Source organism: Anopheles bellator, chromosome 1 (genome assembly GCF_943735745.2).
Source record: "Anopheles bellator chromosome 1, idAnoBellAS_SP24_06.2, whole genome shotgun sequence".
Lineage (NCBI taxonomy): Eukaryota > Metazoa > Arthropoda > Insecta > Diptera > Culicidae > Anopheles > Anopheles bellator.
The window spans coordinates 17390555-17461766 of record NC_071285.1 but is presented as its reverse complement, the minus strand read 5'-3'; the positions used below and the strand labels follow the sequence as shown (position 1 = coordinate 17461766).

The 71212-nt window shown below is 52.5% G+C and overlaps 2 protein-coding genes across 2 annotated transcripts; both read left to right on the top strand.

Moving 5' to 3' along the window:
* The first annotated feature begins 35564 nt into the window (after positions 1–35564).
* On the top strand, positions 35565–39062 carry LOC131215136 (structural maintenance of chromosomes protein 5). Its single transcript, XM_058209521.1, has 6 exons — positions 35565–35657; positions 35735–35876; positions 35947–36503; positions 36569–37378; positions 37444–38608; positions 38685–39062. Exons 1-6 carry the CDS (start codon positions 35605–35607, stop codon positions 39060–39062), a joined length of 3105 nt encoding a protein of 1034 aa, XP_058065504.1. The 5' UTR covers positions 35565–35604.
* Positions 39063–42071: 3009 nt separating this feature from the next.
* Positions 42072–67421, top strand: LOC131216580 (protein cortex). The gene is made up of 8 exons (XM_058211110.1): positions 42072–42205; positions 64830–64967; positions 65051–65152; positions 65189–65942; positions 66059–66208; positions 66725–66844; positions 66924–67232; positions 67301–67421. The coding sequence occupies exons 1-7, from the start codon at positions 42122–42124 to the stop codon at positions 67187–67189; spliced, it is 1614 nt and encodes a 537-aa protein (XP_058067093.1). The 5' UTR covers positions 42072–42121; the 3' UTR covers positions 67190–67232; positions 67301–67421.
* The last annotated feature ends 3791 nt before the right edge of the window (positions 67422–71212 follow it).

Here is a 71212-nt window from a genome sequence, read left to right as displayed (position 1 = left end):
GTAACAAAATGAAATCTTGTTACAATAAAAAGGGAGGCCTCATGGGCTGACTGTGGGAGTGGGAAGCAATCGACATCGGCCGCCCACCCCGGCCCCGTTAATTGCTTGCAATCGAATTCTACGTCCGAGTTGTGAACACTGGCGGGATAATGACGGGGGCCATATACTTTCTTGAGGGCAAACTTTGCTCACGCATTTTTATTATCATTCAAACCCTCATTTACTCCACGAACGCACACACTGGGATGGCCGGTCTGACGGACGGATCCTTGATCAACCGGGCGAACAGGATAGAAGGCATCCCCACGGCTTCCCCACGCATATCGATTAAGCGATAGACCCCTGCGGGCGAAGGTGTACTGCTGCTTCTGCTGCCGCCTTGGCTGCTTCCTTGGCTGCCGTTGCTGCGGTCAATAACCAGTTCCAGGAAAGTGATCTCTGTTTTCTAGTGCCCGTCGCTGCCGCCGCCGCCACGTAATGATTGCCAAGTGGTCGCGGGAAGGACTCACAGGACAGCGGCGAACCACAGCGGTACACTCTACAATTTGGAATGCGCGATTGCGCCCCAAACCAGCACGACCCGGGCGTGCTTGCGTGCTCGCTTCGGGGGAGGACTCGAGAAAAATGCCAGAAAAATGGCCCCCAACTTGGCCCCAACCTCTCTGCCCCGTGGGGCCCCGGCGGGCGGGCGGGAGGCATCGGCACGCGGCGGTGTTAGAGGGAGGTTTATCGGTAATTTTCTTACCGATTTCGCGCTGGCGTTTGTTGAACCGTGGCGTGGCGGCAGGCATAGGTAGTTTTAATGTTTTGAACCCTCGCAGCTCCTCGCTGCTTATCGCGCTCTCCCGAGCATAATTTGAAGCATAATCGTTCGCCGGTCCGGTCGTGATCCGTTGACGGAAAGGATAATGTCGGTGTTTGATACATGGCGATGCCAAAATTTTGCTTCCCCTAATTGGCGGCCCACCAGGCTAAGGTCCTGCCGCTGGAATGGTCGCTTTCGTGAGCAGTACTTTAAGGAAGAAGAATTGTTTGAAACGAGCTCCGACAGAGTTCACTTGTGTCATTGTGTAAAGTGTAAATAAAGTGATTCTTCCGCATGAATAATAAAACAAATTGTTTTCGCAAAACCCCTGGCTTCACCGAGGGCTGGAGGGCGCCGAGGTAGTTTGCGCCCAGCAGGGTGTCCTGCCGCGAAGGGCGGACGGTAAATGGTGTTTCACAGCGGGAGGTTGACGCCGGGAACCGGGAGCATAAAATCGGGGCCAAGCAGCTAGACAGAGTTGCGCATTGTTCGATTCGCAACAACGATCTCGCTTCACGGCTCGCGGATGATGACGTCGGACTTGCACTTGAGCTGAAACGCTCATTAGCACCGGCGATGATGACGGTGGTAGCAAGTGGTACAGTGTTTGCAAATCCCTTCAGACTGCATTGCAGGTGGCGACAATGGCCGCTGCGCCGCTAAAACAAGGATACGCACGTAACTACAAAAGTATGCGTTTGCCCAAATAAAGCCATTACAATAATCTACCATCAGCAAGCTGACATTAAAAGATTGTAAATGTCGTGTCGCTGCATGCAAATTGTCCCCCACTCGCGAAAACCTAAACGGGCGGAAAATCCACATCGATCGAAGATAAGGAGTCACAAAAATGTACCGTGAAACGTCTCCGTTGTGGCCCGCTCGGCGCCTAACGTCAAACGTGTTATCCGCGCGGTGATCTCATCTACGGCGATTTCGGTATTTTGTCACGGAATGGGCCGGTTTTACGGTCTTTTAAGTGGTTAATTAGGTTTATCGTACCTTATCGGGACGGCCCTCTCATCATCATCACCAGCAGCAGCAGCGACGGCGACATCAGCGTAACCTATCAACTATCAACCGCGGGGCCCAGAACTCATAACCCAGTGCCAGGACTGTTGCACCCCCTTGCGTAAATAAAAACGACTCGGCCGGCAGGCTACGGTCGACTGAGCAGTAATAGGTTTTTAAAACCCCTTCCACCGACAGGGCCAAAGAAAGTGGCTGAAGCCATTGCGAAACGAACCCCTTTGGGGTTGAATCAGGCGTTAGGAACCGAGGGACGTTTCTGCGTGTTGCGCTATCTCCGTATGTAAATGCGACCTATGTTCGAGGAAAGTTTTGTTCAAAGTGCGCCCAAAACGCGCGTGCTGTCGGTTTATCGAAGACATTATCGCATTACCGTTCCTTGAAGCGAAGGATCTCGAGGGTACTTGCGCACGTACGGCGACGTAAGGACCGCGCTGAAGAGGAGCGCAGAAACGGGGAAGCGTCGATGGCACACGTTCGTGCCACGCACGCACGGCCAGGTCCGTCGAGTCCAGCAGCGAGCTGGCCAGCTAATCGATGGCGCACGCTCCGCGCAACGCGGGACACCGGGACAGTACGAATCCAATTAAATCTCATAAACTAATTGGCTAATCAATGCGTTGTACTTACTTTGCTTACGTTTTACTTCACTCGCTTCGCTTCGAACCTTCTCTAACCGGTGTCCGTCGGGTGAGGAGTTGCTTGGCAAGTTATCAAAAATAATGCGCTCCCGTGCGTCCTCGCGAGAGGTGGTTATTATTGTGATTAGTGCACCTTCTCACGGCATCCGGCACGGCACGCCGTTTTTTTATGTGCCCAGTGCCAGCGCCCGTTCGGCACAAAGCGAAGGAAATAAAAACTCGGCCTATCCGTGGCCGCGTCCAGTTCCGAATGTTGGGGCAGTGCCTGGCCAAAAAACAAGGTGCAATGATGTTTGGGTACGAGCAGCGTAAACCCCGTAATTCGAGGTGCAAGCTTTTGCTTTGAAGCCGAGCAGCAGGGCCTCTCGTAAAACGGATACGTCTAATAACGGGCGATGTTTGCCGTACAGCGGCACGTGGCACACGGTGTGGAAATGTGTAACAGGCCCTGAGAGCGGATACTTTACTTACCCACCGTAGCAGCTCAAGTACTGATTTCCTGACTCGTCCTGTGAGAGAACCGCACGTCAAACTGGAGTACCTCGCTCGATCGAGGCCTACTGCGTACGGCAGAGGATTGTGGCAGTTATTTCTAGATGGACTGGGGTGTTCAATAAGTTCATTGCCTCGATACCAGAAGGCTTTGCTACGAGCCTATTTTTTTTGTTATATTTGTACAGTCTTCATATGAACGTATATGAAGTTTCATTTCAATCACTCGCCTATGTTGTTTTTACAAGCCATTTAGTATCGACATGTCACAGTATTTTTACAAAGGAAAAATCAAATATCGCGCAGTGATTTAATTTTTATTTTTGAAAGGTTTAAAAGCAAAAGAAAATTATGAACGAATGTTGAAAATGTGTAAGGACTCTTCGCCTTCAAATAGAGGATTAAAATGGGGGTTTCTGAGCTTAAATGTGGTCGTACTAACCTTCACTCGAATCACTGAAAGAAGCTTAGTACAAGGCCTAGCCATCTCATTGAGCAGTATAACCAATATTTTGACTGAATTATTGGGTTTCAAAAAGCTGTTTGCAAAAGGGATGCCGGGCAAGAGCATTTTCAAAAAGGGCAAAAATCCATGAATTGAAGTTCAAATTGTTGAAGCATCCACCGTATTCACCAGATTTGACCACCAGCGACACCAATCTGTTTTCAGATAAAAAATCAGGAGTGAAAAGCGTTTTCCATCAAATGATGACGTCATAGTAGCTGCTGAAGCCTTTTTTCGAAGCCCCTCCAGTTTCTCGCTTCAGGGATGGAATTTATAAATTAAAATCTCCTTGACGAAGGCCATGCTGAATAACAAAATGAATTGAAAACCATAAAAATGTGTTTTTCTTATGCAGACAAAGAACTTATTAAACAGCCCAGTGTTAACGACCCCTGAAACGTGCGTTGAACTGTAAGCTATTGGAGAAGATAATTTTTGCCAATAATAATAAATTCACTGAACGTCGCATTCTCAGTCCCTCAAGGTGGATTATCCGTCGCCTTTTTTACTCGTTCACTAAGAACCGGCGTGGTTCGCTTTTTTACTTTTCCACTTTTGTAACACTATCCCTTTCGGAAGGATATTGATTTCGCCGGGCACGTGTTGCTCGTTGAAGTCCATCATCCTGCGCCGGGTGACTGGCCCGGCCGGGTCCTGTAATTAAGTGGCTGTGTTGATATTGGATCAACCGTCAAGCATATCGCACCGTCGTCGTCGACGTCGCCGTCGATTGGTCGAGATGAATTTCGGGCCGCCGTTCGTTGTTGACGCAAGCCGGGCACGGAACGGGCGTCGTTGCCGTTGTGTTGATACAAAATAATGTTCCCCTTTCACTGTCCGTTGCGACGGGCGGCACAAGTGGAACGACGCCGCTCAAGGACTCTTGCGCGGCGACCGAGCCACTAATTAAGGGCCCTGGGAACCGTGCCTTCGTCCTGGAGTCCGACTGGCTGCTGCTGCTGCTGTTTGGCGAAACGGAATCGAAATAAACCATCGATCAGGTTTCACCGTTACGAAATGTCACTTCCGGGCCCGGCCTGATCGGCACGGTGTTCGTGGCGCGGAAACATGATAAATCAATTTAAAACCTCCGCTTATCCGCCATAATTCATCAACCAGCTGATGTTTCCTTCGGGCGCTTTTCGGTACCTTTTTGGCGCCGGCGACAACGACGACGGCGCCGGAATTCCAAGAAGTTTTTAAACTCTCAGTCCCACCGCCAGCCGGGAAGACTCCGACAAGCGAAAGGGCCCCGAGGACATAGCCCGCGCGCGCGACAGAGAGAGCGACAGAGACGTTGCCGCTTTCGCCGCCGTAAAGCCCGGTTCCGGTGACCAAAACGGAAGTTTTTAGCAACAATCAACGCGGCGTTGTTTGACGGCCGCCGGCGATATCAGAGGGTGAGCGGGGTGCGGGGAAGTGAAATTTGCCATTGCCCGGCAGCCATTTTTGTAAGCAAGTGATAAAACTCGCTCAACGGCACTCCTAATCATACGTTTTATCCTATCAATTTTCGGCACTAATTGTTGTCGGCTCGGGCGGCAGGATAATCTTACGCGAAGCGGACCACAGCGGGGACTTCGATCCGGCTGAGGGCGATCCAGTAACCGGGCGGGTAATCTTTCTTGTCGGCCTCGGCCCTCGACGTTTTGATTTGAGGCCCGAAACTCCGAAGCCGACCGCCCGTCCTGTGCCGGGCAACCATTCAATTACGCCGTCGCAGTCGCAGTCTCAGTGGTTGGTGAAAATTTTAATAATTTATGTTGCCTTCTGCCAGTAATTTATGCAACACCAATCAACGCCATCAACTGGGAGATGTAACGATATATGCGCGCGCGCGCACGGCCGTTGCTTTCAATTTGGACCACTGATGAAGCCAAAGCTGCGCGCCGCTTCGGACCCTCTCATTATGCTCATCATTTAGGCTGGGGCCTAGGCTAATGAATAAAGTATCTCTTTGGCCCGTCTACCGACGGCTACCGGCTTCGCAGGCGCAATCGGCCGGCCACCCCGTCGGTTGGTGAAATCAATTAAAATATGAAACATAAAAATGATGCGCTCCGCACACAAAAAGCTATAATTTGTTTATTCGCATTGTTCCCCCGGTCCCGATTTGATTGGCTGTAGTTTAATTTATTTGGCCGCGACCGGCGTACACCATCATCAGCCGCCCATTGCCTAATGGTGGTGCCGCCCGCGGCCCGTGGCTCCGAACTGTTGCCACCCAATTCTTACGGAGCCCGGACCAGGCCAGGAGGCATCGGGCCTTTCCTAAGAGAACCCACCGCTCGCCGTTGCTCTAATTGCATGGAAATAAAATAATGCCAGTTCAGCGGGTCGCTGTGAACCGCTGCTACTAATGAACACATCGGACCGAAGCCGTGATGTGGAAACGGCCGAAAAGGCCCAATTTGAATACGTGTGGGCCGATGTCGTGCTCTGGGTCCCGTCTTCTCGGCAGGGGTTGGCACGCGTACCGGAGCCCCTTTTTGAGACCGCCGACGGTCTCGAGCGCAGGTTGTTCCTCGCCACGGGCGGCCCCGATGGCGGCATCCTTTTTGCCACCAGGACGACGCGGCCGCGGATGCGCGCCAAACGTCGCCCAAAGCCGCACGCCACGCCCGTTGCGAGCGTGAGGTCCCACGGATGTCATACGTTTTGGGCAACGAATTAATCTCGTTCGCGTGTTGTTTCCTCGCGACAGGATGAGGCTGTGAGTCACTCGGGCGGTGAACCGATCGAGACGCTTGCTGTAAGTTTATTGTGCGACCACCTGAGACCACCTCCGGAGCGCACGATCGAACGCACGAACCCGCGGACTGCACGCAGTGCGATCGGTTCTTTTCTGTGGCCGCTTTTGTTGGTGTTGAAAATGTGAGCAAACAAATTTTGTTGGCACATAAAGCTCGGTAGGAAATAAATTCTCGTTTAGCGAGAGCGCAGCCTCACGGTGGGGGCGGTGGGAAGAATAGTGGGTTGCGATCCGCGTCACCACAAGCATCGCAATGTCCACGTGCATCCGGCGCCATTTTCTTTTTGCTGAACACTGCCGAAATAAATCCAATGCTTGGTGGACACACTGATGATTGATTTAGTACCACTGACGGTCCTATCCCAAATCCTCGTCCCAAAACCGCGTTTAGGTCGCAGCCGCAGCTCGCGTGCAGCCTTCAAATGGCCGTTCACCGAAAATGCCTCGGCCGATGGCATTCGATATCGGCCCGCGAGACACATAAATCATGCGGCACAATCCATCTGGCCGGCAGCTTTTGGACATTCCTGCGGGACGACGGGCCATCCATCGCATCGCAGCAACATGTGCGCCGCACACCCTTGTGGCCCTCCGAAACAATTTGGATATCAATAAATTATCAGTCGGCCCTCCGGTTCTCCCGTTGGTCCCGGCGTACTGCTGTGGTTATTATGATGATTATCGTTATTATTAAAACTAAATCTTCGCCACAAATTACAGTGTCGCCCCAAAAGGGGGGGGTCCAGGGATCGCGGAGATCCACCCGGTCGCTGTCACCATTCGATAATGATTATCATCACAGCAACGCGGCGGATCACGCGCGGGCTGGCGCGCGCGCGCGCGTTGGGCGATCACGTGAATCCTGCGCGGGATCCTGTCGATCGGTTTCCCGGGTCCCGCAAGTGTTCCCCTTTTTCGGCGGGGCGAGAAACATAAATAAATTATGCTGTGATAGACAACTAAATTGTTTCGATTTCGCTCGTTATGCGCGCCCAATTTCTTGGTAAACGGTGCGGTGCCGGCCATGCGCGCGAGGGCCTAACCCATTCCATGTTACGATAAAAGTTGATTAAAGTAACTTAACAACATAATAACATGAGTATGATCGTGTTGCGGTACGAGCAGTGAGCAGTAAGAAATGAGAAACAGAACGGGAACGAGCAGAAATAGTATCGAGAGTTTGCGAAAAGTATGGCAAATGTGCAGAAGTGAGCTCACAACTTTTCCAATAATTCCCAAAGCTTAGCTTGTTTTAGGACGTTTTCGAAGCCCAATTTCCAGGGCGTATTCGATTGCCCATCGAATGATTTATGGCAGTGTTGTGGCCAAACGGAGCGCTGTACAGCGAACCGGAGCGCTTGATTGAGTTTTGATTGAATAGAATAAATCGAAAGCATCCTTCGCCGAACGCACCGCGAATTATCGTCTGCGATGGATGGCGTTTCGCGGAATCGCGGTCCCCGGCCACTCCGGTGCATCTGCTGAGGATGTTGCTCATTTGCCTTTAGCCTCGGCCCCGGACACCGATGACCGTGCAGCAGCAGCAGCGGCAGCGACGGCAACAGCAGACGTTTTGAGCAAATAATTGACACGGACCGTGGCCGAGGCCGGAACTTCCTTCCGGCCTGCCCGGCAGCCGGATCGGCGGAAGATGACAGCGTTTTGTGTTGTGCGAATTGCGTGACATGCCGTGTCATACCTCTGGCGGTGCGCGTGATGCTGGTCCCGCGAAAAGCGCTGTAAGCGCCTTTCTATTCATTAGCAGCAGCAGCATCCCAGTTCCGGTGCTCCGGAGCTCTTCTGATTGCGGACGAACAAGCCACTGGCAGCGGAACACTGGCATTCTGCCCGCCGTCGGACCGCTTCCGGTGCGTAGCTTGACCGAGGTCATGTCGGTCATTTTCACTCATTTCATCACACGCCACGCCCGTTGTCCGGAGGCCATCAACAGCATCGGCGCGGTATTCGCGTGCGTTCGCTGAAAATGAAATTCCTCCAAGCTAGACAGCGCCCGACACGACACAGGAAACGAACGGTTGTCGAAAATTGGAACCCTTCCAGTGGGGATCGGGATCGGGACTGATGGGGGACTACAAGCGGAAAAACAATCAGAAACGCAATTTTCACCAGACGGACCCGACCAGCCAACGGTAGCCGCTTGTCCCTGGCCTCGAAGGGAATGCGGAGAATGCGTCTCGGTTACGCATGGCTCACGGAGATAGGTTCGCAAATTCAAATTGCTCCACCACTTTTCTTACCTTTTTGCGGCCACCGTGTTCCGACGCTACGATTGGCAGGCGTAGATGCCGGATCTCGATACCTCGCAATTGGAACGGAAGTCAGACCACTTGACCGGGCCATGCTTTTTTTTCCTTCTTCTTCTTCTCCAAGAGTCCAGTTTCCATTCCGGGCTCACGGCAGCGGCTAGGTGGATTCGGAAACGGCCTTGCCGGAACGTGCCGGTGTTTGTCCTGCAAGGACGCACGAGGCCGCACGCACTCGCACGGTGCCTGGGGCTCCCGAACACGGACACGTGACAGAAATACGTTAAACTTTCGAGATTATTAAATTCGGGTTTTAGCGACGAGGGCCACCGAATCAACCGCTAGCGGGCATCCGCGATGCGCTCGGGACCGGACCGGCGTGATGCAGCGACCAAATGCGTCCTTAATGAAAGTCAAGTGGCCGGTGGCCGACCGAATGGCCGGTGGGATGCCAGAAAAACACTTACCAACTGACGGCCACGTTACCGCTGGTGGGGCAACGTTATTAATTTATCGCCCAAAGAGCTTCACATGGCGTCCTCGTCATTGGCTTTCGGTTCCGGAGCCCAAATTTTCGGGCCACGGTCCCATAGCGCTGGAGTTGGAGCTGGCCAGCAGCAGAGAGAGCGGGGACGCCGTTGGCTTGGAATGCTAATTGTCGCTGAGAGAAAATCGGACAGCCGCGACAGAATGACAGCCGTTTGGCAGCTGGCAGGCCGTTTTTCTTCTTCTAATTTCGTGGCGTTTCATCGCCACTTTACGGACCCCCCCCCCTACGGGGAGTCCGGATTTGGCAACACAGTTTCTCACTCCGCCACACCGGTGGGGTGGCACTGCGAGATAATTAGAAAATTATTTGTGGCATTTCACCAGAACCGGGAAGACGGTTGAGGCCGCTCGGAGCGAAGTGGCGGCTGCTGCTGTCGGTGCGTCGCCATCGGCGGCAGCGGCCGACGGATGGTTAAGAGAGTGATTATTGGTTATTATAGCCATTTTATCATTTCGGGACCCCTCGGGGAAGGACCACGGTGCTGGTGCTGTGGGCCCCCGATGGCCTGACGCGAGGCCGTGCGTCATAATCGTCACCGTCACCGGGCGGCAACGATGGTGACCCAATCCGGCAGCATCCGGTGGACCCTGCGGCGGCGCCCAAGACTGGTGTCCAATTCATTAGAGTTCTCTAATAAGATGAAATTGATCCCATGCAAGCCACCCCCGGAAGGCACGGCGCAGCTCAAGCGGCTTGCGAAAGGGTGCAACGGATTCGCAGGGGTTCGCAAAACTATGGCCCTAAACAAACCCCGTTCTGGCAACAAAAAAATGGCCACAGACCATATGGCCGGTTATCCTTTTTTTTTTTGGCAAGCCGTTCCGGGATGCACCACCGATCGCGGGCTACCGGGCTTTGCGGCCTCGGATCCCGGGCGCATAATTTTGACCTAGCTACCGGAGGGCACAATCTTACCGGGTCCCCCCGTTTTCGTTGGCGGACCGGGGCCCGCGGGGCCTACCGTTTTGATTTTGCAGCCTGCATTTTGTTTAATATTGATATTTCTATCGTTCGTTCGGGACGCGCTCCGTTGCACGCCGTTTTCACGGGTGTGTTGTTGCGAACCCACAGAGCCCAGATTCGCCTGGCCGCAGGCCATTTTGTTTTTGTTTTTTTTCGTTTTCCTCGGGACGATCAACAGGCCCAACAGCTGTGAGTCCTAGTTTTGGGGATGTTAAAAAAAGGGTGCAACAATTTGCACTCTTTCGCGTTGCTTTGCATATTAATTAGACCGCTCATCTCACTTGCTAATGTCTCAAACGGAATTGCTTCATTTCGTGTGCACGACACGGCGGGCAATGCGAGCAATTTGCAACGAACCGGATCAACCAGCGCCAGCCAGTGCCGGGGATGATCGTTCCCGATCCGGACCGGACAGATTTGAAAGAAGGGCCTCACGCGCGCAATTACTCGCGCCCGGCGCGGACTCATTCGAAGCTCATTTCCTCATACACAAATTGAGTGTTCCCGGCTCGATTGGTTTCCAGCTCATCCCGGGGCGGCCTTCGGGTTCTGCGGCCGAGATTGCCTGTTGGGACCCGGCAGCGGGATAGCCCCATAAACCCATCGCGCCAACGGGCAACTATCGCAGAATTATGTGTCGGGGGTCCGTGGTCGAGTAAGCTTCCGCCGGGTCCCGGGGCCGGGTTTATGGTACGCGAACGAGAACTAGAGGACCAAGCAGACCGAGCTTTATTTTTAATTTACTGAAATGAATAATTTTTATGAATTAATATATTTCATCTTCTTAATTTTTATGATTCGCATGCGCGCGAGCACGGACCCTTCAAGGCTTGGCTCTCGGCTGCTGGCATCCGGTGATCGTTTCGTAGCGAAGCGAAGCCTGAAACAAAACGAGAAACAGCGACAGCCAGTAAACAGTAAAACGGCAAAAGAAACACGACATGACTCGCTGACTTCGTTCGACTGTCACTTACGGTGTGCTGGCGGTGGTGGGTGCTACGGACGCCCGGTCCGGGTCCGCGATCGTCTGCTTCTGAATGAATATTTTCATATTCTTCCACGCTGGAACTGCGAGCTGGCCATTTATCATCTTTATCGCTTTTCGGTCGCGGATCGGCGGCAGGATGTGCAGTTACCTTCGATTACGCCAAACATGAATGGGGAACCCTGTTTGCACCCTGGTTTTGGCGTGCGGCTAATTTAGGGAAACCCATTGGTGATTGAAAGGTGCAAGGGGCAGAACGAATCAAACGACCCGGCCAGCCTTATTAGAGCCGTTGTCGCCGGGGAGCGACATTAATGGTTTGCCGGGGAAAGGCATTTCGGTGTCCCTTGCTTTTCTTCTTCAATTGCTGCGCTTTTAGTGGCCCGTGGCCTGACGCAGAGCGAAGGATGAATAAAAATTAACGCAGCGAGTTAAAGGGACAGCATAAAAAAAGCGTAACAAGCGGTCGTCTCGGAATCCATCAGTCGCGCGCGCGCGCGAAGGAAGTGGTCGTCCTCCAAAGTGCTGGGTCGTCCAGTGCTCTCCGGTCATTTGGCCCCGGTAAGGAACAGCGCCAGTCGCAACGGCGAGTAACTAGCAAATAACTGGCCCCGGCTCCTTCCGAATAGCTCCGGGGGTGGTGAACGATTCACCGCGTCCGGTCCTCTATGTTGTAGTCGTTGTCCTGTTCTGGTGAAGCTGCAAAACGCTGTACCTGACCATTCCAGAAGCCCTCATCATCCAGCGGGCAACGGTCGTCCGTGGTCGCGAATCGTAAAACCGTGTAAGCCACCGGGGGCCGGCTGCTGCCGGAACAGGAGAAGGACCTGCGAGACCCGCGGCAGACGGCAGAGAGAGACAGCAGCAGCAGAGCGAACTTGAGCGAGAGAATCCAGCTTGGCCGGGACGGGACGACTTAAGAGATTTTCGCTCGGAGCGGTGGAAAAATAAATTTAAACTTCCATCCAGCCGTCCCCGGCGTCCACTCCACCGAGGACAGCCCTGCCCCAGCGTGGCCCCACCGCCCCAAACGTCCCCCAACGCCCCAACGCCAACAGTTTTAAATAATTTATGAAATGCACATTGCGTGGAACGGTTTTTTTATGATTATTTTCGTGCACCTTTTTTGTGCCGTGCCGTTTGAGGGCGCATTTTACACGCGCCGGACGCTGGACCCTGGATGGGCCCGCTTGCTGGTTGCTTTCCGTTCTGTTTGATCACAGTTCCAGAACCCGCTCGGACCGCTGAGACCCGGAGAGGTCTGAGATGTCGCCCCCGAGGTGGCGCATTACTTGCGTCGTGCTCATGCCCATTGCCAGCCCTTCACCCGTCGGTGCAACGGAGGAAAAACGGAGCATTTCCGGCAGCATTATGATGATGCCGTTCCGTGGCCAAGACATCTTTCTTTTCTTCTGCCCAGTCCGGCAAATGAGAAGCAGCAGCCAGCAGTTTTAGTGGTATTTTAACGGCCAACAAAAAAGGAACACAGTTTTGCAAAGGGCGCATCGTTTCGGTGCACCGGAAGTCGGTGGTCTGGTCGGGGTGATTGTCATTCCGCACGAGGGTGCACGCGGACCGGGAAAGGTTAAGTTGCCGTGAAAATTCTGTAAGAAAATCCATAACTCAGCAGCGCAACTGCCGGCGGCGTCAACCGTCCGAATGGCCGAATGGAGTTATGGCGGGACTCCAAGGATTGTGAGTACGAAGCGAACTGCGCTGCTGTCTTAATAACCCATTTCGCAACCGGCAGTCGCGGGTGTCCGTTTAATGGTGCACCGGTTTTCGGTTCGGTCCACTGATTAAACAGCCGATTTTTCGCCCACAGTAGAGCTCAAATCTCCTGCCCAAAACTCGCCTAAACAATGCGCCGGGCGGCAACCCTTCGATGGTCACGCTTTTCCGGCCAATATATGAAGTGGCGGTGGAAAAGTGTCTCCGAAGGGTGCGCAACCCCCTGGGCTGGCCGTCAGTTGGCGCGTGTATGGCGTTATGCAAACACGGGCAACATAATAACCACCACCACCACCAGTGGCCAACGTGGTCGCGGTCGCACAAAAGTGGGAAACAATGCCGAGGCCTGGCTTCCGATCGAATGTTGCAAATCTTGTTTGTGCGGTCCATCAATCCAGGAACAAATTGGAACCGCGCGTCACGGGGATTCGCGTGTGTCAACTTGATTGTGGTGGGTTGGCCGGCCATCGGATCCGATCGGGTGCTTGATTTGTGAAAGGGATTTGTGTGACAATCCCCCGTGTTTAGTGAAGGGCTTAAGGCCACCTTTTATTGATTGAAGATGTTGTTCATTTTGCTGTCGAGGGCTCAGTGAGCAGCTCACTAAAGCGCCATTAATTAAAGATCGTCCTGTGTTCAATCTTTGTTCCTTGTAATACGAACATTTGATGACCGGCATTGGGGATGGCTTTTCAGTGCGCTGTTCTATTTTACATAATGTTGGCCATCCGACAGGGAGTGCGTCACCACGAAGCAGGTCCAAATCTGTCATCGGGATGCTCATTTAGGCGACCAAAGCCGTATGTTTGCCCATGCGTGGACCTGTCAGCGGTCTGTTGTTTGAACAATTGGCGCGATATTTACACCGGCGCACCACAGCTGGCTCCAAATGTGCCGTCCGGAGCACAAAAGCGAACGACCTGTCCGGGTAAATGAACCAAATAATTCATCAAACAAGGACACAAGGGGCCGAGCCGAGAGGGACGAAAAGTCTGTCCCGTCCCATCGTCCTGACGCCCTCCCAGCCCTAATCCCGAATGAAACCGCTTTACGTTGATCCTATTTCGATAGCCGGCCCTCGGTGTCGCGCACGGAGCCGAGTTTCCTTGTGAAATCCCCTTTTTTCTCGCACGAAACAATACAATAACTGCGAAACGTGATAATGAACTCCTCCGTGCTCGGGCTCGAGCGCCTTGTTTTGATCCCTTTTTTTCGTGCGGATTTTTCTCCCACTTGCCCGGACTTTTCTTTCCCGCAGAGCCAAACCCCCGAGCCCCGAGTTGGCCGGGTCTCGGGCTTTGCGAAGATGCTGGGGGTAGCGGCTGTGATGAGAATTTTCCTCCTCGGACTCGGCGGAAAGTCCGTTTTCTCCCGGCGTCCCGGCCAGACGGCTCGCCAAAGGAGCGATGATTAAAGAACGAACGGGCGATGCGATTGTGGGCCAGCGATAGAGTATCCACCGGAGCAAAGGACCCCGGCTGTGGCCTGCCAGGCTGGGGGAGTTTCGGGCGTGGGTCCGAGTACGTGACCAAGTGTTGATAAACTCCCGCAGTTACGTGTGGCTCACTCGCTAACGATCGGCCTGGCCTGGCCTGGCGGTGGTGTTGGTGGGCCGAAAAACCAGCCAGCATAATGTTGCGGGAAAACGCGGGGAGTTTCCCGGCTCGTCTTCGTCCTTTGCCGTAGTACCCCGGAGCGTTGTTCCGGCCGTTTTCTTTTTCCTTAACCTATTTCGTTTTCGGTCGTCGGTGGTCCTTGGCGCACGGGGCTGGCGTGATAGGAGAAGCTTCAGAATTTATCATTGAATTTAAGGGATAATGAAATTGTGGTTCGTTCCGGCAGAGGCAGGCCGCAAATGTGATGATGTGGACTTCGTTTCCGGTCAATTTGGTCGACCGAGGTGTAATGTGGTCGTCCTTCCTTGGGTTCGCCAGGGCCAGGGCCAGTAAGTCTGGTCAGCCTGACTAGCTTTGGGTAAGGTGACTCAATTTGGGCGACATTGATGCCGTGTCTGCGTGTCGGGCCTGTCTCGATTGAATTAGGACGCAGTCGAACGAGTTGCAGACTTGGGAAACTTGTAAACGCCATTTCCGGCGCAGCCTGCGTACAACAAGTTAGCGATGTCTGGGCCATATCTAGCGTGGAAGGATGCCAAGGATTAAATTCAGTCTTTCAGAATCAACGCACAGTTATCGATTAGTAGAGTCTGTGTTTAGTTTCGAGCAAATACTTTCATCGTTATATAATTTTTAATAACCGACCAATGAATTAATTTAATCTTGCAACCCAACGAGCCATCGACTAAAAACGTAAGCCAGTTGAAACCGATCTCTTTACATTGTTCCCAATTTGTTTAATATTTGCCTAATTGATAAGCAAAATGTTTTAGTTTTTGCAGGCAAACTCATTCTGCTCGGACCCATACCGTAGCCCGCTCTGCGAAGCGAGTCAGTCGAGACAAACCCGTAGCACCGTAGTAAAGGTGCCTCCATAATTGATTTTCAAATTACAACCTGTCCGCCGTGCGTGCCACTCGCGAATCAATTAACTGTCGTTCACACCGAGTGGCGCAAGTGTTTGTATGTCACTTGCCAACAACCCAATATGCTCGGGCAAATAAACCGACTGCATCCTCGCACCTGTTCTGCATCGCACCGCACGTGATGGCGCTCTGCCGCTCGAAAACGTCCCGGTTCTGCGTTGGTCGATAAATTAAGTTTTCGACACGGAATCAAAAATCACGCCGTTGACATGTCCGCCGGCCATCATCGGAGGCGCGGAGGGATGAGAGGCTGCGATCACCGGATCTCCCGGAGTAACGAGAACGCCAGCCGAATGGTACGCCGTGTGGGGAGCCCCCAAAATCCGAACAGAACGAAGCGGAAACACGTCATCACCCGGCCGACGGCAGGTGCGATTGGGTTTCAATTAAAAACTATAAATCAGTTTCAGCTCCACGCAATAAAAGCTCATTTCGAGATTCGCGTCGTTTGCAATGGTTTTCCTTCTCTCTCGCTGGCGCAACACCTCGGCACCGTTTCAACGTGGCTGTTCCCGAGGTCCGCGATCGTTTTTCCATCTTCGTTTCATTTTTCCCTTTTTCAGTTGGGATTTTTTTTTTCCGTTCCCGTTCGTCCACTTCGCCGTTTGGTGTAGATAATTTTCAATTTTCACTGCAAATGCAATTCCTTCGGCTTCGGCAGCGAACAACGCACGCACGATCCACACGGTGGAGTCGGGCTTCGAGGTCCGTTTCCGTTAATTGTTTTGTGCGCCATTATTCCGATTGTGCAGTCACACGGCCCATTCATCAGTTCTGCCACTGACAAGCTTTTACGCCATTAATTAGAGTTCGGTTTCACCGGAGTTTGCATTCCGATTCGGATTTATTCCGTTTTCGGTGAGGCGCCGCTGCTCGTTTACATAAAACATAAAACCAACTATCGGGGGTTTCGGATGTCCAGAAGTTAGTTGCCGGCCCGACTGAATTGTCAGCGATTCATCAAACCGGTACCAAAGCGACGGTCTAGCGCGACCGCCAAAAAGCCCGACGGGAGCGCACAATTTCCCGGCACTGTGCGTTTCCGCCATTTTCCCGACGGCTTTTTGATCGCTGGTGGCATTCGCAGGCTGGCCACTTCAGCGGGCTGAACGAATTATCAACAAAAGTGTGGGTCCTTTTTTTGTTTAATTTTTCTGCCGGTCGGCCGTCAGATTCGCTGAACGATAAAAATTCGAAAAAGCGGAGCCAAGCGCGTCGGCCGTAGTAATGGTTCTCGGGAACCGACTCGATCCGTGCCGTGGGCGCATCGTAGAAATCGGAGAACAAGCCAGTGGCCAGTTGGTGTAGTTGGTAAAAAAAATCGTCCCAACTCTCCTGGCCCTGGCCAGGAGATTGACCTGGGCCGGTTGCAAGGGGTTGCACCGAAAAAGGCTGCACCGTGGGCTAAAATCCGGCTCCGAAAGGATTCCCGGTGACTGCACTCTGCGATGATTTCGGGTAGCCGTAGGCCCTCGGATGACTCTCAAACTCCCCACGGCTCTGTGTATGCGTGTAGCATTTTGCTGCTGTTGCTTCCGAAACAGAGCGGTTCGTGGTGGGCGGAGGAGACGGACGGAGTTTTCCACCCTCGAGTACGCTCGCAATTGTTGCGCGACTTTACATAGAAGCTCACCAGACGCGGGGACGGCTTCCCCGTTTTCCGGGTGGCCGGTGGAAACCCCGGCGGCCCTGCGGTATCGTCTGTCTCGCTTCAGCCTCGAAGGATGGTTTTCGGCTTTCGAGCCCCTCGGGAAACGAACCTTCCGGGGGACCACATTGTTTGAGTTTTCCCCGAGACATCCGTTGGTCTCTTTCGGTTCGGCCCGCTTTTGGGGCAAAGTCCCAACCGTGTCCTCTCTTTCGGTCACACAGTCCAGTTCCGCCGGCTTTCTCCTAGCGGCTCTCTTTTCTCTTCTCAAAGCGCGCACACAGACAGACAGACGGTGGCACAAGGACACTCGGTCTCCGGTGGATGTTTGTGTTGGCAAATTGGTGCACAGTGACACATAGTAGACACTTTGAGGCGAGCATCCTTGGCACCGTGTGTCCCGCACACGCATACACACGGCGCTACTGTACGTGCGAAGGGCATGGAAAATGGGACACATTTCCTGTGGAGCACCAGCAGCAGCAGTCGAAGCGTTAGAATCGTTTTTGCTAGCCGCAACCATTCCATTAGCCTTGTGGGTTCTTCGAATCACTGCCGCTGCCGCTTCCGGTGATAGTTTCTGCCGGTGAAAAATGCTGCGGTTGGTCATAAAAACCCCGGAACGACGACGGACAGAAGTTTTCCTGTCCGTTCGCCCTTTACTCGCAAATGCTTCTTCGGTTGGTTTTTTTCTTGCTGGGAGGAATAAATTGCATCGTGGACAACACAAAATGGCGTCAATCGCTGAAATCAAATTATATTTTGATAGGTGAGTGAGTTTAAGGAACAGTTTCGTATTTCGCCAGGAAACTGAGGAAGAATATACACAATGGAATAATATGCGTTTACACCTTGAACACTGCTGACTAATAATAAGTCGATGGTTACTTGATCTAGAAACTGGTGAGCGCTCTAAAAGGACATTTGACAGTTCGATTCGATACTGTAACCTATTTTTTCTTCAGTAGCTCTCCGGGCCACGAACTTTGCACTTTGTATTAAACTTTTCACTGATTCGGTATTATCAACCTTCGTCCTTCTCCGCAGTAGCAGCAGCAGCAGCAGTAGCATCCAGCAGCGGCAGGGAGCGAAAAGTCATCATCTGCAGCACTCGGCTAAATGTCATTGCGCGCGCTCATAAGCATAATGGGATTCCCGAACTCGGCCAGCCACCCGGGCGGTAACAGCGAGCGGTAAGCATTAGCATTCCGCGTGCCGGACGGGACGACAAAAAGCTTTCACTCGTGTCACAGCTGAGCTTTTCCCATCGTTTATGAAGAATGTTGTTGTTGTTGCTTTTTTCGTTGCGTCGCCTTCTTCGGTCGCGCGCGCGCTTCCTTCGAACAAACGGTGCCCGGGGCGGATTGCTCGGTGGAGCCACCAACCCACCGAGCGCATTAATGCGCGGGACGCAGCGAGGGAGGAACGCGGTGGGCAAAAATATTCTCTTGCAAAACAGCCAAGGACGGTGTGCGCCATCCAATCTTCAGCGCCGGCCGGGTATCCTTCGTTTGATTCGAATTGACTTTTATGCAAATGGCGCCCGGGCCGGGGTTTGCAATAATGTTGCAAGCAAAGGTGAGCTTAGAGGGACCCACCGGGAAAGGATGGACAAAACAATTACGAGGCGCAGCGGCGAACGGAGGATGCAGCGGTGTACGAACAGCGGCTCCTTCCACTGCGGCCGTATTAGGTGGTGGTAATTATTAAAATATATTTATCCAAACAGTTCATTACAGCACGTTGTTTACTTTATGCTGCGCGCTGCTTAATGGTTGTCTAATGAATTAATTTAACAGCCTGCCCAGCCACGGCACAGCATCGGATGCCGCCGGTGTCTTTTTCCGTTCATTAGCGCGTGAGAACACCGGTGCCGATCCTGGGGTGTTGCTTGAGATGCCGCTTTTCACACTCCTCATCTAGCACGGGGCACGGTAGCAGCCCTTACGATCTGCGCGATCGCGATCTTTTGGAGACGAGTTAGAACCACAACATAACCCCAGTGAAAAAACGAATTCCCCACCGATCGGAAGCTTGATCGGCAGAACGCAAAGTAAAGTAAGAAAAACGTTCCATGCCCGGGTTTTTTTTTCCGGTCGCTTACAACTCGAAACCTCATCACCTCGGGGTGCAGGCGACTAAAAAAGCGAAAAAAGAAACGGAACCGTTTGTCGCGCGCCGTTAAGAAACGCTCCCTTCGCGGGTTGCTTGCTTCTGGTTGGCAAAAAGAAATCAAAATTGGCACCGGCCCGGCACCGACGATGGTGGTGACGGCGAGGAAACATCAATCCTCGAGGCGTCCCGGTGGAGTCGGCAGGCTGTCTGACGTTATGTGACTGCCAGGCGCGCGACTTCTCCTAATGTTTGGAGGCGATTTTCTGGCGCACCTTTTTGCGCCCCCCCCTTGTCGCGGCCTTATCATTTTATTCCGTGCCGTTTACCCGAGCCGTCCCGGGGCCCCGAGAAGGATGCGCGCGTTCGCTCGCGGATGTCCTTCGTTAAAGTGCCCGTTTCATGTGACATTTCTTTCCATGAGGCATGCGTGTGGGGCACACACATGCTGCTGGGGAGGGCCGGGCCGGGCAGCGGCTCCGCCGAAAGGCTCGAGGCGCACGACGACGCCAGGCGTGCCTGGCTCGATAAGTGACACAGCGGCAACCGGCGACGACTAACGACCGAGGTGACAATCAAGTGCCGCGGCCGCCGCTGCTGGGCCCTCGTACAATTACATGATCACGTGAAACTGTATTATAATGTTTTAATTCAATTGGTGTACGTTTGTTTTGCTTCGGTGTTGGGCTCTCGTTCTCTCTTCTTGCAGCCTCGTGTCTCCTCGGGCGCGCTGGGCCGCTCATTATCAGCTATCGGTCAAGGAGCCAAGGAGTCAGGCGCCTGCAGGGGACCCCGGACGCGAACCGTGAAGTGTTACACCGGCCGGTTGGAAGATAAACTCAAATTAACGTGTAATAACGATGATTGCCATAATTAAGTGTTTATAAAATCGTACGACCGTAACAGCTCAATCGCGCCAGGCGCCTTGACTCGATCCAAATGGCCGACGACGGGGCGACGACCACGATTGCCGTCGCTCACCGATGATCTTCAGGAAGTCACAACATTCTGCCACAACCGTGTGCCACCGAGTGACAGTTAGCTTTCCATTTCCGGTTTTTGCCATTACGGGCAATGGTTTCTTTTTGCAATTTGAGTGAGCTATGGTGTGCTGTTTGGTTCCTCACCCAGCAGCCCCGACCGGACCGGACACATCGGATAGGTTATTTCTATTGGATCCGGCTATGGTCAGTTCTCTCGGTGGCCGGTGATTACGAAACCGAGATAAGATCGGCGGCCGGCCGACCGAAAAGGCAAGAAGGCCCCATGCCCCATGGTGAGCTACAAACGCCTGCACACACCGTTACCGTTGGGAACACAGGGCACGGAAAAACAAAAATAAAACGGGCGAGCAGGGCTGAGCATTCTGAGGGCCGCTCGGCAGCTGCTGCTAAGCAAACATTAAAAGCTTCCCCGCGGGCTGCTGGTGTCCGGCAGAGAGGCAGCAGCGGCAACAGAAAGAAATGGTTGTAGATTTAGCATTAGTTGGGTGCTAGAAAATTCTGTTTGTAGCGTTCCTGGCCAGCCTGGAGATGCTGGCCCTCTGATGAGACGCCACCGCCAGCTTCGTCACTCGACCGAGAGCGACCCGGACGGGCGGTCTGGCGGAGGATTTTGTTTTCTTCATTTCTTGTGTTGCGCTTTGTGTAAAAGTCATTAGATGAGCCGCCAGCACTGGGGCTCACTGTGCTGGGGAGATTGTTTGCTGCTTTCTGCAACAACGAGTGGCGCGGACGCGATTGGGAACACATTACTTCAAGGATACGCCTTCTGTCTGCTAGTTTTGCAGGAGGTGTCTTAAATGCTGCAGAAAAAGTGATTCAGTATTTAATTGGTGGAAGCGCGGTCGTTATAGCGAGCACTAGGCAATTATTGGGATCACGCCACACAAATGGTTTTAAAATAATATAATAAACTAATAAGTAACTGATAAACTTTAAAAGCCTAATTCACAACTTGTAGAAGTAACTTAGAACTAATACCGCTTATAATCACAACATAAATCAAATAATCAAATCAAACAATTACAATGAAGGTATGAAAGCAAAAACATCACAACACTGATAAAGGTACAGATTAAAGTAACGTGAATGATTGAAAACTGTTAAGTTCTAGTAACGGATCATTATGTCCCGTGAGAAACGACCGCGCCAAAAAGTAAGCCGAAGCTGAAAAGTTAAATTGAGCAAGGAGTGTCGGCGAATCAATACGGTAAGTCAAAATCTTAAATGCGAAAACAGCCCGAGCCGACCGTTTACGATGCTCGAGTGATCGATGCCCAAGTAAAAGGCAGTGCGTTTTATAATGAGGTAATCGATCAGCGACCTCATAACAGCGATTCTAGTAAACTTGATACATAAATTAATAAACGTAGCTTTTAGGAACCTAATCATGCAATTTTTGGCCAGCGTTGCCACTCTCATTTTCATATCCTTTAGAATTTGTTTTTAATCACCCCATAAATGTAATCTAGTTCATTGACATCGTTTTACTTTTATTGCTGGAACTCCAACAAAAAGAGGTTTTATTAAGAAAATACTACTATGAGCCATCAGTCGGGCCTTTGTAGGATTGCCAACATTTTGTGGGTAATTCTGGAGCTCTGAATTCTGGAAACATATTGGCCGTCCCGTGTATGTCATCAATGTTGACGCTTTCGCTACCAAATGTGCACCGCGGACAGTTCCTTGCTGTCTCACAAGCAACAGCATAATAATCGTCCCGGCAATCGTTTAGCCCTCCAGTCTCGGGGCAAATCGGCCCACTTGTCGCCAAATTGATATTTCAACAAACAACAACTGGCCAGCAAATAATTGCTTAAACGGCGTCGTCGTCGTCGTCGTCGCCGTCCACTTTCATAAGTCGCACGTCTCTCACTCTCTCTGTCTCTGTCTCTCCCTCTCTCTCCCCGTCCCGGCCGGGTGGCGGCAGATTTAGCGCACGTCTAGCGCATGTGCGGATGATTTAGGGCTGATCGCGCAACAAGCCGCTCGTGCCAGGCTCGAGCGGCCGGGCGAAGGAAGCGAACGCGCGGTCATTACACAAAATTACCTACTCGCGCTCGCGGATCGCGGGATAAGGCGATGTCGGATGGACGCTGCGCCGGCGTCCAGCATTAACGTGCCACGGCCCCCCCATTCCCCGCTTCGCAGACGGCGATCGATTGGTCGTTCGGCGGTCCCGCTTAGCACGAGCCGCAACGATATTATTTATGGCGATCCTCGCGATCCTCGCGCGGCTGGAACGAAGATGCACCGAAGGAGCGCCAACTCCGAGGAGGGCCATCAAGTCTGTCCGGACCGCCCGTGTGTGGGGCTGGGTGAGGCACAACATTTGCACTCTTTTGCGCGTGCTCAAATCGTGCGCGGAGGTTACGCGGGTCAACTATCGGTGACCTGTTGCCGGGCGACCGCCCAACGGCCTGGGCCCCGGGCCGAAAGGACCAACCCTTGCAGGAACGGCCGAGACCAATTTGTCGGGACGTCGGATGGGCGTACTGCGAACGTTTTGAGTGTTTGCAACGCGATGATGATCGCGATGATCGCGATGATCGGTGATCCCCGGACAGGATGTAGACAATGTTTTATTCGCGATCCTGTACCGCAAGCTTCATGCGTTGGTTTGCCAACGATTGTGGTACGTATTTTGCGTGGCGAGAGATCGAAATGCGATTGACATTCGATTGGTTGCAATTCGAAACCCTTGCTGCTACCTATCACCGTCAACCGGAACGGGTCAGGGCCGCTGTGTCGCTCCGTTGTTCGAGGCTTCGAGCGACACACGGCAGCGGAAGACGAACCCGATCGCCGCCGATGCCAAGATGTCAGTCGGTTCTTGGCCGGTCGGTGGTTAAATAATTTCACCTTGGCTCCAAAGTGTGACAGGGGCTCGTGCCGGGTGTCGGGCCGCTCGTCGCCGTCGTAGCCGGATGTCATTCAGCGAGTGTGAGTCACTCGCTCCCCGTGAAGGACATTCAAATTACTGATAATTTTACATCTCATTATCTCACCCATTCTACCGAGACCGTTCTCGATGTGGAGCGGAGGTCCGGTCCTTTCGAGTCCCAGGTTCGAGAATCGAAGTCGTATCGATCGTCCCGAGACACCCTCCCTGAAGAGCCTCCCTGGCACGGCAGCGGCATTATAAGTAGCGTTGTTCTAGCGTTGTTCACTTCCATTCCATTCCGGGCAGAAAACATAACGAGCTGCCCTGCCAAGAGGGGGGTAAACCGCGGCCGTTCCTCATGCAAGTTTTATCTCCGCCCGATTCTTCTGTTTCTTCATTTTTTTTTGTTGTTCTGTTGTTGTTGCGGATCCCATTACGCGGCCTCCGAACCCTCCGATTTCGGATTTCTGCACTGAATATTTAATTTGATTTCTGTGTACCGACGATGAAAACATTGCCTTGCGCACCGCCCCAGGTCCGTGGGCGCGGGAGCAGTCGCCTTTATCTAGCGTCACGCGGTAGTACATAAGCGGCGGCCATTTTGGCCTTCGGGGCTTGGGACGCGTTTTGGCCGGCAGCAGCGTCGTCAGCCAGCGGAAGCATTGGAAGCATATTTCCCGCCCAACGCCTCGGCTGGCGGAGCCGCGTCCGCGTACGTGATCGACTGTCGGGTTGGCGTTTTTTCTTTTTTCTTTTATTTCCCACCCACCGCCCCTCACCCACACGCACTCGTGTGGGCCGCACACACGCGCACAGTCGGCAGTGGACCCTTCCAGGCCCAAAAGGCGCGTTACACCCATGGCTGCTGAAGTCAGCATTCGTGGCGTGGACTGTTGGCGAATAAAAAACCATCGAAGGATGCTTCGATGCGCGCGATATCGCGGCTGGAAGTAGAAGAAAAAAGAAAGGAAAAACAGTAAAAATGTGTCCCGAGTTCCCGGTTCCGAGTGGTCGGCCGACCGGTGAAGGAAAAGTTTGTACGTTGCACGGATTTTACCGAATTCGGCCATCCTCAGTGCGCTGCCGGAGGACAGCCGGCGGTTACCATTACACACTACGCTGGGTGCCGTACAGTCACGGACAAGAAAATGGAGAAGTTTTGGGAAAATTATTACCGCCAAGAGTGTCCAATAGACTAATTTTTGATTTTTTTTAATTTGAAGAAGTAACAAATTTTAGAGTTCAGGACGATGGATTTCGAGCTATTCTGATCATTTGCGATTTGGTTATTTTTATTGAAAAATGCAAAAACTATCAAACTAAGGAGAAAAGGAAGTTACTTTAAATAGGTTCTCAAAATGTTTTCAAAAATAGATCGAATAATAATACGTTTTTAGCGATTCGTTATCCAAAGCATGAACACATGACTAAATCTAAGACAATTGCTGCAAATTAATCAATTTTATAGATTGAAGATTAATTTTTAAAGCTAACACAAGAGAAAGGAACACTACGAGATGCGATTTCAGAAGCTCATATTCAGTAAAACCTGCTTCTACCACTTTGGCTTCTAGGGCTTCCTCCTTCGCTCGCTCGACCTGCCGGACGAAGGACACCGTCGCGCTTTTGGCCGCCACGTTTTATTGCCTACCGATGTGTATACGGTCCTGCCTGCGCCGACGCCAGCGGGGCCGAAAATGGCGAAAGCCATTTCATCGATACTGCCGCCGTGCGCCGTTGTGTGCCGAGTGCGTTGTTGACGATTCCCCCCCCCCCCCCCCTCAAAAGTACCTTGGATCCGCGCCGTCCGCGAAAATCCGTCGAATCGCAGGCCGCCGAAGCGTCGGCTTGATTACATTCGGCCTGCTGGGCGTGAAGATTGCGTTTCTGGTAGTTGAAGCATACAAAGGAAAAAACAGGCCACTCGGTGCGGTGTTTTGATTGTCAATCTCATGAATATGTGACACTATTTTTCGATAAAATGTCCTTTCGAAACGCCATCTTCACACCGCCAGCAGCAGCCGCGCAGAGAAGCTTCTAATTATGGGTTCTACGCGAAGGTCTTCATCAGCGGTCGCTTCTTAGAATTAGACACACAAAGGGACACGCAAACCATAACCTAGTTTCCGTTTTCGGTGGGATTCGCAACGGCCAAGGTGTCCGGGTTCCGGGCGCTCCGAGCGACTTCGATCGGATTCATCGCTTCCGGACAGGGACCGGACGGGGACCGGCGGTAGGTGCTCCCCGGCTCCCGTTTGCCATGTTTCGGTTTCTCTTTGTGTGTGTTTGTAATATGTTGCAGGACGACGTCGGTTGGTTGGCGCAGAATTCGGCGGTAAGTAGAGATATATGTTAGAAAACAGCCCGGAGGCGGGTACTTTGTGTTGCTCGCAGTTCTGGGGTAATCGTTCCAAGGGACACAAACACACACATAGAGTGGCGGCACAATGTCCGCATATGTTTCTGTATCTCACTCTCCTGGCGGGCTGGTTGGATGGCCCGGCTCCGAGGCCCCTGGGCGCGTCCAGGGCGAATAATCCTGTGGTCCCGATGCCTTCGCTATGTTGCCGTCTTCCACCTTGGCGGCCGTATCTGAAAGGGCTGTATCGGTTCGGTCGGCTCTTGATTTTCTTTTTTATTTATTTATCAGATCCTTCGTTAGGAACACGGAGGCCGGCTGGTGCGATTCCCCGTCGATGTCGTCATTTGACGACTGCCGGCTTCTTTCTCCCATCGGCGCGGCCCCCACATCTTTTGCCCTCTTTTTATGCTTGGCCTTCCCTTCCTCTTTGGCGACGGTGTCACCGACGAAGGATACCGTTCGCAGGCACGGCCAATCACCAACATACATAAAGGTTTCTTTCACTCGCTCTCGCTTTAACGATGCGGCATCTTCATCTTGGCCCGATGGTGTGTCCTTTTTGTCTTCCACGGAAGCTCGATGGACTCCGTGACGGCCATGACACCTCGAATTCCTCGAACATTGTTGGCGAACGGGAGCTCTAACCGCGGGTATGACGCACAGAAGATCCCAACCCATCATAAGCTGATGACGAACGCTTTGGTCCCAAAAACAAACGGATACCCATTTCGAGGAATGGCCTGATCGCCCACTCATGCGTCGGTCGAGTCTTTCGGTAAAAGCACAAAAAAATTATGCTCCCAAAGTATTGTTGAAAAAGTAGCGTAAGTAAAGTCGTAAATAAATGTTGCTAAAACGAAAGTAAGGAGATAAAAACGAATTTGTTTCAAAAGAAATGTCAATTTATAAGAGGCGAATTGAACATAAAACCCACCAAAAGAATTTCGCAATCGACTGAGCCATTTCCGTTGCCGCTGACTCGGTAGGTTCGTAAATTGTTCGTATCGGATCGGAAAAACGCATTCCTTCGCTATTGGTGTGACATAAATTGTGAACGTTCCAAAAATACGTGTAAACAATATCTGGTTTACGGTTCTAATTTCGTGAACTGGTCGAATTTTCCCCATTTCCCCGAAATCGATCCCCAGAGAGATGGCCGAACGACGGTGGTCATCATTTCATCCGCGGCAGCTTTCGACTAAGCTCTATAGTACGTGCATAACCGGAACACCCGGAAAGCTGCCGAAGGCCATCCGGAAAGCTGGTGCGCCGCTGCCTACGAACGTGTCCCGGTTAGGCCGTACATTTTAATGTTTTCGCTAGTAACAACGATAATGTGGCGGCTATCGTCATCGTCGCGGTTCCACAAGGCCCATTCCTCGAGGATAGTGGAGTGATTATCTGAACGCTGCAGCGCATTGCGTCGTCCTTTATTACATTTCGGCGTTCAGGGGGACCTCATAAAATGGGCTCCACCCGAGTCAGCACAAAATAAGCACGGACCCGGCACGGTCCTAATGTGGCCGGGCGAACGAATAAATGGACGACCGTAATGGCGAACGCATCACCATCGTGATCGATGATATTGCTTCTCCCGAAACACTAAGCTTTGGGTTATTTTTTGTTGGTGGTGGTTCCGTGGATTGCGGTAGCATAAAACACGACCCTAGTCAGTGGGGCCCGGCGGTACCAATAACGTTACACCCGAGATTCGGGTTCGGCCAGGGCAGAAAAACAAAGATTTATGCCCTTGCTGCGTCATAACGCGCGCAGTGCGTTTTCCCGGCTCGGTTCTCCATCTTTTGGATGTTTTTTCTCGGTCCTCGATTGCGTGGACGTGGCAAAACAAGGATGGACTGGACTCAGCGTCCGAGTGGCGTTCACCACCATCCAGCTTAAAAAGGACCAGCACCGGATCGGAGCCACTGTGCATCACTCTTGGCAATAAAAGCCTGTGCACCGTGACTTCGGGACGCACACAAACACTGCCAACGCCACCATCATCATCATCATCGTCGTCATATCGTCCGCATCACAAATCATCGCAATGGAGTCCTGGGCTACCCCGGGACACTGTATCCAAACTAAGCAGGAGCTCGCGCATTTTCGTCCCCTCGGGGGCCACATTTTCGGGTGGGCTTACAGTTTCAGCAGGAGAGACATATCATGCAGTTTTATGGATGGCCATGGGAGCCCAGCGAGGGGAGTTCATGAAATTCCGTTGGCCTATCCGTTGGTTTGCTTCGCGTCCGCCCGAAAACGGACCAATCGACATTTTCGGTCGAATGAAAAGTAACGAAGAGCAACTGTGGGACGATGTTCTTTTACGTTTTCGGAAGCTTTTGATAGCGACAGGACTAACCGTTAGTAATATACTACAATTTCTTTTCTTTTTTTAATTGTTTTTTACTTTTTAATTTAACCGAGTTTATTTTAAGCAGTTCACCGGAACGCACGAAACATTGTCAAAAGTGAGTACCATGTTTGCTTTGATTTTGGTTCAGTTTCTTTAAACGCGTCGAATGTCCTCTCTGAATACTAATCAAATCGGCACATCACACAATAGAAAAAGAATTGAATTGAAGAAATTTTATGAAATTTTCCCAAAATAAGTTTTCTAAATTTAGCTTCGCTTCTTATTGAACGTCCCGTAAGAGCGGAGGAGATCCGTGTGCTTCTTTCCGTTGCCAACGCCAACGATTGCGGGATGGTTTTGCGCTGTCGAATTCGTCCCAAATGTCGAATCCCGAATGTTGTCATGCCAACGACAAGATACATCATTTTAATTTGATTGAAACGCACCATCATCATGTGGGAGCGCCGGTTTCCGTGGAATTAAAAACATTGCTCGAAGGACTATCACGGACACAGATTTCACTGCGGTCCGCACGGAACCGCGAGGCGATGCGCTTGTGTGTGCACACGCACTGATGCGGATTGGATTCAGTTTTAAGTCCCCGGTCCTGTGCTCCTGTCAACAAATCATCCGCGAATGGAATGGAGCGATGGCAGCGAAAAAAGAAAAGGTTAAAGGTAAACAACGGTCCTAATCTCTGTGGTCCCGATTCCCGAGCCCGTGCCGAGAACCTTCGGCCGAGAGCATCCCATATGGGCTAATAATGGTGAAGTGCTGTTCAAAGGATTAGTGCCACTCTCGGGATACGGGGCCCTTGTTTACTGATTTTTTGTCGCTGAAGAGCTTCCCGACGCAGGCTATTAATCGGTGGCTATTAATTAGAATATGTTGCACAACATGCACCGTGCTCACGCGGGTTCGGGTTAGATTCCAGGACCACACTTTTCTTCGTCCTTTCGCAACATCTGCGCGGTGTCCTCGGCACCCTCGCCACTCTCGCAGAAAACAATCGCAGGGGAGAGGTTCATTGTCGTTTCACACAATTTTAAATCAAGCAACGAAAGCAAACAAACACGCGGCCGATTCAATCTCAGGACCTCCGGCCAGGGGAGGAGTGGATTGATTTTCTTCCCCGATCGCCCCGATGGGATCAATTTTTGGGGAGAACGGAGAAAAGATCAACTTAGAACGCCAATCACGCGGCTGCTGGTGCTGGGCTGGTGAGACACACGCATCTCGCCGGACCCTTATGGCGGACGCCGGCAGATTCCATGCCCGGAGATTCAATTTACATTTCAAATGTGAATTTTCTTTCGACGTTTTTTTGTTCGTCTTTGCTTTCTTATTTTTCCGACTCTCCGAGGGAAAATTCGTAACGAAAGTGGACCTTCGAGGGACGTTTGCAGTTTGTGTTTCGTGGAAATGTTAATGCGCCTCCCGCAACCGCCGGAGATGTGCAGAAGATTTGTATCATTCTGATGGTCTTTTTGGCTCGCTTTTCTCGGAACTTCTTGATTTTCGGTTCGGTTTGTTGGGGGGAGGAAGAGGCGAGAGAAAATATTGTTTGTTGCCCCGCCCGCCCGGTGCCTCGCGCTGTGATTTATGATAATGATTACGCCCGGCGGAAATCGTATTTCGCCCCCGTGCGCGTGTGTTTTGTTGTTTGGGCATTTTCTAAATTCCATCCACGAGTCCTGACGCTGCTCCCTGATATTAAAAAGTCATAATGCGCCAACCACCCGCACGGTCGGTCGTGGGGCCATTCGGGAGTCCTGGTCCATTCGAAGCCATTCTCCCTGGTCTTTCGGGCTAACGGTCCGAGGATCCCGCCGCAACTTGGTAATGTGATTTTAATGATGATTAAACAACGTTAGAATGTTGTTCGAAAGTTTTTCCCTTCCACCCGAAAGCGCCAAACTTTAATCTCTGTCCTCTCAGCGACCGAGCGGCGTTGACACGTGCGTTGATTGGGAGCCTTGTTGAGGACCTTCCGCGAGGGGGTCAGCAGATCACCAGCGAGCCGAAGCCGATAATCGGGTGCTGCTTGACTTGACAAATTCTCGCCCAACGCAAAAAGGACGATCGTTACTCGGGAGTGGGCCAACCCGAGGCAGTGAGTGGCCAGTTAATGTGACAATCGGTTTGACAAATAAATGAACAAACGGCACGAGGGTGCCTCCGTTCTTCACAAACCCCGCTGGTACGATCATAGACTCTGCTGAAGGCGCACACACGGAGCGAAAGATAGATAGAGCCGTGGCCGGAATATCCTTCAATGGCTGTGTGAGTAAGTGGCCGGGCCCTGGTCATGCGAGGTGGAATGTGACATCTGCAAACATCGCGAACGGAGCACCCACCACCCCGGGGATCGATTCAGGCGACGGGGTGACGGGGCGTTTGTGGACAGATTTTCCAAACAAGTTGTCAAATTCACCCTTCAGGTTACCCACAGCGACATTTAATCCTTCATCAAAGGGACTCCGCGCACACACGCAATGGGTTGTTGGCCGATTTACTGTTCTCACCCCTTGGCCGCTCGGATGGGGCGCGTTGTCTGCTCTTGAACTCTTGATGTTGATTTCATGCTTTTGCGTTTGTTCCGGGTTTCGAGTGCTTTCGTTTCATCCGATCAGCAGCAACAGCAGAGCGAGAGAAAAAGGATACGTTAATGAATATGGATTGTTTTACATCACCAGAGTACATGAAAAACGTTAGAAAGTGTTTGGTAATGTTTCCGATAAACCGATAAATTTACGATCATTTAGCAAAAAATGTGCGATTTTGTGACAATTTTCCCGAGCCATCAACCACCAAGCGATCAGCGAAACCGGACGCTCGTTCGCACCCGGTACGGATATTAATTGAATCCTAAATTGAGGGTGTAATAGCGTATTAAATAGTTTGGTTTTACAGTTTTAAGTGTGTCACCCTTGCAGGAGGGTGGTCCGCTAAAAAAAAACCCCGAACTCGGAGGGTTGGATTGAACGGCGTGATCGGGGAAACCCGAATTGCACTCCACGCAGCGCAACCCAACCTCACACTGTGGATGAATTTCGGTTTTTATCGCCCTCGTTCTTTGGAGGGGGTTTTGGAATTAGTTTTTTCCTGCTCCTTTGCGTGGCCCGTGTTTACACAGGGCCCTACAACAAATCGGGTTCCCGTCTGTTTCGTTTCACGGTGTGACGCACTCTCTAGTGTCTCGCTTAACTCCACACGCCTCACCGGGAAACGTGGAAAAGTAATTTTTCACTCATTTGCAGTGGGAATTGGAAAACGGGGAAACGCGGCCGAGGACCGGTCGCTCTGTCGGCCGAGAAAAAGATATCAAAGTCCTAATTTCAATTACGGCAATTGAGTTATAATAACAATCATGAAGCAATCGCACCCATCAGATGGGCCCACAACAACGATTTATCTTTATTTTTCGCAGTGCCACCAAAATGACAGCCAAAATGGGGGTCTCTGGCCGAGGATGGCTCAAATTAGATCACCACCGATCGCCACACTCGGACGTTAACGTCCGTCCGCCGGACTGCCATTAGCTGCCATGGACTGGCCGCAAGCTTCCTCCTAATGACAATGGTATTAAATCCAAATTATCACTAAAGAAAACTAATCGCATCCTCGACGGACCAGGAAACCGTACGCCGCGCTCGCTGTCGTCGTTCTACCTTCCGGATGAGCATTCCTTTTCGGCGGAAGATCCGACTCCGAAGGCACTTCCCACAGGGCGCCAAAGATTTAATCCTTTCGTACTCTCCATTCATCGGCTTCTTCGGATGATTCCCCGGGTTCCCGTACCCTGATTACGGACCACTCCGGTCCGATGAACTCCGAAACGGACTGTTTGGCCGTTTTCAATCCCGCGGCTCGATTTGGGAACTAATTATAGGATACCGGTGCTATCTGGTTGAGGTTTGAACGACATAATTGGTGGTGCACCGGTATAATGTTTGGCGCAAAGCGCGTCAAACGACCCACAGGCGCGTGAGCAGAAACCGAACCCAGTGAACAATTTTGAGTTCCCCGGCGTTTTCTCAGTATGGAGCATCGAGTCGCCAACGAGTCGCCAACGAGTCGCATTCGAGTCGCTGGAGTAATTTCGTTCACGTAGGCTTCCATACTGAGAAGGGCTAGTTACTCGATGGCAGACTTTGGCGACTCGATTTTTTTTCCCGAACCTGCCCCTTGTCTCCCTCTCTCCTGTGTGTCCCCTCTCTTTCTTCGTTTTCTTTCTCCCAATTCCCCCTAGCCAAAATAACACAGTTGGTTCGATTTCGAAGCGTATATTTTCTCTCTTTTTTCGGTTCGCGTACACTCTTCACACTTCACTATAGCGGTCGTAGCAATTTGGTGCGTCGACAATATCACTTGTTGACGCCGTAGACACGTTGAAAAATGTTTTGCATCCTAGTTGAACATCTGAAACGAGCAAAGCGAAAACATTTCTACATTATTTGATTGTCACTGAATACTGTCCACTAAACTTACCTGGATTATTTCTATCAGGATCACACGCGATGGAACGAAGAACACTTGCACGCACTTGACTGGAGCAAAATCGACTGCCCGTTCTCTCTCGGACTTATAATTTTTACTCGATCTCGCTGTCTCTTTTTTTGTATTTCTCTTCCTTTCGCTCGTCTGTTCGTCCTCGCGTTCGCATGGCCTCTCGGCTCTGAAACCCTACCCTCCCTGTAAATGAAACCGCCAAGCTAGCGCGTGAAACTCCCCCTCTCCCTCCTTTCCTCCCCTTCCCTCCGGTGCTACCTACGAGCTCGCCCCGATGAGCCGGCCCGCTCGTTGCAGTGAACGTCGCGCTCGCCCTCTCTCGTCCTCGTCGCAGGCAGAGGGGCGTTCGATCTCACTCGCCTCAGCCTTCCTCCGCCGCGTCGCAGGCAGAGGGGCAGCTTGGGGCTCTCAAAATTGTTCACTGGGAACATCTCAGTGTTCGGAGTGTCGCGCTCTGATGTTTCTGGACTTCAATGGTCTCATTTTTAATTACACTCAAAGCTTTCAATTTACGAAACGCCACAACGCGGCCCAAACGCAGCGTGGTGCCCGCGCGAGTAATTGTACTCGAATTGGCACGCTTTGCCAGCGCGTCCTTGCCGAAAGGACACGTTCACCGGCGCTGCGGGCCCAATTAACGACCACGCAGCGCGCCAGTGGGTGCAAAATAAAATAATGGCAGGCGTGAATGAAGATGAACTTCACATACTTCCGGCCCCGGTGACTTTCGGGTCCGGGTTCGAGACGGCACCGCAGGCTCCGGCGAGAGAGGTCGTGCCTTCTTACGCCCAAGGCGTTCGGTGTGAATTGCATGAAAATAGTCGCGTGGTTCTTTCGTCTGGCAATACGCAACCCCTCCGCCTAACCACCAACTGGCCACTTTTCTGGTAGCCTCCGGGGTTAGTCACTCCGCGCAGGGTGAACGACGTCGGTGTAGGCGTGTGGGGCCGGGGGTATCGGATGTCACTTTCGACGACGCGAGATTGACGCCAGTTTCGTGGCGGTGGCCTTTTTTCGCCTTGGCCCTTTGGTTAGCTAACACCACAAAAAACCATAAACGGAACGTAAATGTTATTTATTACCCGCGCGATACGTAGTGATTATCGATTGAACTAAATCATAGTGCGCACAAATGTCGGCCCCGGAACGTTGGCCAATGTCCCACGTAGCTGCGTGGCATGTGATTTTTTGTGATTGAAAGGGCCACCGAACGCGGTAACCGAGAAATGTGTGGTGTTAGTTACGGTTTCGCGTAACGAACGGTTGGTGGGCTACTGAGATGCATTTGCATTATAATGTTCACTTTTTTATGCCACCTCCGTGAACTGTTGCCACAGAAACGACCACCAAAATGATCCTTCGAACGACGGAACGCAACACATGTTATCCGAGGAGCGGCAGAAATTGGTTCTTCCGGTCCGAAACGACGGAACGGTGGTGCTGGGGATGATTTTTTCCGGAACGTTTCCTTTTTTACCCCTCCTTATGACCTTTCCAAGAATGCATCTGTGACGATCCGTTCATGGAAATGTGAGGGTGGCCGCGCTTTTGAAGAAAATTTGAAACGTTCGAGCACTTTAAATATTCACTGCCAAACTATGTTATTAGTTACCGGTATCTATTTAATAGACTTCTCCGTGACAAATCTTGACACATGCCAGCCATTAAGCGATCTTGCGCCAGCCTGCAGGACCAAACAATTGCCACTTGATGTCCTCTTATTAGCGACCCGTCAGTAAATTATGATACTTACCCCCTTAAACGATCGCCAGGCGTTCCGTTATTAATCGTTTATTCATGCGTATCATATTCCCATAATTTGGCTGCTTATCGCCGTCGCCGAGCGCGGCCTGGTGTCCGTGTTTAGTCGCGGTATCAGATGACACCGATCCACCGATTTCTTACAGCACCAACTGGTCCCACGGGACATGGCGCAAGGCCTCGAACCGCATTCGACGCTAAACTGCATACATAATCCCATCACCGACCGGCGTGTGTGTTTGCCTTCTTGCGGTTCCTCACGGGCACCAATTTGCATGTGTCCCAGCGGATGTGGCGCCGCGTCGGAGATGTAATGATATCATAATCAAATTATGTGGATTATCATTAGATTCGCTCGGTCGCATTGCTTTGTCTCGGGCCGGCACGGAGGCATGAAATAGGTTTATGGATGCAAATTATTGCCTCCATTCGGGCGAGTTCCTTTTGCCCAAAATAGTGCGGCACAAGACGGCGATTCTTGAGCGCCCGGGCAGAAGATACGAATATCATTAGCGCCCTAACTACCGGGCGGTGTAACTAATTGGATCATTGGCTTCCAGTTTGGGCCCATGGGAAAACTATGTTCTTTGCGTCGCGCCCGTCCGCCGCTTGTTGTTGGGTTTTTAAACATTGAACAGGCTCTTCATTGTAAAGGCCAAAAGTTTCAAGAAAGGCAGGCAAATTTCACGCTTCTCAACATAAGATCACTCGCTTTCGTTTCGCTTCCAGAAGAGGATGTGCTGGGGCCGAGTCTAATCCTTTGAACAAATACCGCTTCAAACAACGGCGGAAGGTACATATTCAGTTCCACGTCTGAGCTGGCGAGAAAGAGGAAAGTAAAAATTGTTCGTAGCCGTCCTCTGCTACGCTCCTTCTGCACCGTTTGCGTATCCTGCCAAGACCCGAAACCGATCCGAACGAAGGGGAATCGTAGGATAATCCAATTTCGATCGTACACAAACATATCCTTAACGGCTTTGTGACTCAAACCCGGCTGCCGGTAAGCTGAAAATAATCTAATAACATGGGGCTGCACAACTTTAGACTGCGCCACTTTTGGTACCTCTTGTATCTTCATCTTTAATGTAAATAATGGAGAGCAAAAAATTACAGCATCGTAATCAAAGAACCATACGAACAACTTTACCAAAAAGTTTTTGAATTCCAGAACAAAGCATGAGTTAAACATAACACAACATTTTTTCTGATGAGTTGGAGAATGAAATTCGCTGCAACGCGTCAAACAAGCTTATTTGAAAGTGTGGAAATTCAAATTCGATTTCAAACCGTTTCGTTAAAGGATTGTGCTTTCGTTAAATATTTCGTTGAAGTTAGATGGCGCTGCTGACAGTAAAAAGGTATAGGTCTGCTGACAGTAAAAGGTTTCGGTATTCATTTATGTATTTTATCGGTTCTAATTGCTGGTATCTTGCGTATTTACATTCCTTTTCATCAAATTATCTTTTAATACTATTAATAGCGTTCAACCGGAAGTACTACTCCATTTTAAACCGTTTGATAAAAAACGATTTCCTTTGAAACGCTGTAGAAATGGACTTTGCATTATAAACAGCGGTATGAAAACACGGCTGTCACGGCTCGACTGAAAAAGTTTGTTTACACTCGCAAAGCGCGCCTATTTAAAGTTTGTCTATTGGTTCGGTGTTTTATCTTTTGTATGGTTGAATTCTCTGCGTGCAGGATTGATCATGGCGCAGACAATAATCGGAAAAATTGCTTCGGTTTCGCTACAGAACTTTATGTAACTTATTTACGTTTGCTTTGGGTACTCGATTCTTTGGTGCTAATGATCTACTCTTTTCACTTTCCGCCAAACAGCACATACGACACGGTGGTGTTTTACCCGGAGGAGTATCTCAACGTGATCCTGGGACCGAATGGAACCGGCAAATCGGCGATCGTGGCCGGTATCGTGCTGGGGATGGGTGGCCACTGTAAGCTGCTTTCGCGGTGTGATAATGTAACTAATACTCTCTGTTTTCGTGCGAAAACCGTGCCCTAATCGACGTTGAACTCGCTCCACTTTTCAGCTCGAAAGTTACATCAAATTCGGAAAGGACAGTGCCACTATCCGGATCTCGCTGTACGAGAACAAGAAGAGAAAACTTCGGTGGTTCTGCCGGATGTTTGACAACAACAAGAAGGACGTTTTTGAAATCGACTCCGTGAAGGTTTCGCACCGGGCGTTCCTCGAGCAGGTGCGATCGTTTAACATTCAGGTGGACAATCTGTGTCAGTTTCTGCCCCAGGACCGGGTACAGGATTTTACGAAGATGAACCCCCGCGAGCTGCTGCTCAGCACGCAATCGTCCGTCTGCACGCCCGAGATGAACGAATGGTTCACGGAGCTGAAGGTGAAGCAAAGCGATAAACAGAGATCGTCCAACCAGCGGAAAACGGATGCAAACCGGATACGTGAGCTCGAGGCACGGATTACCGATCTTGAGCAGCAGCTGGAGAGCGATCGGACACGGCAAGAGTTCGAAAAGCAGATCAAAGTGTGTGAGGCTCGAAAGGCGTGGCTGGAGTACGAGGAACAGTTTCACCTATACACGACCACCGTCCAGGACCAGAAGCTAGCGACCAGGTAGGGAGTGCAGTGCAGCAAAGCTGGCACACTGACCGATCGGTATGGTACTGCTTGATTTTTAGATCGTTCAAGGAGAAGGAGAAAGAGTACAAGGCGTGCAAAGCGGAAGTGGCCGATGTACTAGCGAAAAAGACTGACCTTCAAAAGGCCCAAACGGACCAGGTTTCGGAGGCGAAACGTTCGACGAATGAGATTAACAAGTTGGAGGAGAAAACAGAAAGTCTGGAGGATGCGCTGCGCCAACAAACGCGGGAAATGCAGGACACCCTGGCCAAAGCGGTCGAGCGCCAGTCGGAACTCGATGAGGCGAAGTTGCTTCTCAGTGCGGTCGTACAAGACTGTGCCGATGCGGCCAAAGCGCTCGGGTCCGAGGAGGAAGTGCGAGAACAGGTCGCTAAGCTCTGCGCGACGGAAGCCAAGGTTCGCAACGAGAGCGACCTGCTGATGGGACGGCGAAATGAGCTCAACCAAAAGATAGACACCGATCTAAAGCCGGAAATGATGAGCATCCAGCGCAGCATAGAGTCGATCGAGAATGTGGCCAACAATCGATTGAAGGTTCTGCAGGCACGGTTCGCTGGCACCTACCGCGCGGTGATGTGGTTGCGCGAGAATGGGCACCTTTTCCAGGGTAAAATCTACGAGCCAATGATCCTCGAGCTGAACGTGCCCGTTCCCGAGCACGTCCAGTTTCTCGAGAACACAATCGGTGTGCGGGATTTGATCGCCTTCACGTGCGAAAAGACGGAGGACATGAATCAGTTTCTTCGGCTGGTTCGCGAGGAGATGCGCATCGAGGGCGTGAATGCGATACACAGTGGGCCTGCCGACAGACTCAATTACAAGGCCAAAAATCCGATCGCAAGCCTAAAGTAGGTAACGAACCGGACGGAACGAGGATGGGGCAAGTGAGTCTAGTTTGTTTGTGTGCTTTCAGGCGCTTCGGCTTTCATTCGTATCTGATCGACATGATCGAAGGACCGTTTCCAGTGCTGAACGGTCTGTGCAAACTGTACGGCCTGCACAACATTCCGGTCGGGAGTCAGGAGTCGGCCAAGTACGTGACGTCGCTGCCGGAAGAGATTGCCGTCTTCTTTACGCCGACGAACCGCTTTCAGGTGTCCAAATCACGGTACACCGGCGAAAAGTCCACCCGGAGCGATGTGCTGCGGACACACAATCTGCTCAATCAAGCGACTAACCAGAAGCTTCTGGACGAACGGCGCCAGCAGCATCAGCAATTGGTGCGCGAGTGTGATCGGATCCGCAATCTGCGCGGTGAAATCGAGAACCAGATCAAACAGTTGCAGGAACGCTGCACCGAGCTGTCGAGCGAGAAGCGCGTCCGCCAAGAAACGTTGGGCAAGTATCAGCAAACAAAGCTGAAGGTGAGCCGCCAGCAGGCAAAGTGCAAAGATCTCAGCAAACGGCTGATCAACGAGGACGAAGTGAGGGACAAGTATCAGCAATCCTGCCGCACGATTATGGTGCAGATCGTGCAATATCAGCGGGCGAAGGTGGCCGCTCTGTTCCAGCACGCCGGGGCGATCGCACAGCAGGAGGTACTCGGGGAACGGTTGCGCATCTTTGAGGAGTCCCACGCTGCATCGGAAGGCAAGTTCCGCTCGGTGGAGGAGGCTTTTCAGACGGCCAAACGGACGCTCGCGAATGTGCAGCGAAAGCTGGAGGACACAAAGGAGAAGGCGAGCAAGAAAAATGTGCGCGCAAGATCCCTAACCGCCGGGAAGGCACCCGATAAAGCGGACTTTCCGTACCGCGAACAGTTTGCGGCGTTACCGGATGAGCTTGCGGCACTGGCGACGCACCTGGATGAGCTAAACGTGCGGTTCGATTGTATACCGTCGGTCAGCAAAGACACTGCCGATGAGTACGCCCACAAGAAGCGCCAGCTTGACCAGTTGCGAACAGGAGTGTCCCGTTCGGAGAAGGACGCGGCCACGCTAGAGCGTGAAATGTCTTCACTGCACAACCGTTGGTACCCCGAGATATGTCGAGTGGTGCAGCAGATCAACGTGCAGTTCTCGCACTTTATGAGCCGGATGGGTTTCGCCGGCGAAGTCCAGCTGAGTCGAGACGATGAGGTAAGCTACGGGGTGGGGTTATGGTGGAATGCGTGGCCATCCTAATCATGGGCGTTCTTTCCGGTTTGGGTTTCAGTACAACTACGATGAGTACGGTATTCGGATCTTTGTAAAGTATCGGAACAAGGAGAAGCTCTGCGCGCTCGACCGGAAGCTGCAGTCGGGCGGAGAGCGTGCCGTCGCGATCGCCATCTACACGCTGGCGTTGCAGAACATGACCCAGGTACCGTTCCGGTGCGTGGACGAAATCAACCAGGGCATGGATCCGACCAACGAGCGGAAGGTGTTCGACATGCTGGTGGAGGAAACGTGTCGCGAAGGTCAATCGCAATACTTTTTCGTTACGCCGAAGCTGCTGCCGCGACTGACCTACAACGATAAGACGAACGTGATCCTCGTGCACAACGGCCAGTACATCGAGAGCCCGGACGTGTTTCTGAACGCGCAAAAGTAGCACAAGTGTGGACGTAGCTTTGTCCGGGTTTCGTTTTCATGCGCCTACGACCCACCTATGAACTCTCGCTACAGTAGTGTCGCCAATTTAGTGACCGTTTGTGTTCGGTTAGCTAATAAACTCGTATCGCCGCACGTTTCTTTCTAGTTCGCATTTGGTGCGGTTTCTTTCATGTGTCGCGCGGGGCGGGCCCGAAAAAGACGGTTCCCATCTGGTCGAACCTACTTACCTACGTTTGTCGCGAAAAGCGAAAAGAGAAAAAGATTATGGCGCATTATTAATGTACGCAGCACGCGGTATCAGCACCGTGCGCCCTGCTCGCGAATGTGATTTCGATGTCGGTCGGTCCGCCGGAACTGGGTGCCCAACTTTCTCGCTAACGATATGCGCACCACCAGCGTGGCGACACAGAGAGAGAGACCAGGCGAGGCTTCGCGGTTGATGCACTTGCACCGCGCGTCCCCAGCGTAATGTGTGCTGCGTGTAGGAATTTGTCGTAGCGACGCGATGCGATAGCGTCAGTGAGCGAACGAACGAACGGATCGCAAAGGAACCGCAACGGGTTTTGCGCCAGAGCAGGTTTCACACGGCGCACCGACCACTTGTCAGCTTACGCAAGGTGCCACTTAGGGGTGACCATCCGGGTGCTTGGCGGACCCTCTGGGTGGCGTGATCGATTGAAAGGTTGCCGGTGACGCGCGGTGCAAGCGGTGAAGATGTACCCGAACGGGGTCCGCGCGACCGCAGTGCGTTTCGCTTATCGATCGCTCGTTTCAAAGTGCCCGAAATAGCGCGATCCGCCAACCATTTAGTGTTCCCCCCACGGGAGAGAGAGCGTGGGGACATAGAAGCTGCCACGATTTATAAGAACACGACACGAAAAGTCAATTAGAAAAGCGGCGAACGGCGGGTGTCGAAAAGTGTTGCCATCGGAGGCGATTGCCGATCGATCGATAAGCGCGCTGGGGATCGAGCGGCGGTGTGCTCGTCATTGCGCCGTCCAAGCTGTCATCTCCTACCCTGGCCCGGGAGGCCAATCGTGCCGGATGCTCTCGCGGAGTGAGACGCACGCGGTCCGCACGACGCACACGCACGGGGTCCATAAAATTAATCTTATTAGATTGCCGGCTCCCGCGGCAGGGGAGCGCCAATTATGCTCGACCGCGGCGCCCGCTTCATTTAGATCGATCGTCGCGATGGTTTGATTTAATTGTCAAATGATGATGATGCTGCTGCTGCTGCTGACGGTGCGCCCCATAGGGTTCGACGCGAATGATGTCGCGCCCATCGCGGAGAGGCACACGGGTAATTGCGATCGATCGGTCGCGGTCCTAATTATCGGTCGGACGCTCGTGTGGACAAATTACTCGTCAACGCTACCATTATCAAACCCCGGCACCGATCGGCATAATGATGATCGTGAAAACAGTTACCCACCGGTGGCTCCCGGCTTAAATGGGGCAAACGAAGAGAAATTTTGCCCCCAAGGATGCGCGCTGCCACCGAGAGCCGTGTACATTAGGATCAATCAAATTCGATCGTTCCAACGGCGCACGGCGCGTACACGTTAATGGTGGCCTCCCGTGGCCTGCCGAATCACGTCACTTAAGACTCCAATTAGACTCCAGCTCGAAGGGTTTCGCTTCCGGTGTCGCCGCATGTCACATCATGTCTCGCAGCGCAGACGATAAGACGGGCACGCCAACGAAACGTGCGCTTGCCGTGCGCCATCCGGGACTGGGACACTGAAAACCGGGTGTGTGAAAAGTTACCAGAAACTGTCCTTTAATTCAAATGGGCAAAGAAAACGGTCGATGACATATTTTTTTCTCGGAAAGATCCCATTTATATGTAAATCGCGCACCGTTTTTCCGATTAGCCGCTTGATCGATGCCCAATCCGGTCGGGGTCGGGGTGGTGTCAATAAAATTATTAGCTTTTTAATTGATTTTCATATCCAACCTTGCGACTCGATGGCCATTTTCTCTTGCCCGACCGATCGCCCCACCGAGGGCGCTTCGCCACCGTTCCGGGGGCCAGAGTTGAAGATAAACGCAAATGACTTCATTTATTATGTCGATAATTATATGCTTCATCATTTCGGGCCGGGACCGCCGAGGACCGCGGGGACAGTTTGGACAGCCCTCGTCTTACGGGGTGGTCCCACCAGCCCGGCAAGTGTATGGCCGGCACTCGCTCTCGACGCGGCTGTTCGATTGAAAATAATTATTCGCAAATTATCTTCGGCGGGCTGAAATGACATGGGCCTTCTTGGCCGGCAGCCCCGCGTTCACTGCACCGGCCAAGCCCGGTACGATGGGTTACGATACTGGCCGGATGGTCGGACCACAAATGACCACCACCAATCACTGTCAACGCTCGGGCATCGGCTGGCCCGGTGAGTCGTCGTCGTCGTCGGTGGGTCTTCTCTCGTTCGCTCCGCGCGTGTCCTCGCGCGTCCGCGTAATGGTGTCGTTGAATTTTCGAATGAGCCCTCCGGGCGCTCCGCCGGTCTTTATCAAGATTTTACCGCACGGACCCGATCCCGGGGGATTACACTTGTACTTCAGGTTTATTATGACTCGCGCGGCTCTCGTCCTGCTGGGTGTGTTACAAATTAAACTGTATCGGGCCATTTGTTAGATCCGGTTGCTCCCGGGGATTGCAGGGCAGGGTCAGATTGCCAGATTCATTCCCGGCGGCCCGGGAGCCGATGAATCTGCAAGTTGGCTAATGTTTTGAAATTAACAAGGAATGAGTCGTTAATTCCGGCCCGGACTAGGAAGAGGGAGACCGGGGACTTTCTCATACGTCATCCGACGGGCCTATTTTGAGATTGCGATCGCTAGATTCGATTTGTTATTCAAACACTCACCCGTGGTCCCGGGGCGTTCCGATCCTTTCGCATCTGACCGCTCATTTGTCAAAATCTAATCCGATCTAAGCGCCCCGGCCGGCCGCCTCGGGATCGTCGGGATCAGTTGCCGTGCTTCGATTGTCGTGGTCGTGGCGGTGTCGGGGTTGTGCGATTGGTTTTTTTTTGTCGTTACGTGTCCAGTATGTCCGCCAGCCAGCCGGCCAGCTGCCCGGTGGCTTTCACGGTGAAGAAGCGGACCAACAACCGGTTGAACGAAGTGCAAAAGGTGCGTGCGACACATGCAACGATTTTGGGATTTCCAAGGGCATTACGAGCGGTCCAAGCGGTCCACGGTGCAGCGGTCGCCTCTGTGTGTGTGTGTGGTTGTGTGGAGCTGGACTTTGGTTTGAAATGGTAACGTTAATGTCTCTCGAAAATCCCAACTCAGTGCAGTGCGCTCAGTGCTGTGCTGTATGTGTTCCCGGGAGTCCCGGGGTCGCGGCTCAGGACTCGGCACTCACTTACGGCTTGGGTTAGGGCGCTTGGGGCGAAGCACAAATTTCCAAACAAGTTGGGACTTAGTAGGCCAGTAGCTTGTATCGAACGCAGGAAATCTTCTGGTCCACAAAATCCCAGTTCGATTGAAAATTCCTTTCGCGGTGTCCAGCGAGGGGGCCGTCGAACGCCCCCCGGAGGCCGATAAATTCACCGTCCCGTCGAGCGCCTGAAACTCCCCTCCCCCACAATCAACCTGTGCACAATGACTGCTGGCCCGATCGCGATCGGATCTCGGGCACGGGAGATCCTTCTTATGCTGGCGGCCCCTGGTCGGTCGGTTGCGTTCCTTTTCGGGGGGGGGCCACACCGTTCGGCCACAATTACTCAACTGTCCGAATAGGGGGGGGGGTGACGAATCAACGCGATGGTGCCTTTGCACGGACCCACCGGTGCCGGCCGCTCGCGGATCAATCGCGGACCAAGCGGATCCATCGGCCGCGGGCGGCTACGATAAATAATAGAAAATCATTTGTACGAAATCTTACCGTTCGGGCGGTGGCGGCGGCGGGTGTGGGCTGTGTCCCTTCGAGCGCCTCGGTGATTGGCCGCGGATCCCGGTCGCGTATCTCCCAGTGCCGGTGCTTACCTTGTTCGCTTGATCGCCAAACAGGATGAGGGGGGAGAGAACGAAGTTTAAGCGGACGAAGGCACACAAAATGATCGCTATAAATCTGGACAAAATTTATGCTCCCCGTGCGGAAAGTTTGCTGGGGTTGAGCGCGAAGCGCCGGAAGCGGTTCCCCGTGATCCCGGTGACCGGCCCACCGGTTTACAATCGGTGGTACCATATGGTACCACCCTTGGGGGGAGGCACGGTGTTTCAATAAATCATAAAATTGGCTCCGGTAGTTGTCCGGGTCGCTTCAGCTTCTGCTCCTGCTCCCGCTGTTGCTGCTGACCCGGTATGTGCCGATGGCGCACCATTTTGAGATTCGTTCACACGGCTTCCTTGATCGGGAATCAATCGTGGTGGGAAGGCACCCGGGGCCGCGGGCTCCATGTTAATGTTAATTATGTACAAATTTCGAAAAGCTCCCCCTTGAGAGAGCGTGTGTCCTGCAACGAAATGAACTTGTTGTCCTGGGCCATCGTAAAGCCAGCCGGATCATTGTTGTTCCCCTGGGCTGGGAGCGTATGTGGGATGTTTGTTTGTTTTCGCCAGCGAGGTGCCCGGCGTATGCTTTATGTGGCCCCTCTTGTGCGGTAGTACATCCCCCCGAGGGGGCCAGAGCTCGGGTGCCCCGGTTAATGGCCAGCCGCTGGATTATTGGAGCATCTTGTAAGGTTGCGGCTACTGCCCGACTCTCGGGTGTTGTGATCGTCGCTGTCATTCGAGTTGCGGTCCACCGCCGTTGTCGTCGTTCATTTTCACGATCGCTCCTTCCCGAGGCCAGTTCGTTAACGGCGACGCTGTCGCCCTTCATTGTGACCGCCCGTCCGCATGTCCCTCATGCGCGGGATAGAAAATTAAATCATCAACAAATGGAGCTGCAGCGCTGGGTTCGCTGGGCCGCTCCATCCGAGCCCGGCCATATCATGGCCCCGGCTCGGAAATCAATTCAATTCATTCCGCTCCATTAGAGGTCACATCTTGTGGCCACGGCCCGCGCCGGGCGATTTAGCAAAGTGCCGCGTTTGATCATCGTGCGCCTGCGCCCGAGCCTGGCCGTCGTGATCCGGCCGCTAGGGTACATAATTTAAATAGCTTTTCCGAGAGCCTTCTGGGGCCCGTCTGCGGGTCCAAAGCCCGGCTGCGCTCGGTCGCGATTTCACGGATCATAAACATTGGATCACGAATGTGAATCTTCAGGGCAGGGAAGGGACCGGGCGCCGCGCAGCAACAAAGAAGGCAAATTCCACTGCAGCACAACATTTATGTAGGGCCGGTCGAGTGTCGTGTAATTTTTAGTCCACATCTTGGTGGGAGCCCTGTGACGGGGAGAGAGAGAGAGAGAAGGAGCAAAAAAATAAGACTTATAATGTAACAGAAATTCCAGGATCGGCCGGATGATGGGTTAACACACCGCGCAGCTCGTGGGTTCCGGCGCCGGCGCGATTCCTACGGCTGGAATAAATTGTTGCCCCGGAAGATTACACATTCCGTGTCCGAACGCACACAGCTACATATTATTCGCTTCTTATTATTTGGATCCACCCGGACGTTGGAGTCACCGTTGGGTGGGCCTTGCCCACCTTGTCTCTGAGAATATGCTGATGTGGGGCCGATTGAGATGTAATTTTTTGTTGAATTAAGGCGGCCCTAGATTATGGTGCGAAAAAATAATCCTCGCCCGAGACCCGGCCGTGGTTCGAAGACCCCCGAAGCTATTGACTCGCTGCAAGGAATGCGCGGACCGATGATTAGGGTCCCACATTGTATCGGCCCCATAAATTTCGCATACGACCGACACCAGGGGGCGCGAGTGTCGTTACACATATTCGCGCGACGCGTTTACGCGACTTCACGGGGCCACCGTCTGATGTACTACTGCTTCGCGGGTCGCGAGTGGGAAATTTATGACCGTACCGTGTCCAGCGTCCCGACATTCACCCGTGGCCGGCGGCAAGCAACCGACCGACGTTATGCGGTCGTTATGCGCACCGTCTCGGAGATCGCGCAAACTCGCCTAATGCGTTTAAATCGGACGCATCGGGAAGCGGTTCACCTTTAGACGAGCATCCCGGAGGATCCCGGAGGATCCCGGGCCACTTGTTGACATCCGTGCACATCAGCGGCCCTAATTATATATTCGTGTAATGAGTCGCGCGAAAACACATGGCCAACGGACCCCGAACCGGGCTGCGTGCAAATTATTTATGACGTCCTTCTCGCTTTCGACGCCTCGCTTTCGGTGGCCCCAGTCACGTTCTCGAGCGCGCGCGCGCGTCGTGTACGCACTAAATAAATTGTATGTTCGCTAATAAGTGCAAGATTTTGCTTTTTAGTACGACGGCCATTAATTTCACACCTCTTCTTCGCGCCCCCCCCGGCCCACTGGCCCCCGGGGAGAGCAGGGAGCCTTCGCGAGAGGGTCTGCGATCCGATCGTCCGCTGTAGGCGCGGACGATCGGCGAGAATGTGGGCGTTCGCGGTGGGCCGTGCGGCCCATCTATGGGCTCGGGACCGTTTCCACGGCGCAATGGCCGCCACGCGGTGCACCACACCGGTGTGTATCATTAGGAAATGACATTTCAATAGGTGATTATTATCACACGTTGCTGGGTTGCCGGGTTGCTTGGATACGGTGTGCGCTCTCGCTCCCGAGGACCTAGCCACCCAGCCTGCCTAGCCTGCCAGCACCCTGCTTGGTGCTGGCAGGCTACCATGGAGACGGTGCGTTTCCAGGCACTGCGTAGGCCGGCTCCGATGCTGGTCCGAAGTTATTGAACCTGTGTCCGTGGCGAGCTGGGTTCCGTTTCGAGGACGATGCGGCCTAATCCGCTGTCTGCGGTGGGGGAAATATTACAATGTAATCAATAAATTCTGGTATACAGGAGAATTTATGGGGCGATACGCTTTCGCTACGCGTTCCGCTTCCTTGCGCGACAATTGCTACCCCCCCGGATGGGGAGAGAGACCGCGAGAGAGGGAGAGAGAGAGATGTGAATCCATAAATCGTAGATTATGCACGACGGTGTTCCGCCGCTCGGTGGCTACCGGGCGGCTGGAAGTGGCTATCGGTAGGTGACACCCGGCTGGCAGATTACAATTTTCGAGCTGGCTGGCCGGAACGGTCGGACGGAATGATTTCATCCCGCTAATTGCGTGAGTGCGTTCCGCAACGTGCTCCAAATAAATCTAATTTAATAAATCCCACACGGAGAGCATAGTTGCGTAGTGCAAACATTGGATCATGATTGGCGATCCTCGTAAGTGAATCCCTTGCTCCCGGTGGGCCACCTGGAAGAAGCCCAGCGCAAAGCCTGGGTAGACTTCTTCACAGCCTGCCGAGTGGCCAATCGATGCGTGTAGGTGGACAGCATGCGCGCATGTTGTGGGGTCGATGGCCACCTACTACTGAGGCGGCTCTGTACCCTGCCTGCCTGCCTGCCTGCCGAGGTCGTACATCTCATCGCGCGTGCGTGATCTTGCGGCCGACACACATTAACCCGGGAGATATCGCACGGAATGTGCCCCAGGACCCCCCCCGGGGGCGGAACATACATTCAAATACGGGGCATCAAGATTGCGCCGGGGGGTGGCGGGTGAACGACGACTTGTTTTTGGCCGCCCCCTTGCCCAGGTCCAGGAGCAGGTCACGCGCCGCGCCACACGTTGCGGTGGGCTTTCCGATGCGAAAAAGGGCCCCGGACCAAGGGGCCCGATACCAATTAAAATTCTTTGCACCCCCAGGGTGGCACCAAGTGTGTGTGTGCGTGCGTGTGGGTGTGTGTGTGGCTGGCCAGGCGTCATTCCGACGCGGCGCTTCTGCAGCAACACATCGGTGTGCCACGCACCCGATGGCGTTTTTCGGCCGCCGTTTAAGGGCTGGCGCGGGCGAATTACAATTTCATTTCCTTTGCGGTCGGAGGGGTGGGGCAGGCGGGGTGGAAGGAATTCGGACAACAGAAACGGTGCTTCAGCCGCACGGTAATGAACCCGAGTGGGGCAACAAAAAACCAAATGAGCTAAGGATGCTTGCCCTTGTGCCGGGCGTAGCAACCGGGACATCGTCTATCGTGTCGTTTGAATCTCCGCACAGGATGTGGGGAGTCACAAAAAAGGGTCTGTTGACAACGCGTCTCTGGAGATCGATCTTCGGGGCCACCGGTGCTCTATTCGGCCCGTCATCATCGACTCCGGGCATTCAGTTCGGTCTCTTCGGCCCGACATAAACTATGCTAATCCATCACCCGTCAGCGAGTGATTCCCATCCTGGATCCCCGTCAGGGCAACAGCTCATTCAATTCCAAATCCGGCCACCGGGGGCCGTACCGGCTCGGAGGGGCAGGACGTGATGGACACTATCGCGCATCTCTGCGACACTCGCTGGGACGGCGTGAGACCTTCAATATTTATGAACACCCCCTTTCCGGGGGGGGGGCCTCTCGGTGTCTCTCGGTGCCGTTTCGTGTCGCACCCACCATCCCTTCCCCGGGGGGAATGGCCCGGTGGCATAGCGTTATGAAACGGTTCAATCACCATCATCAATCGGCGCGCTACCGGAACGTCCTTTCAATCAACACCCACTTGTGGGAGAGATGGCTGGTGGCCTTGGTGTCTCACACGCTCTAATTAAGGACCGCCCCAGGTACATCTCCTGGCCCGACCATTAATCACCACAATGTATGAAATCTCGCACCTTCGCCGTTTCCGTTTTGGATCGCGCCCGGCGAGCGTTGAGGTGTTCCTTAAAAGGGACACCTAGACCCGGAGCTGGCTCACACATAAATCATAAACCATCACCCGCACTCGCACGGGCCGCAAGCTTGGAGCATAAATCGAGCGCCGGACGGACGCATAACGATGGAACGATCCGGGACCCGCTTTTTCCTAGAACGTCTTCGCCTTCGCGGAGATCGCGGTGATCGCCGCAGAATGAAGAAAAAGTCCGCCGATGATGGGGCGAATTCAATTTAAGCTTTGACACGCGGCGCATAAATGCATCGGCAATGCGATGATCATCACGCGATCGTCGCGATCAGATGGGGACTGAAAAAGGGACGATTTGATGGGCAACCGAATGGGGAACGCGAACCCCGCGGATGATTATGATTATTTCCCGCGGGACAACGTTTTGCGTCGGGACGCATCATAAATGGTGCGAATCCCGGCCCGGGGCTCCCGGGGTGATCGATTGGTGATTGGGCTCCGGCTCGTTAGAGGCCGACTTGAGGTGCAAAAACGGGATGGGATCCCAACGATGGGGAATGTCGTTCTCTGCCACGTTTGGCATGGGAAGCACGCACGGCCGATCGGGCTGCCGGATCGGAAGCTGCCGGAGACGGCCGGTCAGCTGGCGATCATTAGGCAGGGGCAGCGCGCAGCGATCCGTGAGAGACATTTATCACTTGTCGGTCGAATAGAATCGCATCTCTCGCCACTGGAGAAAAAAAAAAGGGAAGCCAATCCAAAAAAGCCCCGACCCGGCTATTCCTTAATATCTCGCGAGCCTCAAAACGGGCGCAGGTTTCAACTTTATTGACAAGACCTCCCCAAAGGGGGCCATCGGGCGGATTGCAGATGGACGTCGCCGGCACATTCCACGCCCCGACTGTCCGCGCGCCGTTTGGATAATGGATGGTTTACAAGCTCCGCTGCTGCCAAGCTGTCCGACCGGCGGACACTAACGGACGTAACGGTCGGCCCTGGCCACCGGCCATCCCCCGGCCCGCCGGCCAAGGAGTCAGCTTTCTTCCGAGCCGAGCGTCTCGGACTGAATCAATTTTAATGAACTCCATTATTCTTTCCTGCACAATAATGGTCACATGCGGTGAGATATCCCATTTATACCTCCGCCGGGCCGGGACGGGCCGGGCCAGGAGCACCGCCACCGCCCAGCTTATCCGCACATTTTATGACTTGTTTATGATATTAAGACGTTTCAATAGCGCACTCACCGTTTTGTCCCGCATGCCCTGGTCCGGTCCCGCAGGACGACGCCGCGTCGACGCCTGCTCCGCAGGAGTCGATCGCCGGGCTGCGGGTCTCCCGACCCCTCCCGGGTGCGGACCATCTCACCACACATTATGTCTCATTGTCCGCCTGCGCAACGGGCTTCCAGGGCCCGCCAGCCAGCCGCGCCAACAACTCCGGGCGATCGTTTGTGATCTTTGTGGCCGCAGCACCGCCGTCGGGCTCCGGAGACGATAATGACATTTCGCGACGTCTGGCGTCCTTATTTCTTGCCACCTTCGCGGTGCGGTTCGCGTTTCCGATAGAAAGAAAGCCCACTCCACCGTGGGTTTGCCCGGCGGAGCCCGCGGGCGGGCGTATGGAAAAATAATAATCAATAAATTACGGAACATTTCAATTTATTGGAATATACGATCAAATTAATATGACATCTATTTCGCCGTCGCGCGCCGCGAGAGCGCCCGAAACGCACGTCCCGACGCAACGGGCTCCGGGGCGAGTGGGTGTCGGATGCCAGTTCTGGCGCCCCACTATGTTGCGCCTTGGTGTCTGTGGGGCGCTTATTGTGTAAACAATAGACCATCAATTATGTTCGGTCGGAACCGATCGGTTCGTTTTGATCGGTTTTGTGATCAAATGCAGTGCAGTTTCCGTGAGGCCGTTAGGTGCGAATGATGCCAGTAGAGATCGCGTTCCGGAGAGCTGGGCCTCGAGGTTAGCCACAAAAACCGCATCGCAACGGAGCACATTAAATAGCCCTCCGGCGGTGGCATTTCTACGAGCGTCTCCTCCGCGAAAGTCCTAGGCGAGTGGCCGCCACCTTGTTTGGCCGCTCTCCAAACGGCAAACTCTATAAATCACGCGCAAAGTGCGAAAATGTGTTCATCGTTTCATCGAGCGGTCGAGGTAATGAGCGCAGCGCCTGAAGCGCTTTTTGATTCCGTGGGGAATCTTGCCAAAGGGCGGCCAACCAGATCCTGATCCACAAATGCAACAATTTGCACGATTTCCATGTGCCATACGTATCTATGAGGACTAGATCGTCCCCTTGCAGGGTTGTGGTTCGTCGCTATGGTTACTCTCTTTTTCAAAATGGCGTCAAGCGGAAACGGTCAAGTTGAAAACCATTTATTAAAAATAAAATAACATGTTTAGTGCATTGAAATGAAAAATTATTATTAATTATTATTTATTACTCTTAAAAAAAAGTATTCGAAGTATGTGCTGTCGTTAACTGTACATTACTTCCATGTCTCTGCTAATTCGTGGATGCCACGTCAAAATAATTTTTAGTGTTTTGAAGCAAACCAATCCAATTTTCCACTATTTTTACCGCCGTCTTTTTTCCGAATTGATCTGCTTTTGTAGCCGAAGTTGTTGGTTATCCCGGACTGACTAATAATTTTCTGTTTTTTGATTCTCCACTTTCCATCCCCAAATACGATCTGATTGGGATTTTTACCAGGCGAGCAGAATTTCACATTTGTTTTCGGTTTTCCTGCCTTTTTTCGTTCAGTTCATGTGGCAGCAATTTTCCAATTCTGGATCTTTCCCAGGGCCTTCAAACGTATGGATATGGCGTATTGCGGCACATTTAGCTGATCCGTGAATGCTTGTCATTTCATTCAAAAGTTCTTGTAGTTCAGCGTCCGTGAACTTTTCTCAAGTCCTCTGACACTCTTCGTTTGTGAAGTTAAAATCGCCATTGAAACTACTCAAAGCTCTGTGATCTTCTAAGAGCATGATCACTGTAAGGTCCGACACGCATTTGATGCGCTTTTGTCCCAGGTTTCTCGAATTGAGAAGGACCAAATTTACTATGAGAGCTGTTCTGTTTACACAGGTTCATTTTGGACTTTTAGACCCGGGTCTAGAATCAAAAATTCCGATGGAAAGAAGAGAATCCACCGTCAAAAGCGCCACTGCGCCATCCATCGTGGTGTCAATATTTTTCAATTTGCCAGACGTCCTTCAAGACCCGTGTACCGTCACCTCCAATAGGCTAGGTCTTCCCACCGCGTGCGTGCGCTGGGACCCGACCCGAAGGGGTTCATTCCAAGCTGTCCAACCGAGTGTAAGACCACACGGCGGTTCACGAGGTGGAGAGCAAAAGCCGTCCGAGTCGTGCCGGAGCCATTAATTATGACTCACCGCTAAGGCTCGCCCGCAATGGCGAGTGGCGAAAAATGCGCTCGCCTTTGCGCCGATGTCGAGACTTTTCACTCCACCGACGGACCGGAAACCGGCTAGCAGGCACACGAAATTGACACCGTAGTTGGCACCGGAATTCCGTTTTCCGTCCGATTACGGAGTCGACGAATCACGGCGATCGCAGCGTCGATGGTTGCCCTCGACGCTTCAAACGAGCTTAGGCCGGTGTCGGGCCATAAGTTGAAGATCCGATCCGGTGCCAGCCGAACCCGAGCCAGATCGATCGAAAACCTGCTCCTCGAGGGCCCCGTCCGGGTAATGGGTTGACCCCGGACCCGGCTTCACCGGATGGCTGCGTGATAATTTCACTTGCCCCACACACGAGCCGGACTCCACGCCGAGCCGGAGCGAAGGTCGCGTCGTGCACCGACCCGGTTCGGCGTGTTCGGAAAATTTATGGGAGAATTGAAAAATCAATTTTAAATTTACTACCGTTTCGTTCACGCGGCGGTTTGACGTTGTTTCTCGCCTGGGCCGTGGACCGTCGCGGTGAGTTTTATTTATTTATTTTTCCCTTTCGACACTGCGCCCTGGATTTTCCATTTGTCCACTAACCACCGTTGCCGCCGCGTTGCTCGAAGTGGCGACGTTTTTCGTGCGTTAAATTTTCGCGTAATGCGCCCCGACCGACCGAGATTCGCATTGAATGCAACGATAAATTATGGCCATCGGAGCGCGAGCGAGTCATGGCAGCCGCGGCAGGAGTAGCAGCAGCAGCAAGTGTCTTGGTGCAATTGCGCGAGGTGTTGCGAGCTGACCGGAGACCTGGGCCTATTGTAAATCATTTTTCTTCGCTTCTTGCGCGGGGAAAAAACGGTCGAAAGTCCGATATCCGATTTTCTTCCCGTTTCCTTCGGGTCGGCGAATACCGAACACGGGGCGCGCAGTGACATAAAAATGTTCATTACGCGAGATCGCCTGATCGCGCCTGACACACGCCGCCGCCGCCGCCGCCGTGGGAAGCGTGATCGTCCCGCGGATTGAGATTTTTGTACATGTCACGGACGGGTTGTTAGTACATGGCTTCCCACCTCCCCAATATGGGAACACACAGAGCGGACCCGGGGGCCGAAGCGAATGGCAAAAAATTAAAATACTTACACGCCGCCCGCCGAGGCGGCTTCTTACGGCGGCGAAGACGCGCTCACAAATTCTTGACCCCGTTGGCCGGGGCTGGGTCCGGGTAGCTCGTGCTCGTGCGGTTCTGGAGCACCGATCATGGTGGGCAAAAAGCGTGCCAGGAGCACGACCACCAGAAGCTACGCCACCGTCACGAAGAGGCAGTGCGGGCCGGAGCGCGATCGGATGGGGCGCAAACAACACTCAAAATGGCCTCTCGATCATCCAATTTACATACGGATCGACATCGGATCGGAGGCCGTAAATCTTGCGCGCCCGGCCCGGCCCGGCCCGGACTGAATGAATGATCGGTTCGTGTGGCCGCGCGCTACATCCTCGGCGGTGGCGGCTCCTTTAGACCCGCGGCACAAGCACGCAGACACACAGACACACACACATGATGAATGGGCGCGAATTGTGAGGGCGACCGTGTGTATGTGTGCGGGCGCGATCATTCCGTGCGCTTGTAGCACAAATTAATTAAACTGATTTAGGACCGTTGCTGCCGCTTCTGTCGCGCTGGGTCCAAAATCGCGATCGTGTTAACAAACCGTGCTACCGATTGTTGTGTGGGGTTCGATTGTTTTCTTGGCGGTCGGACGAATTTCGTTGTGGCACGGGGCGTTACGTACCTCTTTACGAGCGCAAAGCCCCGCGAAAGATCCTGGCCCGGTCGGTGCAACTTTATCGCCCCGCCGCTTACAGCGACGATCATGTTGCCGGTCGTCGACGGCCCCATTAATGAGGGTGGGCTCTTGTTTAATCGGACGATCGGGCATCTGGAGCCGGGAGTGGCGGCAGCGGCAGCGTGACCTGGCGCGCTCGTGCCGGGTGTCTCGTGCCCGTCTGCCGTCGGCCGATACTATTACCCGCACTTTTATTGAGCTCATTAACATAATCTCATTGAAATTCTGCGATATATTTTTGCATGTAGCAACGCCTGCGCACGCTTCCGGCGAGGTCCGTCCAAGACGCCAGACGAAGACGCGTGGCGGTGTTCCCCTGCGGGAGCAATTCTTGTCCGCCCGTCCGACCCCGGTTCGTCGCTGCTGTCGATCGATGAATCGACGCTTTTCTCGACGTCCCACACCACAGCAGCTGGCTGGGCTCTGGGCTCTAGGCTCTCGCTTGGAATGTTTTGCGCCCGTTTGCGAGGGCCGGGCGAAAGCGATCGAGCGAAGTGAATGGAGAGTGAATTTTCCCTTGCCCCCGGAGGGTCAGCCGCCGTGCTGGGTTGAGATCCGCGAGCACAGGAGAAGATCATCACCTTGCCGGTTTCGCGAGCCCCCTTTGGAGCTCGGTGGTGAACGATGGAATTCCATTTCGACCGAACCCGGGTTCGTCGCTTGTGGTCCAAATGAACGATTTCAATCACTTGTTTTCACGCCACTCGTCGTGACGGGAAGGTGCATCGTCAGTCATTAATTGTCCGTGGCCCATCATAAGCAGGCTATCGTGGGTCTCGAAATTGGGCCACTCAAATGTCAGCACGAGCTCAACGAGCTATGTTACACCGGAATGATGGTGATTAAATAGATTGGTGAGCGCCACGGAGCCTTCGGTTTGTTTACCGAAAAGTGCGGTCCGTTTGCGGTGGCTGACCTGATTCTTGCTGCCAACCCAATCATTGCCGAGTCGTTTGCCGGTAATGATACCACGCTGATTACGACGACCGGATCGGCTAAGGATCGTCCGTGCCGGTTCGAACGGGGCAAACAATGGATCCATTACGTGGTAAGTTACTACTACGTTGCGGTTGCAGCTACACTGGCAATCCGGTGTGCCACTGGCGAGTGAGCAACATATTATCGGGGCAGACTGTGGCCCCCGAGGAGGATCGTTATCGGCGGCCATCACAGACAGCAACTCGTTCTGGCGCACCGGAGTCCTTAAAACCGACGATTAAACTTTTAATGTGGCACTCCATGTTAGCATTTAAAATGGAGCGAGGGGGGGTAGGGACCCCTCGAGAGCCGATTATCTCTGCTAAAGAGACACGCATAATTTCAGTTCAGGGCGCACAACGGGAGCCTCGGACCCCGGCGTTGGGCGGGAACATGATTTATTGAGCACCACCCTACATACGGGCTATCCGTCTCCGGAGTGTCCCGATAGCTTGAGAGAGGGAGACCGTAATCGATTTTCGCCGCGCGTCTGCCGAACCCAACCGGACCCGGTTCGGCCCCGGGGGTGAGCGATTCGAATCTGATGCCCTATCGCCGATCAATCGATCGACGCAGTGATCGGCAGGAGTTTCCTTCACCCCGGGGGCCGTGGGGGGGAGACCGGTGGAGGAAAAGTCCCGCTACACCCGCTACGGGGCACGTGTTTGGGTCGCCTAAGATGACTTGCAAATTGCCATTAAGGTTGTAATTAAAGCAGAAGTGTGCCCCGGACTATTAATCAATCTCTGGTTCGGTTCGCTCGGGGCCTTGCAATCTGAGAAACATCGCGCATCGAGCCGTAATTGGGGAACGCAGCCGGGCACCGTTGCAACATTGTACCCACCGGACGGGTCTCCGGGTGGCCGGGCTTGAATGCGTAATGAAATTATGATTTATCATTCGAACCAAAGACATGCGCCGGGCTGCGGCCACCGGCGAGCATCACAGAAGCACATCATTTAAGCCATTTAAGACCGGAGATTTCCGTACCGTACTTTATCCTTCCAGGGGTGGGGTAAGGGTGGTGGGTACTCGACCCGCTGAGATCCGGCTGAGATGGCGGATGAGCATCGTCGCGCCCCGTGGGCGCTCCGACCTCACGCGATGCTGCGCTATCGGCTGGCCTACGACTGGCCGCAGGTTGTCTAATTATTATTCTGGATCGCACACAGATTACAGACGGTGCAGAAAGTAAACACGATTTCCTGGACCCGGAACGTGTGTGGTTGCAACATTGCAGCAGTGTGGCGAGCGGGCTCATAACGAGCCCGCAGATGATCTTCAGACTTGGTCCGGGCCCAAGGAGACCACGGGACTAGGTGTGATCCATGCAAAGTGGTTACAAATTGAGTGGCAAACGTGTGACTGCACGGCCAGCCAGCAGCCACGTCCCCGTTTGTTTCATCTTCATCGCTTTTATCCTCGTCGATCGTGTCTTGAGAAAGCAACCCCGGGTCCTAAGCATCCACATTAGCGATGCGCCACTCGCTACCCTTATCGCGATCGCGCCCGTCGAGATGGGCCGGTTTGTGGGCCCCGCGGCCCAACATTGTCCGATCCGATCTCGGGCTGCCCGAAGCCAGCTCGCATCCGGATCCTACATTGTGGCCGGACAACAAAAACAATGAAAACATAATACTAACATCTAATGATCTCAGTCGCAGAAGTCGCGCAACCGAACGCGAAAAGTATGATTCCACCGTTCAATCGTAGCAACCGCGGGCTGGCTGGCTGGCTGGCGAGAGGTGGAGCGATAGAAAACGGTCGGATCAAAGTGGGCTTCTTGTTTGCAGCCCACGATGAGTGCAGTTTGATAGTTTCCAGAAGTGTCTCAACAACATGACCGGTGCCGTGCCGGTAACAGTCGTGCCGTCGTGCTTAACGGCACCTGCTCCGGGCCAGCATCGCTGCGGATGCGCAAACCGGGCAACAGCGGGACGTTCGCGACGTGGCCATTCAAAACATCGCACATTACCAACATATATCGCCGTCATGAATCATACGCGCCGCGGCCGAGAACGTGTTTCTGAATGAGCCAGAGCCAGATCGCCCGTCGGCGCTGAGCTCACGGCGCTCGGTAAGGTGCAAATGGGCATGTTTCGGTGTGGGCCGCAGCATATCATCAAGATAAGCACGACCGGAGTCACCGGAGTCTGGAGTTGCGCTGGAAGCGACAGGATTACAAAACACATTCCGGCGGACCACAATATTTGCTTTGGAAAGATTTATCTCGGCCCCAGGGGCTGGTGTCCGGCCGAGTGTTCGACTCCGGGGCAGTTCGTGTGAACTTTAGTGAAAAAATAAGCGCGGTTGACTGAAGAACCAATCCGGAGGCAGAAACTTCATTGGAGAGGTATGATTTTACATATCTAAAATTATTTCTTCCATTAAAGAAAGACGGCACTTGAAAGAGGATGATAATTGAACAATGATGGGTAATTTTAGCAAAAGAAACACTTCAATTAATCTGTCGATTGATGGCGGTGGCCGTTCCATTCAATCTAAAGAAGTGCCTGTGACTTGATAGGCTAATTTTCAACATTAGAAGCAATTACTGTTATTTAGCTGCAATTGGTCATAGGTGAGCAGCCGTTGGCCATATTCAAAACAGGAGTAAAATGTGATGGCTGTGCATCGTGCACCCGGGATTCGATTGACCAATCTGTGGCCGTGTCTCTGGTACGCCTAGACGGATCGTACTCAGCGGAGACTGGGAGCAGTTCTGAGATGTGTCACTGGGACGGTTGGCTAATTTACCCATTGGAGGTCCCACCAAACGCTACTTGACCGGGGCGGTGCAATAAATTCGATCGATGGCAGTTGCAACGACTCGCCTCAGCTCGAAAGCCCTTGCCATTGCGCGGTAAGTTTATGCATCCGAGTGACATAATAATTAGCAGTCCAAACGGTGGACGGACGGGCTTTGCCAACTCGCACTGGTTGACCGCGGGGCAACGATGTCTTAAATTACAGTAATTTTATTTTATTCAACGCGAATGATTGTTGAGCTCAATTATCGTGTGCTTTACGACTGGCGTCGGGTGGAGTTATGGCTCGAACTCAAATTTTGATAACGTCCGCCAGGTCCGCCTCGCAAGGAATGCGGCGCAAGTAGCATAAGCGCATTTATTTATTGGCATCTAAACATAACTAAGTGGCCCACCGTAAAGAGGCTGGCAACGGACAATGGCAACGGAAATCCCGTCGTGTGGCCACGTTCCGCGGAGCATATCATTTCAATAATTGACTGTTGTTTTATGAAAATACATCTTATCGGATGGGGCTCCATCTCGCAGCGTGGAGTGGAGTAAAATAAACGGAGAATCCGCGGTAGACTTGGCCTCCGACACGATGGGGGGTCACGCTGGCTACTGGAAGACGTCCCACCGAAACGGTATTCGCTACCCATTCCCTTCGTTCCACTTCTTTTATGATTCGTATTTAAATTAGAACAGGGACGCCCAGGGCCCGAGGACCCGCGCCATTTGGTAAGCTAAACCAGTAGCTTTCATCTCAAATTTCAAATCACTTTTGTGTCTTCAATCTGCACTCTTGAGAAATTGGTTCTTGGTTTAAAAAGCCCCTTTTTTCGAAAACATATGCCGTAGACCTTTCTTTTAAAAGTAAGAAACTAGAAATCTGGTCTGGTTAGTTTTTGCATACACGATAACCGATTTAGGTTAACACTTGTCTTTGCGAATACGTTACGACCGTGCAACCATGAAGCTGTCAAGCTTTCAAATTCCGGTTTCTTAATACGTGTTTTTTTGTTTTTGCTCAGTTCGACAGGAAAGACAAATCAACCATGGTGTCAAACAAACCAAGCTGGTTTTTTATAACAAGGCGCAAGCATCGTTGACTTCAACATTTCCAATGCTGTCATTGAACTTCATTTGGTTTAAACCGTTATTTTAACTTTACTTCGTTTAAATGTTATGTTTTACCACTAAAGTTGTTGGCAAACCATTTATCAGAGCACCACGCAGCTATTTTGATTAATACTAAAACAAATTAAATTGATTCCATTTCCTGTTTTTAACAGATATTAATTTAGCTTCCAAAACGGCCATCCAACATCGACAGGGTGATCCCTATTTGGCCTTATCATTGGACGCGATAATTAAAACATGATTCCTCCACGCTGATGATCATCAGTGCCGATCGTGTTGATGCCATTTTCGGAATTTCTTCTCCACGCAATCATGCTGCGTGTTTGCTCCTGCTCAAAACCATGCTGCGTGTGTGGCACGTGCCGATCGCGTTCTGGTGGTAGAACTGGAAAATGTTCAATTAAACTGATTCGCACAGAATTCCGTGCGATCTGATCGCCCCTTAAGGAATGGCATTTAATTAACATAGTTCGTCTTCGGTTGTCTCGTTGCGGCCTAGCTTTTCGCGCTATGGTCACGACATGGCCTCTTCAATTCACTTTTTCTGCTGGTGCTTTGATTCTTTTCACTATTACTTTTATTAATTTTGGAGCAAACCTAGCTTATATCTCGCAAAATTTTAATACTTCGAAAGAGCTTTCCGAAAGATTCCTTCACCAGCAGAAATGTATGAGCCGAGTGTGGAATGCACGGAATGAGAGGTCTAATGCTAGATGCTGCCTCTGCATTGCAATACGTTACGCTTGAGCACCTGCTGAGCATTGGCCAATAGAAAAGACCCATAAATGAGGCAGCAACGATTCGGGTGGTGGAGTTTCCCCCTCTGAAGCGCGAATTCCGTTGAACTTCGCCGGGGATGGAGCCACTTGCCATATGTGCATATGTTGCTTAATTATTCATCGTTCACAGAAGCCGCAACGGCAACGGAGGCGTGGTTTGACAAGCTGAGGGGAACGAATTCTTCCAACGACATCTTACCATTTATAGCTTTAGGATCCTTATTGGATCATGATTTCTAGCTGTAATCCTAGTACGACTCAATAAGCTTCGTTTGATGCACTCATGATCGTTCAAACGGCACGGTAGCAGGAGTTGATCGTCAGGAATTTGAATGCTTCATTACGGAGTGCAAAAAGGGGAATTGGTCTTCTAAAGTGCCAAAGGCAAACGAGGTCCCAATTATCAAAATCAATCACCGAAAATCAATCTAGCGGTTTCACTGGCCACTGGAATGCACTCGATGTGCTTTTAACCAGGAGTCGCTAAAATGCTCCCCAAGGAATGTATCCGAAAGGCGAACCGACGAAAAGGAAAGGAGTTAATGCCGATCAATGATGATTGATTTGCTGCCCCTTGGTTCCGCTATTTTTCTGCAACCCTTCGACGCTTTATTCAGCATGATCCAATTTTTCAGTTTCTTCGCAGTCTTTTCGGTGATCATTTCAGAGTTTGATTATGATAATCACGTTATAGTGGCGATGGCGATAATAATTAAAAAGGGTAACATGGAAAAGCCAGCCATCGTTTCTCGTTCACACAGGAAATACTTTCGCATGAATCAACGCCCAAAGGCCCATGAGCCCATTCTGTGAAAAGGGTCTACCAAATTAGATGATAGTGAGTGGCGGAGTAGGATCGATTGGTCGAGCGAGGTCCCGAAACTAGCTTTTTAGCGTGTTTGATCATTACAACTCAATTAAACTCCAGTCCAAACAGAATCGAATGGTAATGGCGGGGCCTACCCTTGTATAATTATTCACAGGGCATAAAATGTATCATTTATTTTATGATTTCTGCTCAATTGTGGCTGATTAACACGCCCTAGGAGGATAACCACTCTTTGGTGAGCCTGGATCACTGAGGATCACATGCTTGATTAAAATCACAAATTAATCATCCCAAGCGAAGGCAGATTTCCCACGGCTATGATACGGCACTACAGCCGGATGAGAAATGAGCTGGGCCGTGCAATATAAAATGATAAACCCTCAGCTCGAACCCCAGATGGGTGAAGACGAATAAGCGCACAGCGGAGTATCGCTCCATTACTTCTTGATTGTGCAGTGTAATGGCTTAATTACAGGCGACTGAATTCATATCATTTAATGTGTCAGTCATGCTAGAAATCCGTCCGTCGCGTCCGGCTCTTAGCATTGGAATGCTCTCCAATCTCAACCTGTCCGTCTGTTTGTTGATGTTCGTTTTCCTTTTGCTTTTGTTGTTTGTTTAGGGGCTTTACAAGAAATCAAGGGCCTTTTACTCTTGTGACCGCTTTGGTTGACAACAGGATTCTGCAATGCTTCTAACCCATCCACAAACGAGTCAAGGTGAAGATCTTCTATAAAAAGTTGGTACTCAGCGCCAGTGATGCTAAACAGGAAACAGAAAGAATTATAACACTCAGACGATGTTGCGAGCCGCTGGTTCATTAATTGTTGTGCAATTCCTCCTTGCACGGCCCCTTTTCCGGCTCAAGAGGAGTGTCTCCTAATTGGCCACGTCTTCAGTATCGAAAGCAGAAGAACAAGATGCACTTCAGTGGTGCTCCCTTCACGATGCGCAGAATCCATATGCTGCAAGTGAAGTGGGGAGGGACCACTGTGACAGGCTGATGATCCAATATGAACTTGAATTGAAGTGAAGATCATTGCGATCGCTCGAAGTAAGATCTCTTGCACAATTCTACTTCGACGGTTTTAATTAAATATTGTCAAGTTATGTTTCACATAAATAATTACCACATCCAGGGTCATTCCAGGGGAGAGAAATTTCTTTTCTAATTGCGACCGAGTCGCTACGCGTTGAGTCGCTCTTTTTCCAATGATAACCATTATAAGGCCAACGTCATAAGGGAACGCGCAAAAACGCCCAAGAAGCCACGTTCCGAGGGCAGGCTTTTATGAGCCGAGAGGTTTTCCATCATCTGGTTCCATCGCCCTGTGGCAGTCGATCGCGAGGCTTTTTATCAGCTCACGTTTATCATTCGAATCCTGCTATCGTTCGTTCGCCGTGCCGTGGGCTTCTGAAGGTTGCCCCAGCCACGGCGGCACGCTCAGCTTCGAGGGGCGTTCGGGGTTTGTTATGGGAGTTATGTTATTAAAATTCAATTTAAAAGCAGTTCCGCAAGGCGCGTTAGAAATGGCATTTGCCATGGATCGCTGCAACGAGATAGTGGAGTGTAACCTTACATTCTGTCGGCCGTCGGCGCGGAATGCCCCACGGTTTATCATTCAAAGTCGACCGATCGGTTGGCAAGAGATGCTCGATAAATAGTAGCCCCGGCCCCGCTGGGAGCCGGTAGCAAAGCACCTTTCCGAGGGCCGGTGAGCTGTGCGAAGTAGGAATTTACGTTTAAGATACCTGGACGAATAACGTGGTCCAGATTTGAAGCCTTATTAATAATTCATTCTAAAAAATGACAGATCACTACAAGATTCGTCGTCCTGAAGGTCGGACTGCCTCGTGGGTAAATTGGGTCGTCCCAGAAAGCGGGCCGTCTGAGGAGAGGCCGAAATTTGTGAGCTGCCTTCGATATTTCATTTCACATGATCACTTGCCGTGGCTCAACGTTTGATCGCCGTTACCGAAACTAGTTTTTTTTGGTCTCAGTTGGACTCGCAGGCCGCCTACCGTGCCCTCGTTGTCGCCGGGAGCCCCCAAACGAACCTCAATCATCTCGTTTGGTACCATGTTTGAATTGGTAGTTCATCATTCGAATGAGTGAAGTAGAAAAATAGAAGAGAAAAAAAAACTAGCCACTGAGCCGCTTGGTCCGAAGTGAACGGCGCTGCGGAATTTGGTAGATTGATGGACCCTGTCCATCGCAGTTATTGGTCTCATTGGCTGGCGGTGGCTTCTCTGGTCCCCTTCGACCTTTCTTCGCTAGGCTAGGCGGCCCCCTCAGTTGTGACCCGCCAGCTTGCCGCAGTCAAACGGTGGCAGTTTCTCCAACGGTTTTTTTTCGCCCTCTCAAAACAGCACCTTTCATGATCCGATCCAGCTGGACAAGCGGAACTGATGCACGGTTCTTTGTAGTATCGTTTCAATCAAGATCAGCCATTGAAGAGCATGTTCTTTGTGTCTTTACATGGTCTCACAGCATAAAATCGGTTTTTGGCATATCATTTCGGGTTCGAGTCGAGCCGTACATGGACTTACCACTCGCACGGCCACCAGCGGCTTTCGGGTGACGGTGTTTCGCTTTAAACTTCATAACTTTTTTAAACTCTCTTCTCCGATCAAAGGGCGTTTCAGTTACATTCCGTTTCGGTGCTGCTAATTTCTTCGCAGGTCTTTTTGCTAATTTCAAAGTTAAAAATTGAACCACAGAGTACCTAGCAGGGCAGCTACGGTCAGGATCAGATCACACCGCAACGCGTATGTTGAGGCTCACAATTTCCATCCTGGCAGATCACTTTTGCACGACACCATTTAACCTCCTTTTTCTTGATTATGCGAGTTTAAGCAAGAATTCACTCCAACGGATGGGGACAGTCCACAGGGAGGCCAGTTCAACAGTTCAAATATTATGCACGGAGCACTACTAATGTCAATGCGCAACTAGGATGGGGGTTTACTGAGAGCTTCGGCACGCAACGGTGAAGTTTACACTCGAAATCGATCAGCAGCGAGCAGTAGGCGTCGACCGCTTTCATCAAACACTGCATATTTACTAAACTGCAGCGCGACACTCTGCTGCACCGTATGCCGCACTCGGCGCAGGGCTGGCCTTCCCGGTGCTGGTCTTCTATCCGTCCGGTCCGGTCCGGTCCGGGGCGGCCGATCATCGGCTCGAGATGCGCGACAAACTGCAGCATCCACTTCCACTTGCACGAATGATCCAATTGTTCCGTTGCAGGTAGGACCCGGCCCGGGCTCTAGGCTCCAGCGAGGGCCGAGCCACACATATCCCGCCCGATCTCGTTTGTCTAGGCTCTAGCAAAAGCGGGTTCGGTTTTTTCTCTTCGCTGCTCTAGTTCTCTCCCCGCAATGGCTCTAATGGCGTTGAACTGCTGCCGCTCATTCTACCTTCCAGTGCCTTTCTCTCTACCGCTTTCTCTCTCTCTCTCTCTCTCTCGGTGCGGTTACGCCAACGATCGGGCGGTGTCAGAGCGATTTAATAAGAAAACGAACCCCTTCCTCGGCGCAGCATTAGATGGCCCCACGGGGTCTCGGGTGTCTTGGGTGGGTGAGCGAATTATAATTCCGCCTTCTGGTCGCGCCGTTTTCTCCAGCGCTGCTCGAAGGAGAGCTCCAGTTAGAGGGCCCTAGCCTGGCGAGGCTCAAACGATCTCCCGAGTGCCGCCGGCTGCTTAGAAGCGTTCGGTTCGCGAATCGACGATCTCTTCTTCGAGCGCCTTCTCAAAAGCACGATCCTCGACTGAGCGATCAGCGTGGTCGTCGTCGTCGTTCCTTGCGCTGACAGTTGCGCCGCGTAACGTACTATGCACACGCCCAGCCCAGTCAATGTACCGTAAGTCGAACGACCTCCAGGGGTCTGGTAGGGTCCGCCGCAGCAACAGCTGACTTCTCGGTGGGCTCGGTGGGTTCGGGATCACGTTTTAACGGGCGCCCGGTCAACAATGGCACGCTTCGTGCACGAGGCTCAATCGTTGTAGCCCACGGCACACGCTCCGTCTCTCGCTCACTCACGGGACCGTTGGAGAAAACCTGTCGAAGGTGAGAGAACTGCGGAATGAATGAGAGCGCGGTTCGGGCAGATCGAATGGTTGAACGGGTTCGTCGCTTGCGGATTGGTACGAAAGACTTCAATCAATGAAGGTTTTTTAAATTTGATCTTAAGATGGTTTTTTCGTTTTTATTAAATAATTAGTAGTTAGGAGAGTTAAGCAGAGTGATATGGATAGTGCTTGAACCGTTTTTTGATGCAAAGAAAATGACAATCGCAGCGGGACCTGCGGGACCGCAACCTGCTAATCGAGAACCTGTGTTCCGGTTCGCGGTGGTGGCGATCACCTCATGATAGCGCACCACATTATAGCATGTTTTGGGCTCGCAACATACCCGCAACATGGGGCCATAAATTACGGGCGAAGCACGACAAAGCACCGGCACCGGGCACGCGCTGGGCCGCTGGCCGCTTCAAAGCCGCAACCGCCGGGCGCGTGGTGCCGCGACAGGGAAGACGGCGCGCAAACACGGGATTGTGTCCCCCCGGCAGGAGGCATAATTTACGAGTTCACGTTTGCGCTCGGGACACGAAAGCATCGATCCAATTCCATCACGCACCACCACGCGACCACGGGGAATGCGTTGTGAGCGCAGCTTTCGGGGCAGGCCCTCGGTACCGCTGGCTGTCTCTCAATGAAAACTGGGACTTTAAATGGGGGGGTCACTTCACCGTTTGTTCGGCATTCGGCCCCACCGTGGGACCGACTCGTGGCCAGCGAAGGATTCACTTTTAATTATCATAAATTTTATCGTCGTTCGTCCTGCCGTACACTTATCGTAGTTAATTATTGTGAAGCCCGTAAGTAGAACCGCCCAGCCTAGGGGCAAGTCCGATTTGGCCATTCAAAGAGCACGGCCCCAAATCGGAGGCCGCGAGCCAGCGCGAGGCGAATCTAAATTTATCACTGCATTCGACATCGAATGGCGGACCGCCGGTGAACATAATGTTATCGGCGGGACGCGGGAGCTTTTAGCTTTTATCTGGCCGTCCGTCCAGAATGGGGCTGCAAGTAGAGCGAGCGAGTTCGCTCGGAACGGGGCCGAAGCTGGGATTCTTTTGTCGTTGCCCTGCAACCCCACTGCAAGTGGCCACGTCTAATGATCCATTACCGAGGCAGTGGCAGCGGTGGGCAATTAAAGCCCTCCGTCGGGTCCGTATCGGCTTCATTCGGTGCACCACCCTCTCGGTTTCTTCCGCAGATCCTGCAGCCGGTGGATTTTGTGCCAAATTCGTACGGCGATCGGTTTATCCCGCGGCGCTACGCACTGTCCCGGGCGACCCTGTTCACGGCGGACTGCAAACCGGGATCGGATTCGTGCGCCGACCCGATGGAGATGGTGCGTAATCGGGCCCGCCCCCCCTCCTCTGGAATCGTTCCAAACCACCCAACCAACGGAACCGTTTGCTCTGCTTCCTTCAGAAGAAAGGGCCGGGCTACTGGTGTTCCATACACTACTCGAACGCCCTGAAGGACGTGATGGGGCTGGTGCCGCCAAGGGACTCGCTGCTGCGGTTCAGTGATGTTGCCGCCCAGCAGCACCGGCACCAGGCGAGGCAGCAGCAGCAGCAGCAGGCGGCCACAGGGATGCGGTCGGTGTGCGCGACCCTCGAGTGGATCGCTCGGCCGACGTACCGCAACCCGCAGCGACTGGACTGGAGCTGTCAGCCGCGCTCGAAGCCGATCGGGTTCATCGAAGCCGTGCACGATCTGCCGCTCATCAAGAAGGACTACGAGAAGATCATCGACTGGTCGGCGAACGGGCAGATTGCGGCGATCTTCCGCAGCAAGCTGGTCATCTGGACGCCGAACACGGACGCGACGCTCGGGCTGCAGGCCCAGTTCATGACGTCGATCGCGTTCAATCCGGCCGGCGATCAGCTGGCGCTGGCCGTGTTTATGATGGAGCGCCCGTACCTGCGCATCCTGCAGATGCTGGGCAACAACGTGGGCGAGCGGGGCTACCTGAAGCGGCTGGACGCGAGCCACTGCTATCCGATCACCTGCCTCGTTTGGGACGGCACGGGCCAGTGCGTGGTCTGCGGGTTGCAGAACGGCGAGATCGCCATCGTACAGCTCGGCGACAAGGGCAGTGAGCGCAAGCCGTACGGCGGGGGCTACCACGTCCACCGGGCGGCGATCGCGGGGATGAAGTTTTCCTGCGGCTCCAAGTACCTGGCGTCGGGCGACACTTGCGGCGCGGTGTTCATCTGGTCGTGGAGCGGCGCCCGGCTCACGCCGGTTACGAAGTGGAAGAGCCCATCGATGGCCTTCTTCGACTGGCACCCGTGGCGCGAGGACGAGATCGCTATCGGTGCGTGCCGGTGACGGCCCAGAACCCCCCCCGGGGGCCAACACCACCACTAAACGCCGGATGTTTAACCGTGATGCCGTGTTCTTTCCTCTCTTTTTTTTTTCGCTTTGTTGCAGTCAATTCGGTGCCGGTCGGGATTGCGATCTACCACATCCCGAGCCGCAAGATGCTGTCGTCCTATCGCCGGCTGCACTGCGACTGCATGGTGACGGCACTGTCGTTCAACAAAATCTCCGCCGAGCTGGTCGTCTGCTATTCGTACTTCGGTAAGTAGTAATTACCCACCATTAGGCGACTAATCGCGCGACACCGTCGTCGCTGGGCGGTCCCGTGCCAATGTTTATTGATATCAGCGATCAGCGACACTACGCCGAAAGAGGCGAAGAGGCCCCTGCAAAGTGTCCCCGGACCACACACCCTGACCAGGCCGGGAAGGACGATTCACAATTTTCACTCCAACTGCGCCCTTCAAAAGGGTGGATTCATATTTCTGGAGCGGCAAGGATTTTCATCGCCATTGCAATCGATGGCCGACGATGGGCCGACGAGATGATACTTTGCCCTTTTGCAGCCCATCAATATTGAAACAGCCACCGCAACAACTTTCTCAACTCTCGGCCGGCCAGCCGGGCCCGGCTCGCGGCTTGATAGGATCGATGTTGGCGGGATCGAGCAATTTACCGTCCACTGCTACTTTAATGATACGGATTTAATAAACGGAGCAAAGGCCAGCCGGTGGGGTGGCCGTCCTAATATGCCGTCCTTTCTCTTCGCGGTGGCAGGTGGTGAAAAGCCGCCGGAAATATTGGTCCTCGCGTCGATCGACCGCGTGGTGGACGTTCTGCGCAATCACGACGAGGCCGTGATGCATCTGCTGTGGAGCCCCGATGGACTGCAGCTCGGTAAGTTACGCGCTGTTGCGGAGGGGTCCGAACCGACCGGTAAGCGCCCTTCTTACCTTTCATTGCCCTCCCCGTACAGCGAGCATCGGGCTTGACGAAACGCTGGCCATCTGGAACTTCTTCGGCATCTCGTCGTTCGGCAAGCGCAGGAAGGCGAAGCGTCACTCCGAACCGACTGCCCACGGGCTCGAGTGCCTGGGGCTGGACTCGCAGCTCCTCACCGAGGGATGCGCCCAGTGCTCCAGCATCGGGTACTGCGAGGTAGGGCGCGTGCAGTGCAAACGGAACCGTGAAGCTCCCTGCCGGGCGTTGGCGTCGAGCTTGCTCTTTAAGCCGATGCGCTGACGTTGATCGGAAACCGGCTAAGTCTTCGGTCGCGATCGGTACGGTAGGTAACTAAATTCGGGCCGAAACGAACTGAACTTTTACAAAATCTTACTCTCTCGCTCGTTTCAGTTGTGTGAAGTTTCCTTTTTCTTGTCTACGTGTTATAATAATGTTGTGTTTAAGATTTGTGTATAGCTTTTTTTGTTTTTCGTTGTGGAATAAACGGTTACCTTCAACGTGAGTGCGAGAACACTAACCGACGAACGCGATGGTACGCGGCTAACAACCTTCCGCGAAGGCGGATAATCAATTAGCGAAACTTTCCTAAGCTTGTCAACCTTAATCCGAGCGGCAGTCATATCTATAATGCGCTTACCATAAACGAGCTGGAACCAGCCACCGGCCGGCCGGCCGGCTGGCCAGCGGGCGGCTTCTGATTTCCGAGCGTAAATAGTATGAATAGTATCTTACGCCGTGGAACAAACGCGATTAACGGTAATGGAAGTGACCGGCCGGGGGAGCATGGTCCTGCGATTGACTGCACAAAGCTGTAAGCGCCGTAGAGCTGTGCCCCATTATCACCGCCCATCTAATGGAAGCATTATTCACGAATTAGCATTTGATGGAGGATGACTTATATGCTTAAACGCGTTCGGGTGCCCTACCCTCCTTTGCAACCCATTTGGGTATGCTCGCTGTCCAACTAGTTTGCTAACTATTTTCACCCAGCCCTGGGCTATAATGTCCTGCTATTAAGGAATTCGCGAGAATGCCCTCCAAAGACCGAACGATCAGGCACGATCGGGCGCGTAATGTTACTATTTATTAGTTGTTGAAATGCAACCCATCCCTCGGCAGGAACAGGTTTGCCACGTTGGCCTCCTCCGAGAAGCTACTGCTTTCATCGCACGGTTCAACCGGCTAATGGCTAATGGTTCCAGCGCACGTCCCATATGTAACGCGTCTGCCCGGCCAGACGCGTTTATCTTCCTGCGATCGCGAATTCCGACGGTTGATGCGTTCGATAGCCGATGCCGCCGATCTACTTTCTCTGGCGCGTTCGAACTGCGGCCGATGGATTGAGTGGACGCTGGCAACTCCGTGTACGTTGTCGTGACTGGAATTTCCTCGTGATTGATTTAGATTGAGCCATCACGAGGCGAACGTGCAAGTGATGCAATAAATCTCCGCGCGATCTTTTAATCTGAAACACACTCTGCTACGATAGCGGCCGGGTGCGAGCTGCTGATTCACTGCCTGCGATGGAAATGACTCGTTGGATTTTCAGCACGGAGCGTCTATCGACATCGGCTGTTAATCGGTTGGACTCTTCTCAAAACATCGATGGGGTATTGCAAACACTATTCAAACGATCGCACTAGTCGTTCACGGAGCTTGAAGCTTTCGGCATTAATTTCATTCAATCATGCCAACCATTTATTAATTACGCCCATTTGACCCTTGCACCCTTAGTCGATACAATCTACTGCCAGTTACTTTGAAATTCAATTACTAGATAGTGCCCGGAGATCGTTTGTCATAACAATAAACATAAAATCAGTCCACTTTGCTCGTGGAAACACAAGGGGTAGCGTTTGGGAGGTTCTGAAAATCATAATTGAAATAAGCGTCAGTTAGGTAACTATCGAAAATTGAGATCGTTGCCATTTTCCTTTTATGTTTTTAATATCGTTCCAGGCTAGATTATTGAAACCTAACTAAGCCTCACCACCGCCACCGAATGATCTCGTTACGGGCCGTGAGAGGTTTTAATGTGAAGCTTGTGAAGCTCAGGGCAGTAGCACTTGCTACTTGCTGGAGAGCGTAAGCGCCTCGCGTTCTGGCTGAGCGACAGCCAAGTGACAGGATCACGATGCACTTGCAAATTATCAACACTTCTTGGCTCCTCGTCTTAATGAATCGTGACGGCACTTTCACCCTCCTCCCGGGTTGTAAGTTGTGCATATCGGAGGTGTTAATGCCGGCGTTAAGACCGGTAGCAGAGCCGCGAGACTAACTCAATGCCCCTCAATAGCGGTCCTGTGTCGATGACTTGACACGATTTTCTTCGCGTTTTGCAATCTATCGACTCACAGCTTCATTCGTTCCACTGGCCGTGTCGTGTGCTGGGCCCCCGTAACTGCAAACCGGGAACTTGTCAGTGATCAGTGATATGATGAGGTATTTTAGCAAATGGTTTCCTTTCGGAGGCCCGCGAGACACGCAGGTTGCACGAGACCGATGCACGCTTGTCAAACGATCATACGATCACGAGAGGATGCTCCCAAAGTAGCCTCGGTTCTGTCAATCTTTCGAAGCTTGATAGCGTGATCGTTACGCTGCTGGTTGATCGCTGTCCACTCGCTCCGGCACAATCCTTTTGTGGTGTGGCGTAATTAACGTACGGCAAATCATCCTTCAAAGGTTTGTTGGTGTGACAGATTTCACCGTTTTCAACTGAAGATGTTAGGCCATCGGTTATTAGCCGCGTATGGGCTAGTGAGGGTAACGTTGAATTTTAGTATTCTTGTGCCAATATGGTCAACACAACCGTACCATTTCCTATTTCTTCTTGGTGCCAATTAACGTCACAACTATAGCCGCCGTTTGCTAACCTAATTGAAAATATCTCCCCGCGCAGTCGAGCTGGCGTGCCGAGGCTCTGAACATATTGCGCTATGTTCCATTCCGATTGCTCCAGATTGTGTCGAAATTGTAAGGCAGAATTCAAACATAATGTGCTGAATCCTTGTCGGAACACGATGTTACCCCAGTATCGGACACAATCAGATAGCAATCTTGATCAACGCGCTGAATTTGGCCGAGCTGAGGGAAAGCGTGAAGATAAGCACCAGTTCGGTTCGAGGTCCGTACCTCTTTATGCCGTTCGCAAAAGTTAGCAATGGAGTGCGGTTGGATTAAGACATCAAATCCAAATTCCCTTGCATTCCCGCTCTGTGTCAGGAAGGAATGAGACTAATAACATATTGGCAAAATAGTTCAATCGGGATAAATCAATCAATCAGATACTCGTCCTTATTCCCACATCCGAATGAAAGTCAGCTTAGTTTAGGGAATATAAAATGGAAAGTATAGTTGAAAAATAAACATAAGTGAGTAAAGCATAAGCATCGCTGGTCCCTCTCAGCCGTTGCATAATTGCGCAAACCAAAACACGAAGCGGGTGCGAACGAAACAAAATAACACCAACATCAAAACATTGTTGATCGTTGCCCGCCAGACTGACCGACGACGACGACGCCTCGTGTCATGCTGCGTGGGTCCACGGGGACACCGAAAGGCTAGGTGCCGTTGCAACAATGTTTAAATGCTCATTCCGGTTGGCATTCTAAGCACGTATCCTGTCCGCCCGTCGGCGTGGCGCACATGTTTTCCTTTCGCGTACGCGCGTCATACGGGAGATTATCATGCTGTCATATCATAGTCATAAGTAGCGCGATAATTGTGGGCCCGAACTGGTCGCCCCGCAATAATAAACCGACCGACCTGTCACAAGGGGTAGGGACCCGGTACTGCCGCGCGATTCGGAATTTGGTTGTCGTTTGAAGCACTTTTGTGAGGCGAGCATGTGACCGGTGGGGTCCCTGCCATGCCGCGTGCATATGCATGCATGCTGGAGTGCGTCATTTTTCTTATGGTCGCTTGATTTAATCAGCAAACAAGTCGCAGGCATACGAAAGAGATTTATCATAGCCATGCACAGGCGCAAGTGACGACGTCGTCGTCATTCCGGTCTGCCGACCTACGCCGGCGACGACGACGAGCTGAAAAATAGATACTTAGTAAATTGAAAGCAGGCGCTAATGATCGCTGACAATCTGGATGCTCCTGGCCGGGCCAGGCTCCTTGTTTGGGCCCCCTATTGAGAGGGAAGACTGTTTGCACGATTGCGCCAACCGATGATTGATCTCACCAGATGTCGAGATTGATTGAGATATTAAGCTCCCTGGGCAGGTCTCGTACGATCCTATCCTCCGAAAGACATCTCTATCGACAGGAGGGACGGTTTTCATTGATGTT

Bases quoted from the DNA above. Each gene is read 5' to 3' on its own strand.
- LOC131215136 (XM_058209521.1), top strand. From the start codon at position 35,605: ATGGCGCAGACAATAATCGGAAAAATTGCTTCGGTTTCGCTACAGAAC. The intron at 35,877-35,946 runs GTAACTAATACT...TCCACTTTTCAG, and splicing joins TGCTTTCGCGGTGTGATAAT to CTCGAAAGTTACATCAAATT. The intron at 36,504-36,568 runs GTAGGGAGTGCA...CTTGATTTTTAG, and splicing joins GACCAGAAGCTAGCGACCAG to ATCGTTCAAGGAGAAGGAGA.
- LOC131216580 (XM_058211110.1), top strand. From the start codon at position 42,122: ATGTCCGCCAGCCAGCCGGCCAGCTGCCCGGTGGCTTTCACGGTGAAG. The intron at 64,968-65,050 runs GTGCGTAATCGG...TGCTTCCTTCAG, and splicing joins GCGCCGACCCGATGGAGATG to AAGAAAGGGCCGGGCTACTG. The intron at 65,153-65,188 runs GTTGCCGCCCAG...CAGGCGAGGCAG, and splicing joins CGCTGCTGCGGTTCAGTGAT to CAGCAGCAGCAGCAGGCGGC.